The sequence below is a fragment of the Rutidosis leptorrhynchoides genome, chromosome 9, assembly GCF_046630445.1.
Source record: "Rutidosis leptorrhynchoides isolate AG116_Rl617_1_P2 chromosome 9, CSIRO_AGI_Rlap_v1, whole genome shotgun sequence".
Lineage (NCBI taxonomy): Eukaryota > Viridiplantae > Streptophyta > Magnoliopsida > Asterales > Asteraceae > Rutidosis > Rutidosis leptorrhynchoides.
Window position 1 is genome coordinate 173531790 of NC_092341.1, and position 72089 is coordinate 173603878.

A 72089-nucleotide genomic window follows, 5' to 3' on the forward strand; every position below is an offset into this window, starting at 1 on the left:
CGGCTAAAAAGTCACATTTTCACCCCGGTATTAAGGCCCAAAAACAAGAAAGATTCGAACTTTATCGACAAAATACACACTTAACCGGTTTTAGCTCCAATTCTCTTGATTCTTTTTGCACCGTCTTCGTAATTACTTATTCTTCAATTCTAATCGACGAAGTGGGTATTTTTCCGACAGAGTTCGAATATTTTATGTTTTTGGCCTTTAATACCGGGGTGAAAACGTGACTTTTTAGCTGATATCAGTCGCTGACATAACTCACAACCAACCTTTATTGCGTGCATCTCTTTAGTCATAGATTCCATCTGTCTTTTAAAAGTTGCAAGTTGAGCCTTAACTGAAGCAAGTTCGTCACTAGTTTCGTTACTAGCAACGTGAGAAGAACGAGAAACATCCATCTCCTGATGCCAATCATAAGAGTGTGTAGCAGTTTCGGAGACGATGTCATAAGCTTCGTCTGGAGTCTTTTTCATTAACGAACCACCTGCAGTAATATCAATTTCTTTCCTTCTAGGTACATTAACACCCTTATAAAAAATCTGGACCTTATTAAAGTTATTCAATCCGTGTTGAGGACAATTGCGTAGCATTTTACCGAATTGTGTCCATGCATCGTAGAGTATTTCGTTTGACTTCTGTACAAAGTGATTAATGTCACTCTGTAAATTAGCAGCCTTAGAAGCTGAAAAGAAGTGCTGCAAAAACTTATCTTCCATTGTAGGCCAATTATCAATTTCACCTTCGGGCAATGATTCTAACTAGTCCTTGGCATCGTCTTTTAAAGACCAAGGAAAAACTCTCAAATAGGTAACTGTATCTGCAACATTTACAATCTTGAACAAATTACATATGCTTTTGAAGTTCCGAAGATGCTCGAATGCATCCTCTTTCGGTGTACCCCTAAACTGGCATTGGTGTGTTATCATATTCAAAATCTGCCCCTTAACCTCAAATGTGATGCCCCGTATAAAATCATCAACAACATGATCATTACAAGGTCAAACACTATATGCTATTTCAAAATACGTTTGCATTCATAATAAAATGTGATGTCTTAACCAATATCAATATTTTACATCAAAAGTATACTTCTATGACTAGAAGTAAAGATAATAGTATGTGACCTTTAGGTCGTTACTGTAGTGACCCAAACTTTTCTATGTTTATATATATATTAAATGAAATTGTTATTTACATGATTAAGTGTTTCCAACATGTTAAGCAATCAAACTTGTTAAGACTTGATTAATTGAAATAGGTTTCATATAGACAATTGACCACCCAAGTTGACTGGTGATTCACGAACGTTAAAACTTGTAAAAATTATATGATGACATATATATGGTTATATATATAGTTAACATGATATTATGATAAGTAAACATATCATTAAGTATATTACCAATGAACTACATATGTAAAAATAAGACTACTAACTTAATGATTTTGAAACGAGACATATATGTAATGATTATCGTTGTAACAACATTTAATGTATATATATCATATTAAGAGATATTCGTACATCAAAATATCATGATAATATACTAATTTAAAATCTCATTTGATATTATAAACATTGGGTTAACAACATTTAACAAGATCGTTCAGTTTCATCAACAATTCTACTCGTATGCACCCGTATTTGTACTCGTACAATACATAGCTTTTAGATGTATGTACTATTGGTATATACACTCCAATGATCAGCTCTTAGCAGCCCATGTGAGTCACCTAACACATGTGGGAACCATCATTTGGCAACTAGCATGAAATATCTCATAAAATTACAAAAATATGAGTAATCATTCATGACTTATTTACATGAAAACAAAATTACATATCCTTTAAATCTAATCCATACACCAACGACCAAAAACACCTACAAATACTTTCATTCTTCAATTTTCTTCATCTAATTGATCTCTCTCAAGTTCTATCTTCAAGTTCTAAGTGTTCTTCATAAATTCTACAAGTTCTAGTTTCATAAAATCAAGAATACTTCTAAGTTTGCTAGCTTACTTCCAATCTTGTAGAGTGATCATCCAACCTCAAGAAATCTTTCTTATTTACAGTAAGATATCTTTCTAATATAAGATAATACTCATATTCAAACTTTGATTCAATTTCTATAACTATAACAATCTTATTTCGAGTGGAAATCTTACTTGAACTTGTTTTCGTGTCATGATTCTACTTCAAGAACTTTCAAGCCATCCAAGATCCTTTGAAGCTAGATCCATTTGTCACTTTTTCAGTAGGTTTATCCACAAAACTTGAGGTAGTAATGATGTTCATAACATCATTCAATTCATACATATAAAGCTATCTTATTCGAAGGTTTAAACTTGAAATCACTAGAACATAGTATAGTTAATTCTAAACTTGTTCGCAAACAAAAGTTAATCCTTCTAACTTGACTTTTAAAATCAACTAAACACATGTTCTATATCTATATGATATGCTAACTTAATGATTTAAAATCTGGAAACACGAAAAACACCGTAAAACTGGACATACGCCGTCGTAGTAACACCGCGGGCTGTTTTGGGTTTGATAATTAAAAACTATGATAAACTTTGATTTAAAAGTTGTTCTTCTGGGAAAATGATTTTTCTTATGAACATGAAACTATATCCAAATATCATGGTTAAACTCAAAGTGGAAGTATGTTTTTCAAAATGGTCATCAAGACGTCGTTCTTTCGACTGAAATGACTACCTCTTATAAAAATGACTTGTAACTTATATTTCCAACTATAAACCTATACTTTTTCTGTTTAGATTCATAAAATAGAGTTCAATATGAAACCATAGCAATTTGATTCACTCAAAACGGATTTAAAATGAAGAAGTTATGGGTAAAACAAGATTGGATATTTTTTTATTTTTGTAGCTACGGGAGATATTAAAAATTCTATACAAATCATATCCTAGCTAACTTATATTGTATTATACATGTATTCTAATATATTATGTAATTTTGGGATACCATAGACACGTATGCAAATATTTTGACATATCATATCGACCCATGTATATATATTATTTGGAATAACCATAGACACTCTATATGCAGTAATGTTGGAGTTAGCTATACAGGGTTGAGGTTGATTCCAAAATTATATATATTTTGAGTTGTGATCTAGCCTGAGACGTGTATACACTGGGTCATGGATTGATTCAAGATAATATATATCGATTTATTTCTGTACATCTAACTGTAGACAACTAGTTGTAGGTTACTAACGAGGACAGCTGACTTAATAAACTTAAAACATCAAAATGTATTAAAAGTGTTGTAAATATATTTTGAACATACTTTGATATATATGTACATATTTGTTATAGGTTCGTGAATCGACCAGTGGCCAAGTCTTACTTCCCGACGAAGTAAAAATCTGTGAAAGTGAGTTATAGTCCCACTTTTAAAATCTAATATTTTTGGGATGAGAATACATGCAGGTTTTATAAATGATTTACAAAATAGACACAAGTACGTGAAACTACATTCTATGGTTGAATTATTGAAATCGAATATGCCCCTTTTTATTAAGTCTGGTAATCTAAGAATTAGGGAACAGACACCCTAATTGATGCGAATCCTAAAGATAGATCTATTGGGCCTAACAAACCCCATCCAAAGTACCGGATGCTTTAGTACTTCGAAATTTATATCATATTCGAAGGGTGTCCCAGAATGATGGGGATATTCTTATATATGCATCTTGTTAATGTCGGTTACCAGTTGTTCACCATATGAATGATTTTTATCTCTATGTATGGGATGTATATTGAAATATGAAATCTTGTGGTCTATTGTTACGATTTGATATATATAGGTTAAACCTATAACTCACCAACATTTTTGTTGACATTTTAAGCATGTTTATTCTCAGGTGATTATTAAGAGCTTCCGCTATCGCATACTTAAATAAGGACAAGATTTGGAGTCCATGCTTGTATGATATTGTGTAAAAACTGCATTCAAGAAACTTATTTCGTTGTAACATAATTGTATTGTAAACCATTATGTAATAGTCGTGTGTAAACAGGATATTTTAGATTATCATTATTTGATAATCTACGTAAAGCTTTTTAAACCTTTATTGATGAAATAAAGGTTATGGTTTGTTTTAAAATGAATGCAGTCTTTGAAAAACGTCTCATATAGAGGTCAAAACCTCACAACGAAATCAATTAATATGGAACGTTTTTAATCAATAAGAACGGGACATTTCAGTTGGTATCCAAGCGTTGGTCTTAGAGAACCAGAATTTTGCATTAGTGTGTCTTATCGAGTTTGTTAGGATGCATTAGTGAGTCTGGACTTCGACCGTGTTTACTTTAAAAATGATTGCTTAACAAATTTTGTTGGAAACTATATATTTTTAACATGTGAATATTATGTGATATATTAATCTCTTAACGTGTTTGATATTATCTGATAGATGTCTACCTCTAGAACAAGTCCCATTGACTCACATAATAATACTGAAGAGTCAAATGTAAATTGGAATGATTCGTGGACTGATTCACAAGTTCCCGAAGAGGAACCGGAAGAAGAGTCAGAACCAGAAGAAGAATCGGAACCGGAAGAAGAAATATAACCAGTGGGGGAAATAATAAAACGGTTAAGTAGAAGAAAGTCCTTAACCAACCAACCAAAGTTAATTATGGTCAATGGTGTTTCCACCAAGGAAGCAAAGTATTGGGAGGATTACCAATTCTCCGATGAATCGGATCCCGACAAGGATTCCGATGATGTTATAGAAATTACCCCAACACAATTTAATAAGGAAAAAGAGAACAATAAAGGAAAGGGCATAAAAATAGAGAAATTTGATTCCAAACCCGATGAACTTTATATGTATCGTCAACACCCATATTTCTTAAGTTGTGATAATAACCCGGGAACCTCTAAACCACCAGGTTTTTCTAAACCAATGTAGAAAACGACGGCTCGTATTAGGGGAACATCATATATCCCTAGAAACTTGGCAATACGAACCAAAACCGAAGAGGAAGAAACGAGCGAGTCAGAATAAGATAGTTGTATTCGTGTGGTGTAATATATGTAATATAGTGTAACAACCCTCACTTTTTGACTTCTAAATTACTGAATTAACCCTAGGGTTATATGTCTGACTATATGTATTAAGGGTTGTTATATACAATTAAATATTGACGGAATAGTAATTTTTAGTCAACAATGTACGCTTAAATAAATAATATATTATTAATTTATATAATTTGAAATAATTTAACTAAGTATATAAACTTTGTATCACTTTTATTATTTAGTTAATGTATTATATATTTAACTATATAATAAATTCAATTATATATAAATGTAATAATATTTATAAACTTACTAAAGCTATAGTTTAATAATTAAAATCATAATTATTATTAAAAATACAAAATACCGAATTATTTATTATTTTTATGCAAAATTTGTATTTATAAATTAAATAAAAAAAATAAAATAAAAATAAAATAAAATATTATTGACAAATATTCTTGGAAAAACATTAAATAAATTTGTTTATTTACATAAAAAAAATCCTTAAAATAAATAAATAAATAAAAAAATAAATAAATAAATAAATAAATAAATAAATTACTTTTTAATTAAAAATTTTAATGGAAAAACTACTTTTATTATTTTATTTTGTGCATTATCCCATGACCTAACATTTAATACTTTTTAATTTTAAAATCCCATTAAGAATTAAATATTTCTTTTTCTTTTAATTATTTTATTCTTTTTACCCAATTTTTTCAAGTATAAATACCCCTCATTTCTCATTCAAACTCACACCAAAATTTCTCTCATTCTCTCTTTGAAGAATTACTACTAGTAAGTATTCTTTTCTTACTTTTTATTTTTTTTACTTTTTACTTTTTACTTTTTTTACTTTTTACTTTTTACTTCGGTTATTATTTTTACCGAAATATGTAAATAATGTTATAAATTATATGCAATTAAAAATAAAATAAATAACATGTATACACTATTACTATTACTAGCACCTATAACCTACTACTTATATTGTAACATAAAAACATTTTGGGATATGTATTAGATATGTATAGATCTTCGAACTTTCTTGACGAATGGTTTCTATGAGATTCTAGGCAGAGGGTTTGGATTTCCGATTTAAAGGGTCCTATGACTCAAGCCCCTAGATCTAAATTAGCCATTCGAAGGTAAAGGGGTGATTGGAAGCTTATCTAATACGAAAAGTATCCTCGAATTAGCAAATGGTAAATTAATTTCAGCAGATAATATATGTCGGAATCAAGAAATTAAACTGGTTAGCGAGAGATCGTATGTTACAAAAATGCAATTCGCATTGTACGAGAAGAAGGAGAACCCTTAATGGTGTACGGAGAAAAGGGCAACACGAAGCTACATCTTATTAGTAATTTGAAGGCACAAAAACTAATAAGAAAAGGTTGCTATGCTGTTCTAGCACACGTCGAGAAAGTACAAACTGAAGAAAAGAGCATCAATGATGTTCCCGTCGCAAAAGAATTTCCCGATGTATTTCTAAAAGAATTACCGGGATTACCCCCACATCGATTCGTTGAATATCAAATAGATCTTATACCAGGAGCTGCACCAATAGCTCGTGCTCCTTACAGACTCGCACCCAGCGAGATGAAAGAACTGCAAAGCCAATTACAAGAACTTTTAGAGCGTGGTTTCATTCGACCAAGCACATCACCGTGGGGAGCTCCTGTTTTGTTTGTCAAGAAGAAAGATGGTACTTTCAGGTTGTGTATCGACTACCGAGAGTTGAACAAACTTACCATCAAGAACCGCTACCCACTGCCGAGAATCGATGACTTATTTGATCAACTACAAGGCTCGTCTATTTATTCAAAGATTGACTTACGTTCCGGGTATCATCAAATGCGGGTGAAAGAAGATGATATTCCAAAGACTGCTTTCAGAACACGTTACGGTCATTACGAGTTTATGGTCATGCCGTTTTGTTTAACTAATGCACCAGCTGTGTTCACGGACCTTATGAACCGAGTGTGTGGACCATACCTTGACAAGTTTGTCATTGTTTTCATCGATGACATACTTATTTACTCAAAGAATGACCAAGAACACGGTGAACATTTGAGAAAGGTGTTAGAAGTATTGAGGAAGGAAGAATTGTACGCTAAGTTTTCAAAGTGTGCATTTTGGTTGGAAGAAGTTCAATTCCTCTGTCACATAGTGAACAAGAAGGTATTAAGGTGGATCCGGCAAAGATAGAAACTGTTGAAAAGTGGGAAACCCTGAAAACTCTGAAACACATACACCAGTTTTTAGGACTAGCTGGTTACTACAGAAGGTTCATCTAAGACTTTTCTAGAATAGCAAAACCCTTGACTGCATTAACGCATAAAGGGAAGAAATTTGAATGGAAGGATGAACAAGAGAAAGCGTTCCAGTTATTGAAGAAAAAGTTAACTACGGCACCTATATTGTCATTGCCTGAAGGGAATGATGATTTTGTGATTTATTATGACGCATCAAAGCAAGGTCTCGGTTGTGTATTAATGCAACGAACGAAGGTGATTGCTTATGCGTCTAGACAATTGAAGATTCACGAACAAAATTATACGACGCATGATTTGGAATTAGGCGCGATTGTTTTTGCATTAAAGACTTGGAGGCACTACTTATATGGGGTCAAAAGTATTATATATACCGACCACAAAAGTCTTCAACACATATTTAATCAGAAACAACTGAATATGAGGCAGCGTAGGTGGATTGAATTGCTGAATGATTACGACTTTGAGATTCGTTACCACCCGGGGAAGGCAAATGTGGTAGCCGATGCCTTGAGCAGGAAGGACAGAGAACCCATTCGAGTAAAATCTATGAATATAATGATTCACAATAACCTTACTACTCAAATAAAGGAGGCGCAACAAGGAGTTTTAAAAGAGGGAAATTTAAAGGATGAAATACCCAAAGGATCGGAGAAGCATCTTAATATTCGGGAAGACGGAACCCGGTATAGGGCTGAAAAGATTTGGGTACCAAAATTTGGAGATATGAGAGAAATGGTACTTAGAGAAGCTCATAAAACCAGATACTCAATACATCCTGGAACGGGGAAGATGTACAAGGATCTCAAGAAACATTTTTAGTGGCTGGGTATGAAGGCCGATGTTGCTAAATACGTAGGAGAATGTTTGATGTGTTCTAAGGTCAAAGCTGAGCATTAGAAACCATCAGGTCTACTTCAACAACCCGAAATCCCGAAATGGAAATGCAAAAATATTACCATGGATTTCATCACTAAATTTCCAAGGACTGCAAGTGGTTTTGATACTATTTGGGTAATAGTTGATAGTCTCACCAAATCAGCACACTTCCTGCCAATAAGAGAAGATGACAAGATGGAGAAGTTAGTACGACTGTATTTGAAGGAAGTCGTCTCCAGACATGGAATACCAATCTCTATTATCTCTGATAGGGATGGTAGATTTATTTCAAGATTCTGGCAGACATTACAGCAAGTATTAGGAACTCGTCTAGACATGAGTACTGCCTATCATCCACAAACTGATGGGCAGAGAAAAAGGATGATACAAACGCTTGAAGACATGCTACGAGCATGTGTTATTGATTTCGGAAACAGTTGGGATCGACATCTACCGTTAGCAGAATTTTCCTACAACGACAGCTACCATTCAAGCATTGAGATGGCGCCATTTGAAGCACTTTATGGTAGAAAGTGCAGGTCTCCAATTTGTTGGAGTGAAGTGGGGGATAGATAGATTACGGGTCCGGAGATAATACAAGAAACTACCGAGAAGATCATCCAAATTTAACAACGGTTGAAAACCGCCCAGAGTCGACAAAAGAGCTACGCTGACATTAAAAGAAAAGATATAGAATTTGAAATTGGAGAGATGGTCATGCTTAAAGTTGCACCTTGGAAAGGCGTTGTTCGATTTGGTAAACGAGGGAAATTAAATCCAAGGTATATCTGACCATTCAAGATTATTGATCGTGTCGGACCAGTAGCTTACTGACTTGAGCTACCTCAACAACTCGCAGCTGTACATAACACTTTCCACGTCTCGAATTTGAAGAAATGTTTTGCTAAAAAAGATCTCACTATTCCGTTAGATGAAATCCAAATCAACGAAAAACTTCAATTCATCGAAGAACCCGTCGAAATAATGGATCGTGAGGTTAAAAGACTTAAGCAAAACAAGATACCAATTGTTAAGGTTTGATGGAATGCTCGTAGAGGACCCGAGTTCACCTGGGAACAAGAAGATCAGATGAAGAAGAAATACCCGCATTTTTTCCAGAAGATACGTCAACACCCCCAACTGCTTAAAATTTCGGGACGAAATTTATTTAACGGGTAGGTACTGTAGTGACCCGAACTTTTCCATGTTTATATATATATTAAATGAAATTGTTATTTACATGATTAAGTGTTTCCAACATGTTAAGCAATCAAACTTGTTAAGACTTGATTAATTGAAATAGGTTTCATATAGACAATTGACCACCCAAGTTGACCGGTGATTCACGAACGTTAAAACTTGTAAAAACTATATGATGACATATATATGGTTATATATATAGTTAACATGATATTATGATAAGTAAACATATTATTAAGTATATTAACAATGAACTACATATGTAAAAACAAGACTACTAACTTAATGATTTTGAAACGAGACATATATGTAACGATTATCGTTGTAACGACATTTAATGTATATATATCATATTAAGAGATATTCGTACAACCGGGGGCTGTTTTGGTTTGATATGCTAACTTAATGATTTAAAACCCGAAAACACGATAAACACCATAAAACTGGATTTACGCCGTCGTAGTTACAACCGGGGGCTGTTTTGGTTTGGATAATTAAAAACTATGAAAAACTTTGATTTAAAAAATATACTTCTGGGAAAATTATTTTTCTTATGAACATGAAACCATATCCAAAAATCATGGTTAAACTCAAAGTGAAAGTATGTTTTTCAAAACAGTCATCAAGATGTCGTTCTTTCGACGGAAATGACTACCTCTTTCAAAAATGACTTGTAACTTGTATTTCCGACTACAAACCTATACCTTTTCTGTTTAGTTTCATAAAGTCAAGTTCAATACGAAATCGTGGCCGCTTAAATCACTCAAAACAGATTAGAAACGAAGAAATGGCGAGCAAAACAAAATTGGTAAAAACTACTCATTTTAGCTACGTGAAAATTGGTAACAAATCTATTCCAACCATAACTTAATCAAGTTGTATTGTATATTATGTAATCTTGAGATACCATAGACACGTATACAATGTTTCGACCTATCATGTCGACACATCTATATATATTTCGGAACAACCATAGACACTCTATATGTGAATGTTGGAGTTGGCTATACAGGGTTGAGGTTGATTCCAAAATATATATAGTTTGAGTTGTGATCAATACTGAGATATGTATACATCGGGTCGTGGATTGATTCAAGATAATATATATCGATTTATTTCTGTACATCTAACTGTGGACAACTAGTTGTAGGTTACTAACGAGGACATCTGACTTAATAAACTTAAAACATCAAAATGTATTAAAAGTGTTGTAAATATATTTTGAACATACTTTAATATATATGTACATATTTGTTATAGGTTCGTGAATCAACCAGTGGCCAAGTCTTACTTCCCGACGAAGTAAAAAATCTGTGAAAGTGAGTTATAGTCCCACTTTTAAAATCTAATATTTTTGGGATGAGAATACATGCAGGTTTTATAAATGATTTACAAAATAGACACAAGTACGTGAAACTACATTCTATGGTTGAATTATCGAAATCGAATATGCCCCTTTTTATTAAGTCTGGTAATCTAAGAATTAGGGAACAGACACCCTAATTGACGGGAATCCTAAAGATAGATCTATTGGGCCTAACAAACCCCATCCAAAGTACCGGATGCTTTAGTACTTCGAAATTTATATCATATCCGAAGGGTGTCCCGAAATGATGGGGATATTCTTATATATGCATCTTGTTAATGTCGGTTACCAGGTGTTCACCATATGAATGATTTTTATCTCTATGTATGGGATGTGTATTGAAATATGAAATCTTGTGGTCTATTGTTACGATTTGATATATATAGGTTAAACCTATAACTCACCAACATTTTTGTTGACGTTTAAAGCATGTTTATTCTCAGGTGAATACTAAGAGCTTCCGCTGTTGCATACTAAAATAAGGACAAGATTTGGAGTCCATGTTTGTATGATATTGTGTAAAAACTGCATTCAAGAAACTGATTTCGATGTAACATATTTGTATTGTAAACCATTATGTAATGGCCGTGTGTAAACAGGATATTTTAGATTATCATTATTTGATAATCTACGTAAAGCTTTTTAAACCTTTATTTATGAAATAAAGGTTATGGTTTGTTTTAAAAATGAATGCAGTCTTTGAAAAATGTCTCATATAGAGGTCAAAACCTCGCAACGAAATCAATTAATATGGAACGTTTTTAATCAATAAGAACGGGACATTTCAGAAAAGACAAATCGGATTCCATTCTCGGAACTATACGAGAACAGAACAACTAACTCTAGATAGCATTTTCTTTTTAGAACATTTGAATCTCCCCACAATTAGGTAGCTGTAGTGTCAAAATTGTGATTAACTTCATTGTCAATTTCTCTTGGACCATAATCAACTTGCATATCTGTGACTTTTGCTTTAAGCCATTGGTCAGATTCCTGTGTAATATCCACAAATTCAACTAGTTTCGCCTTTTCTTTAGGCGATAGATTGGATACTAACCGGTTACATAACTTAAAGTTCCCCTTGGTTCTAGCATCGCGAATCCGTTTGAAAAGTTTCTTCATTGAACTGTTAATAACGGAGTCATTTAATTTCGTATCAACAATGGAGTTCTTTGTTATCAGGTCATCATTAGGTGTTACTTCATCTTCCCCACACTTAGGCGTTTTATTATTGCTAAGCACTACCGTTGGAGTTGGTAAAATAATATGGTTCTTACCAATCGTATTAATTGGTTCAACGGTTTTGGTTGGTGGAGATTTAGACTTTCGAATCACAATGGTGATCGATTTTTCACCATTACTAAGTGTCATTCTACCCTCTCTTACATTAATGAATGCCTCGGTGGATGCTAAGAATGGTCGACCTAAAATTAGAGGAATGTTTGAGTCCTCTTCTATGTCAATGACAATAAATTCGACTAGAAAGGTTAAATTACCTACTTGAACTTGTAGGTTGTCAGCAATTCCAACTGGGTGCTTAATAGTTTTATCAAGGAGTCGAACACTCATTTCCATTGGACTTAACTTACCAACTCCTAATCTCTTATATAATGAAAGAGGCATAACACTCACACTCGCGCCTAAATCTGCTAGTGCATCATACATGTAGTGACCCGTCCTAATCCATCTGGACGAATACATTACATTTGGTTGCATTGCGAGGTACTTGACCTCTATATGATACATTTTACAAACATTGCATTTGTTTTTAAAAGACAAACTTTCATTTACAATGAAAGTTGACGGCATGCATACCATTTCATAATACACCCATCTATAATTGACTTAATAATAATCTTGATGAACTCAACGACTCGAATGCAACGTCTTTTGAAATATGTCATGAATGACTCTAAGTAATATCTCTAAAATGAGCAAATGCACAGCGGAAGATTTCTTTCATACTTGAGAATAAACATGCTTTAAAGTGTCAACCAAAAGGTTGGTGAGTTCATAGGTTTATCGTAATTTATCATTTCCATAATTTTAATAGACCACAAGATTTTAATTTCCATTTCTCATAAATATACGTCCCATACATAGAGACAAAAATCATTCATATGGATTGAACACCTGGTAATCGACCTTAACAAGATGCATATAGAATATTCCCATCATTCTGGGACAACTTCGGACATGATAAATTCGTCATCATTCCGGGACAACTTCGGACATGATAAATTCGCCATCATTCCGGGACAACTTCGGACACGATAAATTCGCCATCATTCCGGGACAACTTCGGACATGATAAATTCGCCATCATTCCGGGACAACTTCGGACATGATAAATTCGCCATCATTCCGGGACAACTTCGGACATGATAAAAAGGGCATATTCGATTTCGATAATTCAACCATAGAATGTAGTTTCGATTACTTGTGTCTATTTCGTAAAACAGTTATAAAAGTAGCGCATGTATTCTCAGTCCCAAAAATATATATTGCAAAAGCATTTAAAAAGGGAGCAAATGAAACTCACAATACGATATTTTGTAGTAAAAATATTCATACGACGGAACTGAACAATGCATAGTTGGCCTCAGATTCACGAACCCTTGGAAAAGCGAATAAGGAAGACGTGTGTTCGAAGGGTTTGGAACTCGGCAACAGAAACAACAGAATGATCGAACAACGAGAGTTTTAACCGATCCGAAGTGATTTAATTCGCTTGTTCGTTAAAGCCAGCCCAATTGATTTAGACCAATACTATTAAATATCTAGTCCAGGATGTGTAACATCAATGAGTTTTCTATTGTTCAATCAGGGTCAAACAAGCAGTCGCTATTGTTACCTCCTCATAATCATACGTGTAACATCCTTCTTCCTCATTATCGTTACCGTATCAATTTAGCACGTCACCATAATCATCACGGTAACATCATAATATCTCATCTAATAATCTTAAGCTATCAGCATCACAATTAATCATCGTTATATATCACGGTTTCAACATAACTCATTCATCATCTAATTATCGTTATCATTATGGATCACCACATCATCTATCAAGCATCTAACCTCACCATTTCCCTCATTGTCACTTATGTCATATAATATCGTTGTTGTAGTAGAACTGAGATAGGAAGCGACTAGTAACAGTAACAATAAAGGATAGTAAAATTTAATGGGTTTCGTTCTTGGGCTTGAGAATAGCGGTTTATCCAAATAGAAATTGAGCAAGTGTGATACAAGACCACTTCGATTACCTAGTCCAGTATCAGGCTCGAAATAGAAAGTAGAAGTGTGAGGTTTCGGATTTGGTGATAGAAAATTCGAACGGTAGAAAAATAATACAACGCAGCAAGCACTCACCATTATAATAACCATTATTACCACTTTATTCTCTTAATCATTATCCTTGCATTATCACCAATATTATTTATATTAAGTGGTAGGCTTTAGCAGTAATAGCGTGAACAGAAAATAGAAGAGCTGCAGCTGTAGCAACTGCAGGTTTTAGAGTGTTGTTCGAACAAGAAGAAACAGCAACAGTGGTTGATATAGCAGAAGTGGTTTAATGGAGTTGAGAGTGGTGATGATCATGATGATTGAGGTGATGGTTGTTTTGGGTTCTGTTGCTAGAATGAAAACAGAAATAATTTAGCTGCAGAAACAGCGTGGTAGTAGCAGGGAAGTGTTGGTTGTTCATGGCGATTTTGCGACTGGTTATGGTGATTTCATTTGAAGTAAAAAAAAGAAGTAACAGCGGCTGCAGAAGTGGTGGAAGTTTAATGATGTAAATGTTTCATGATTTGTGTTGGTATTTGAATAAAAACAGAAGTAGATATAAGTAGTGTGGTGGTTTTTAAGCTCGATGGTGGGTGAGTTGGGAGTTTGGAACTGTAAATACAAGTATAAGGTGGTGATGGCGGGTGTTCCTTTGTTGGACGAAAAACGAAAGAGAGAAGAGATAGAACGATGGTTATGGTTTGTGGGTATGCATGATCTCCAAAATAAGGGTTTTCAAGAGTGGGTATTTGTATGAGAGACGTGTCTCATGAATGTGAAGATTGATGATTTGATTCTTAGAATAAGATAAAAGGTGCAATGTAGTTGATTGATTTATGTAGTATTTACTTTAATCAAAGTTGTTTTATAGTGTATGGTGGTCGGCAGAGTTATCAATCAGAAGCAGAAGAAGATTAAAAATGGAAAAGGGATAGTGACATGGTTGTACGAGCATAGATTCGAATCAGGAAAAAAAAATGAATAAAGATAAAGATGACTGCGATGTGTAACGGAAAGGAAAAATACAAACTGGTGGGGTTCTAGTAGTAAAAAGATGAGTTGTAAATGCAGCTCATATATAATAGGTAATAGATACAAACACAGTACACAATTGTATAAAATCAAAAAGTGAAAACATGTGAAGTGAAATAATTAGCTGGCAAATTTTTATGGTAGTGTTTGTTCACATGAAAGCTAGGAATATAAATAACAATTGGGTTGCCATTGTTTTCAAAAGGTGAAAAAAATAAATAAATAATTAAGATAGTGATGACTCGATCATAAGCAATAACAAGGAACAGTGTTTTGGTTGTTTGTTATTCCAAATGCATGTAAGATGATATAAATAAAAATAAAAATTAATCCATGATTAGTCATTGGTTCATAGGGGGTCAAAAGATGGTCACAATACATTAGTTTAATTTAAATTTTTAACTTGTAATTAGTTTAATGTAATATTTAATAAATATGTAATATATATTATATAATAATTTATTATTGAATATTGGATATTATATATATATATTACTAAATATATGCTATTACTTATGTATAGATTATATATATATATATATATATATATATTCAATTTAATAGCAACTTAATTATTCTGTTCATTATTTCACATTTTTAATTCCAATTAATTAAATTGTATTTTATTATTTCAAATTATTATATATAATTTTATTTATATTTATATATGTATCTATTTACAAATAGTTGTTCGTGAATCGTCGGGAAATGTCGAAGGTCAATTGAATCCATATAACCGTTCAAAAATTTTGAGACTTAATATTACCGTCTTTGCTTATCGCGTCGAAACCATATAAAGATTTAAGTTTAAATTTGGGCGGAAATTTCCGGGTCGTCACAGTACCTACCCGTTAAAGAAATTTCGTCCCGAAATTTGATCGAGGTGGTCATGGATAACAATAAGAATGTTTTTTCATGACGAAAATGAGTTGATAAATAGAGTTTTATCAATATTGAATAATATGGAAAAAATAATTCGATTACGTGAAGAGTATAAGTGAAGCTATCGCAAAAGATTGAAATTAAGAAATAGAGATTCGTCTTAACTTTTGGAGTAGTCATGGTTGATTTTCGGAATTCAAGGAATTTAAAGAAAATCTTTTAAGTAGAAAGGAAATGTAATAGTACGATTAATTAGCAAACTGCTGGAATTACGGAAGAACAGAAATATCAAGGAAATATTTCCGTGATATGCTAAGAGATTAAGTAGAATGAAAGAATCGTGTAACATGGTTCATGATGAGGGTGTGACCTGTACTCATCATGTTCCATTAGAAATTCAGCATGATTTACCGTAATATAATCACGTTGGCCAGGCGTCATTATATTATACTAACTCATGCTTCAATTCCCAACACTACTCCAAGAATTCATTCATAATTCAAACTCGAATTTTTACAGAACTATAGAAACTAAAACAGCTTCCTTTATGATGTAACATAGATAACGCGAAAAGATAAATAATTTCGAACGAGGATATTTATGAAGATATCTTCAGAAATATCGAGGATATTTATAATGAAAGATACGATGATATCTTAGAATTTAAAATATTTAAGATCAGAAGATGATGAAGAAATTTGTCCGCAAGGATTTAAAATAAGTAGGAGTAAGATATTCGCTAAAGATTTCAGCAGATACTGAATCATCTGGATTCATTAAGTACATGTTTTTTCTTTGTGATTTATCCGCAGTCTCCTTCAAGGTTTACTCAATCTGTTTTCCGGTACCAATTTTCTATTGAGTGTTTCCAACACTTCATTCTTTATCATCAAACTTTTGGTCATTAAGACCATCTACAACTTTTGCTGCTTCATCAGCATCCAATGTCACCATATTTGAATCATTGGTTATCAATCCGGGGTGTTTTCAAGAGTTTCGAAGGATTTGAGTGAAGTTTGTAGTCGTCAAGATACGAATGATTGTTTAGGATGAAATCAAGTGGCAAACTTGAAGAAATATTTAACTGTAGAAGATGTAACTTATTAACGATATTTTGAATCAAAATGTGTTATAAATAATATTTCTTACTCTTTTAATACTTTTTAATTGTCCAAGGTTAGTAGTCCAATATCCAATAGTTCAATAGTTCAATGTACAATCTAGTTAATCAAGGTTATATTATATTGTCTCGGGATTAACAAAGACTAGTATATTATGACAGTATTTAAATGACGATATTAAAGTGCGTAAAATAAATAAAAATATTAAAATGACGATAAATAAAATTGCGAGTATTAAAATTGTGATAATTAATTGCGATAATAAATAAAATGTAATAAGGAAATAGTCATAATGGATATAGGAACAGTTAGCTAGGATTTGGTTAGTATAAATTAAAATTTTTACGTAGTTAATTAATTGGTTACTAATCAATTTTATTTTGTCCATTATTTTCTTCATTATGCCACTTGTTAAATCTTGACTTGGATTCTGATCGGTCAAAATCCGAATATGAAATTGAATTGGAATGAAAATGGTTATTCATGGATGAATGGATAAGTAAATCTGTGGTTGTAAGTAGGATAGTAAATGACTGTTGAATCGGATTTGAAGAATGTACAGTGTAACATGTTAATATGAGATCTAAATATTTCTAGGGTATTACCTACCCGTTAAAATATTTTTACCATTAACAGCTTGTACAAAAGAATTTTTAATTAGCATCTATATGAAAATATACTTACATATATATTTTTTTGAGATGTAATCATGGATTTAATGAGTTATTATGATATTAATCTCATATGATTTATGGTTAGAACTAGAGTACATAATCTCTAAAACATTACAGATTACATAATCGCCATGTCGAATGAAGATAAATGAGGTAGAACGATACGTAGAATGAAGATAATCGATGTAGAATGATATGTAGAACGAAGATTAAAGATTATAGATATCGATTGTTAATTCGTTGATGAAAGATGTGAATGATAGCATATGTGAATTAAATATGATAAAAGCCCTTTAAAGCTTCTTTTATCTTTCTCGGGTATTACCTACCCGTTAAAAAAATTCACACATCACAGTTCATATGAAAAGAATTTTTATTACGATCTCGAGGTATACATATGTAACGACCTGGAAAATTTTGACTAATTTTAAACCAAACTCTCGATACGATTTAATATTGTTGACACGATAAGCAAAGTATGATAGGTTGAGTCTCAAAATTTTTGAACTATTTTCATACAAGCATTTAACCCTGACTATTCCCGACGATTCACGAACAATTATTTGTAAATAAATATGTATATATATTTATATAAATGTAAGTACATATAATAATTGGAGCTAATGAAATATAAATAATTAAGTTGTTATATTAATGTTATTACTTTCATTATTATTATTAGTATCAATATCAGTATTATCAATATCATTATATACATATAATATATATATGAACTTGGATACATTTAATTACTAATATTATTGTTATTATTATTAACATCATTATTATGATAATTAGTAGTAAAATTATGATTTTTATTATTATTGAGATTAATAATATCTCTTTTTTTATTACCATATTCATTAAAATCATTATCATTATTATGAAAATAATACAATTTGTTAATATTATCATTAATAATATCATTATAAACATTATTATAACTATTAGTATCATCATTTTAAATACTATTATTATTATGATAATTATTATTAACAGTACTATTATATTATTATTATTTATTATTAATAAAATTATTATTATTAATATTAATTATATATATATATAATATAAATAAATAAATAAATAAATAAAATATCAGGAAGAAGAATCCAATTCTGTTTTCCATCTCAATCTACTTTACTCAAATTTTGTTTGAATTGGTTAGCAATCTACATCAATTAAATTGTAAGGATCTGTTTAATGTTATTCTACAGATTTCTTCTAATGAGTGATTCCCACATTCTACAGATTTCTTCTAATGAGTGATTCCTCCTGTCTGCAAATGTACACCAGTCAATCTCAATCCACACAAACTAACAAGAGTCTATTTCCTGTCACTACCATTTTCCATCTGTCTTTAACTTCATCCTCTGCTACTGATTGATAAACCTGTTAACAACATCACAAAACAACAATCGATCACAGTTTACAATGAAAACAAAAAGGAGTACGATTTAGTTTCATATCCCCATCGACACTGTAATCAAATTTGTTTCTTTCTCTAGTTTGTTACACATTCCAATCAAATTACAATACAAACAAAATCAACCAATTCATGTTCCTACATCCAGTGTATACTCACATTCTATATAAACTTTAACTGCTAAATTTGAATGGAATAACAGAAAAATACATAAACAAGTTACCACCCTCTTGAAGTTTTATTCGATCATCGCCATTATGAATCCTTGCTCGACTACACATCTTCTATTTCTTCTTCAAGTCACCACAACATAAACCCACTCCGGTTTTGTTGCTACCATCGTCAAAGAATAAAATCATCATAACTCAACAATATCACCACCCTTATCAAACAACAATTCAAATTTTCTTTTACTTGATAGTTACTTGTTGGACACCAACACAAAACAAATAACTATCACAAACCCATTTAAATTATATCGGTTGCATACTAATTGAACAAACACCACTTTTATTTCCATTTCACGTTACACGAAGATCTTCTTCTGCTTCCCGTTTCTATTCCACTGAACCATAAAACCACCACCTCTTTACTTTCATCTCCTCCTTCATGAACAACTGAACGAACCACCTTCAAACATTGTTGCTGCTACTATTTTTCTTTTCTGTTTCAATTCAGGTACATGTCGTCAATCATCACCACTTTCCTCCACCATGTAACCACCATAAATTATCATGACTGTGCTACTATAACCCGTTTTATGATTTGATTGAATGAGGCTGTTGTGATAAATCTGTTTCTGTTTTAAACGCCTCCTTATTGTTCCCATTCCATAACTGAAATTAAAACGCACAATCATTATATAAAATAAAAAGGAACGCAGTCCACACAAAGTATTATATTACAAAGAGATAAAGGTTTATCATTAGTGGGGTTGGCGACATATTGGAGTGGGTAGGGGAAAAGGATTAATCTATTTGTTCTTTTGCGGTGATCCGGTATTTTCCTTTATAGCGAACGAATGTGGTTTAATAATGGATTTTATTTAGTGGAACTAGATACCAATTGATAGCCAACTAGTAATAAAATAAACACCCCACTTGTTTTTCGCATGCTACATCTCTCTTTCTGTCGAGTTCTTTTTTTTGGAAGCTACATGTTACAACTCCTATTGTTGGGTTCCTGCTTTCCTTTTGGGCTGTAAATGAGTATAGTAATGATACATGATGATATACGTAGAATGTAACGACCCTGGATTTTCCAACATTATTTTATTAATAATTATTATTATTAATACGTGTGATTAAACGAATGTATGTTATTACATTTACTTGTTGCCATGATTGCCCGTACTTGATTCTTTAATTGCCCGAAATGTCTTTGTGACACCCGGAACTTGCACGAATAAAATTTTCAAGTATTATTTACATTCATAATTAATTTTATTAATTATTTTAATGAACTATGGTGATTAGTTAGTTACTTGGGCTTTAATTGGATTTATTTGTTAAATACTTGAACTTGGGCCTTTATTAATGTTAATGGACATAAGAGCCCACCCTACCTCACCTTAATGGACTTACTAGCCCATTTTAATTATGCTAGTAACTTGATTAATATAAGTCTTGGATTAACTAGCCTAAATTAGCAATAATACTTACAAGCATGCTAACCCTTTTCCCATGAATTCAACTTTTACCATTCAAACACCAACACCACACCCCATGTAAAGATTCTTGCATGTTGACCACCCCATTTGAGGCTTGTGGCCGTGACCATGGGGGTATGGGGGGGAGGATTCCAAGTTTTTTTTTTACTACATATTACTTGCATGCCTCATTCAAACTCACACTTCAATCTTGCATTCCATTTTTCTCTTCTTTCTCTCTAAACATTGTAAGTTACAAGGCTCTTCTTCTCTTCCTCTTTCTCTCTAAAAACCGAACCAAACCCCCCTAAATCATCATCATCTTTTGTTCTTCATTGTTACTTAATTCATTGTTGTTGTTAGTTGTTGTTTACTCACTTGTTACCTTAGTTATTTCTTACTAGTATCAAAGAATCAAACTCTTTAGTTTGATTCTTCATTTATCTTGTTATTCAAGAACATGTAAGGATCTAAACTCTCTAGTTTATGGTTCTACAACTAGTGTTTCAAAGATTTCAAGTTCATAAGTTCTAAAAATCATGCATGCATTCATGTTAGTAAACTTAAAGTTTACTTTCTAAAGATCAAGACCTAGGCTTGAATCTTTAAAAGTATGAAACTCATGAACTTGTTATTTGTTTATCTAGTTTATCCCTCCCATTCTTGCACCTTAATTAAATTTTACTAGTTGAAAATCAAAGTTTTGTAACTTATGGTTTCACTAAAGTAAAGATTCAAGGGATGGTAATTATGATTTAACTTAATGACTTTACTTAGACTTTCACTTGGGTTATGATGGTCAAGACTTGGTTAAAATGATGTAAACACATCCATGAGTTGTACACTTGAAGCCATATGCATCAAGGATGAGAACCATGATGAACATCAAGCACCAAAACCGCCGGAACTCCCTTAAACTTACTGTTTCTGTCCAACTTTCTGATCAGCTGAATTCGTAATAGACCAGTAGGTCTGGGCTGATCTAACCTTGATTTTTGGATAGAAATTTTCGAGTAGATAACTTTTCATGTAAGACTCGTCTTCATACGAGTTACGGTTTAGAGTCTATGGCCCTCCGATCGTCACTAGGTCCACTTACTTTTCTGTTTCCTGTTTCTGTTTTCTGTTTACTGTTTTCTGAGTCAGACCCGAACACCTGGGCTACTGTAACTGTGATATCCAGTTAGCTCTGTTCGAGTAGATAATTTTTCGTTTAGGACTTGTCTTAATACGAGTTACGGTTTAGGATTTATGGCCCTCCGATCGTCACTAGGTCATTTAACGTTGTGCAGGAATTTCAGACCTACTCGCACTTATACCGTTGTCACGGTCAAACGAAGATGAGTTAGCTTCTGTAATTTTAACCACACTTAAGCGACTCATAGACGGAGCCATGGCCACTGATCTCACCTTATTTCAGTAGGTATAGAGACCGTGGTGACTGACCGAAGTCAGCGTTTGTTTAAAACTTCTTTTATGAACAAAACATACTTATACCTTTCGTTTGATGATGTTTGATGATGACCCTTATGACCTTATTTACATACCTATAAACCTTTTAAGACAAACTACTGACTTAGTACTATTTGACTTAGGTTGAGGACTTTTGGACCGATTACTTGCACACCTTCCCGACTCTACACTACTACTATTTTACCGCTACTTATCATTGTGAGTTATAGCTTTCCCTTTTTACTTTAACTCATTTTGGGAACTGAGAATACATGCGCATTTTATGTTTTACATAATAGGCACGAGTACTTAAACTTTATATATGTGTGGGTTATATAACGGCAGAAACATTCCCTTTAGCTCGGTAACGTTTAATCATTGGTTTTTGAGCCAGTGAACGCGAATCTTAGATATGGATCCATAGGGTTTGACATCCCCACTCGGGCTAGTCGCGCTAGCATTTAACGAGTGTTTAATACTTCGAGGTTATACGCACTTGCCATGTGCACTTTCAGGGGGTACATAAACGTTAAGTTAGTTACCGGGTGCCCGCGGTTAAGCATATACTTTTGCATACTTTTGAACGCTCGTTGTAGCACTGAAATCTCGTGGCCTACTTACATTACTGTTATACTTAAACTATAGCTCACCAACCTTTGTGTTGACCTTTTTAAGCGTGTATTTCTCAGGTGCTTGAAGTCGCTTCCGCTATCATACTAGTCGTGCTGTAGAACCCGCTGCTTAGAGTTGTTATCGCATGACTACTTATCTTGCATTCAAACTTATTTACTTTTGAAACTATGTTATGTAACGGCCCTTGTGGTCACGTACACTTATTTAATGCTTCTACTTAGTGAAGCATACTTTTGGATTGTAAAACATTCGACGTTTGTTATGACGTCACTTTTATTAATGAATACAACTCTGTTTTGAAAACGCATATAGTACTTAACCTTGTAATGATCCTGTTGATGATGGTCCGTACATGATGAATTAGTACGGGGCGTCACATTTGGTATCAGAGCGTTGGTTGTAGGGAATTAGGATGCATTAGTGAGTCTAAGACCGACCCGAGTAGGATTCACTAATAGGACTAATCTACAACTTGCTAGTTTACTTGTTTCCACTGTGTTTACTACATGTTGTTGCTTACCTTTACTGCTAAATGCCGTATGTTACTACATGTTTTCACTACTGCATGCTATTATTTGCTTTCGATTGCATGCTACTTTCATACGATTTGCTGTTATTGCCATGCTAGTTACTATTATACATGATTTAAACTATTGGCCAATTACTTGCGTGCTTTATGACTTACTGACATGGAAAAATTTATTTTTCCTTGTTCAGATGTCGGACGTTCCACCTGCTGGCATTCCGGGCAGTACAGGCTCAGACCCCGTTGTCCCACCTACTGCTATACCTGCTGCTGCTGCTGCTGCCGATATTCCGGCCCCGACACCCACTGGCGATCCCGGCGCTTCCACTTCCGGAGCTAGCTCTAGTGCACCTGCCCCAGCGTCTTCTTCCAGACCCCTGAGGCAACTGGCTCGCATTGGTGGTATGGAGATCCTCGCGGAGTTCGGGGAGGGTCCTTTTCGTAATCACTGGCGCACTCCCTGCCGACGCACTCCCGACGGATACCTAGCAGTGATTACGCCAGGCCGACACCGACAGATGTTGGCCGCCTTCGGATATCCAGTTGAGCCACCCGTGTCACCACCACATGATTCAGACGACGGGTCTTCCACCGATGCTCCTTCAGACGACACCACATCTGATGACTCCAGTGATGAGGAGGATCCTGCTGACAGACCGATTCAGGCACCCTCTACCCCACCGAAGAAGCGGTATCGCTTCGCTGGCATTATTCCGGGTCGTACTATCACTGACGCTTTTGGTCGGCGTCAGAGGATTACTGCTCGTAAACAGCTGGTGCCGTACCCTGCTGACCCACTGATATTACCATCTCCACCCAGAGCCGGACCATCTACTTCAGCACCACTAGCACCACCTGCACCACCTGCACCGCCAGCACCACCTGCCCCACCATCTTCCTCTAATGAGAGACTGAGGCGGGAGATTGAGATTCTTCAGGCCCGAGTTACTGAGCTTGAGGACCAGTTGGCTCAGGTTTTGGACATCTTGCACCCACCATCACCGTAGGACTTTGTATTAGATTATGTATTGTAATCTCTTTTGAAATTTCATATTTCACTTATGTATCGTACGAACTTATTGTAATGTATGGAACTTATTGTCTTTAATGAATGGAAATTTGTGTTGTTTACTTTTTGCACAAGTGTTCTATTTACATTATCATAGTTTTGTGGTACTTATATCTGCTTGCGCTACTTAATCAACATGTGTTGTGTTGTTTTCATGTTGATTGTTATATACTATATTATTATTATTTGCATACTGGATTTTGACTTGAGTCAAAATGTTTGTCTAGAACATCATGGCCAACGGGAGATCAACCCCTACCGCAGCACAAATTGAAGAAATGATTAATGAGCGTGTTGCTGCTGCTCTAGCTGAAAGGCAACCCCAAGCTCCACCACCACCACCACCGATTGTTCCACCCGTCCAAATTGGGTGTACATATAAGGAATTCCAAAGCTGTAAGCCGCACTACTTCAGTGGCACTGAGGGACCAGTAGGTCTCACAAGATGGTTCGAAAAGTTAGAATCGGTATTCAGGGTTAGCAATTGCTCTGAGGCTAACAAAACGAAATTTGCATCTTGCACGCTTTCCGATGGCGCGCTTACATGGTGGAATACCATGGCCCAAGCGCAAGGAATTGATGAGGCGTATGCTACACCTTGGGAAGAATTTAAATCTGCTATGATCGAGGAATACTGTCCGAGGACCGAAATCCAAAAGATGGAAATTGAATTTATGCAATTGAAGACCGTAGGGAACGACCTTAACAGTTACAATCGTAGGTTTTTGGAGTTGGCTCTTATGTGCCCGACCATGGTCACCCCCGAATTTAAGCGCTTGGAAAAATACTTCTCGGGACTTCCTAAGTCCATCAAGGGCAATGTTACCTCATCTAAGCCACCAAGTGTTCCCGAAGCAATGCGCATGGCGCATACTCTCTTGAATCAAATCATCCTTGACGAGCCGGAGAAGGCTAAGTTTGAAACTGGTAGTGGCGAGAAGAGGAAATGGGACAACAACCACAACAACAACAACCGAGGTAGAAACTATGATCAAAACCCGGCAAAGCGACATGAAGGTTTCAGGCAAAACAACAACAACACCAACCCCAACAACAACAGCAGCTCCAACCCGAACTACAAAGGAACTTTACCACAATGCAAGAGGTGTTATAAGCACCACACCGGGTATTGCAATGTTGTCTGTGAGAAATGCCAACGGACTGGGCATGTTGGTAAGGATTGTAAGGTTACTACATTGAACGTGAAGCCAAACCACAACAACAATGGGCCTAGGAAATGTTATGAGTGTGGAAAGACGGGCCATTTCAGGAACGAGTGCCCAAACCAGCGTAAGGATGGCGAACCACCACGTGCTAGAGCCTTCAATGTTAATGCAAGGGACGCCCGCGACAACCCCGACTTGGTGACAGGTATATTCAAAATCAACAATCTTTTAGCTTCTGTCCTATTTGATACTGGTGCCGATAGGAGCTATGTGTGTAGACATTTTTGTGATAAGTTAGATTGGTCGTTAGTTCCTTTAAAGGAAAGTATGCTTGTCGAGGTAGCCAACGGAAAACTTGAAAAAGTGGACCAAATTGGCCGAGGGGCTATTATCAACATAGCCGGTGTAGACTTTGAGATAGACTTAATACCCATTAAGTTGGGAAGTTTTGATGTTATTGTTGGCATGGATTGGTTGACTAAGATAAGAGCCGAGATTATTTGTGGAGACAAAGCTCTTCGTATACCGCAAGGAGATGGTGAGCCATTGATCATTTATGGAGAGAGATGTAGCTCTCAATTGAACCTCATCAGTTGCATTAAAGCACAGAAAATAATGAAGAAAGGACGTCTTGCTGTCCTAGCTCATGTGAAAACCGTAGGAACCGAGGAGAAGAAAGTGGAAGATGTGCGTATTGTGAACGAGTTCTCCGATGTCTTTCCCGAAGAATTGCCTGGATTACCGCCACTGAGGGTAGTAGAATTTCAAATCGACTTAGTGCCAGGAGCTGCACCTGTAGCTCGCGCACCCTATAGACTTGCACCTTCCGAGATGCAAGAATTGCAAAGCCAGCTACAAGAGTTACTTGATCGAGGGTTTATTCAACCGAGTTCTTCGCCGTGGGGCGCGCCTGTGTTGTTTGTAAAGAAGAAGGATGGATCTTTCCGAATGTGTATCGACTACCGTGAGCTCAACAAATTAACAATCAAGAATCGATATCCTCTCCCACGAATTGACGATCTTTTTGACCAACTGCAAGGATCGTGTGTTTACTCAAAGATCGATTTACGATCCGGCTATCACCAGTTGAGGGTGAAAGAAAGCGACGTGATGAAAACTGCATTTAGAACCCGCTATGGTCATTATGAGTTTCTTGTAATGCCATTCGGTCTAACCAATGCACCTGCTGTATTTATGGACCTTATGAACCGTGTTTGCAAGCCGTACTTGGACAAGTTTGTTATAGTCTTCATTGATGATATCCTCATCTACTCTAAGAGTGAAGAAGAACACGAGCATCATCTCCGATTAGTACTTGAGCTCTTGAGACGAGAGCAACTCTACGCGAAGTTTTCTAAGTGTGAATTCTGGTTGAAGGAAGTTCAGTTTTTGGGTCATGTTGTGAGTGACCAGGGCATCAAAGTTGATCCCGCCAAGATAGAAGCGATCAGCAAGTGGGAGACCCCCACTACTCCGACTCACATCCGCCAATTTTTGGGTCTTGCCGGTTATTACCGAAGGTTTATCGAAGGTTTCTCTCTGATTTCACGTCCGCTAACCGCACTCACTCACAAAGGAAAGAAATTTGTTTGGGGAGACGAGCAAGAGAAAGCGTTTCAATTCTTGAAACGGAAGTTAACCACCGCGCCTATCCTATCACTTCCTGAGGGTAATGACGATTTTGTTGTTTACTGCGACGCCTCGAAAACTGGTTATGGTTGTGTGCTTATGCAACGCACGAAGGTCATCGCCTATGCTTCTCGTCAACTTAAGATCCACGAACGAAACTATACTACACACGATCTTGAACTTGGAGCCGTTGTCTTCGCGCTCAAATTGTGGAGGCACTACCTTTATGAAACTAAATGCACTATCTTCACCGATCACAAGAGTCTCCAGCATATATTCGATCAGAAACATTTGAATATGAGACAACGAAGGTGGATTGAGACGCTAAATGATTACAAGTGTGAACTTCGCTATCATCCGGGTAAAGCCAACGTTGTTGCTGACGCCTTAAGCCGAAAGGAGAGGTCAGCACCTCTTCGCGTTCGAGCATTGAACATCACGATTCATTCCAATCTCCAGAACCAAATCCGAGCAGCCCAAGAACAGGCTCTCATAGAGAAGCACTTACGATATGAATATTTGAACATTCTCGTCTCTAAATTCGAGGTTAGAGAATCCGGACTCCGATGTTATGCCGGAAGAATTTGGGTACCACGCTATGGAGACTTACGGAGCCTCATATTGGATGAAGCTCACAAGTCAAGATATTCGATTCATCCCGGAGCGGGCAAGATGTACCATGATATTAAAGAACAATATTGGTGGCCGAATCTCAAGAAAGACGTTGCAGCTTATGTTAGTAAGTGTTTGACTTGCTCAAAGGTTAAAGCCGAGCATCAAAAACCTTCTGGGTTACTTCAACAGCCGGAAATCCCACAATGGAAGTGGGAGATGATAACTATGGACTTTATCACCAAACTGCCAAAGACAGTGGGCGGATACGATACCATTTGGGTTATTGTTGATTGATATTGCTATAAATATACATATACTTCGTCGCAATATCAATCCAAAATGTTATGATTTTTATGTGTATTCGAGTAGTTTTCGGTTTGTAATTGGTAAAAATGTCCAAAGCGTCGAATGAAATGTTATTATGGATTTTCAATGATATAAAGATCAAAATGAAGATAAAATGAAGACTTATAATGAGCAACAAAAGACTACAACATCACGCCTCAAGACTACAAGTCAAAATGATCGAAATCACGAAATCAGCGCGCCTGCACGAGAAAAATCATAACTAAATCATACGGACTCGAAAAAAGGCGAATCAGGAGTCCAGACGTCCGTAACTCAAAAATCTACAACTGCCCAGAATTGTACTTACACGAATCGTGTACAACTACACGAATCGTGTAATGTTTGGCCGAAATTCAGATTCCACTTGCAAATGGGGCGGCTAGCTTTTTATTTTTAAAACAATTCTTTAAGAAAATGGAGATACAGCATGAAACCAACTATATCACCTACTACTTCTATTACAGTTTAAATACGGAGTACGCACAGAGAAAAGAAAAGAACATATTTTTCATACAATTACTATACACACATATTATCATTCTGTAATTTTTTAGTTCAAGGTTAAAAATAATTGTAACATTAAGGGGGTATTGTTCGTGATTAAGGGTATTATTGTACGCGTGAAAGGGGTGTTATTATTGTAATTTTTCTACCATTTGAAGTTAATGCAAGTGAAGATATTTTAGTAAGTTTACTCTGTTAAAATTAGCGTTGTTATTATGTTTGCATATCTATATTTTTATGTCTATCTTAGTGTAATGGATAGCTAAATTTCCCTAGTGTTTGCTTAAATGTAGAGCCCCTAGTGAAATGGATTGTTACCATTAGTAAAGTTAAAATGTAACTTTAGTATTTTTAATATTGAGCCTAGTTAAAAGAACCATTTTTATGTAATTAGGTATTTAACCCTTGCCACTTAATTTAGTAAATTTAAATAACGAAAGTTGTTTTTATTTACCTAAATTAAGCTTCAACATTAAAAATGATCTAGACGAATTTATGGATAAGTTATTGACACCAATTTAGAAATAAACTTCGGTGGTTTGGGTGATATCATTAAGTTATATGAAGGTGAAATTATAAAAAGGGAAACCGTTATAATTTGGGTATTGGCGAAGGTCAAAACTAGGCTAGGTCTCAATTTAAATACTTAGGGAATAGTAGCTTTCTAAAAAGAATCCAATGAAAATTAGATTTTATTTAGTTAAGTTGTAACTTTATATTTATTCGAGAGAAAAATGTAAAGTTTGATACTAGAACATTTTAATAAGGCGTAAAACTTAAAACAATCCATGGATCTAGGGGTGACACAATTAAGTAAACACTCCCATTTATCTTATTTTTACTTCTTATAAAAAGTATTATTGTTATTATTCACGAATTACCATTTTAAAATATAAAAATTACATAAAAACATCTATTTTTCGTAAACAGTTAATTGTCACATAATTTAAGCCATACACGAATCGTGTAGCCTCACACGAATCGTGTAGGCCTTGACGCGGCTACAGTACCAGCTAGGGTAAAAATTTAGGGTTTTAATTAATTAATTATATATAATTAGGTTATTAGTTATTTTTATTATATAATTAGTTTTAATTAGTATAAAATACTAAAATACATGTTTTAATCTTAAAAATTAGTATTAATTATAGGTTTATAAATTGTAATTAGTTTATAATTAGTTAATTAATTAGTTTCCTTTTAATTTGTATTAGTTTTATTAAAAATGTCATTTAGTTAATTTAATTAAGTTTATATAATGATTGCTCAAAACAAAATTCTAAACATATAGTTTTCTTAAAAATTACTATTTTACTAATTACCATTTAGTAATATAATTAACGCAACATAATTAGCATAATTTCATTTAGTTTCTTTTTAAGTTAATTATTGTAATCTTGTAATTTTATTTAGTAATTTAGTTAAGTTATTTGCTTTTACTGTTATACTATAAATTGCCTAATCCAAAACCCTCTTTAATTAAGTTTGACATCAAAGACTATTAAAAAACCATTAAACACTCCATCTCCCTGTGGAACGAATCGGATTTACCAACAAACTAAACTACACGGATAGGACTAGTTGCCTATATATATGTGTGAAATCAACCTAAAATCTATAAAATACCACATATACAATAAATCAATTCGTGTAACAAAACAACTCAAATCCGTTCATAAATAAAGGTTACGTTCGCACACATCAACTTTTTGGCGCCGCTGCCGGGGAGTTGGCAGTTAAATAAATAGATAATTTTTCTGGTTCGTAGTAGTAGTTGGATTTGTACGTGGACCGGGTTGTTGGATCACCAATTTTATTGGTCTTTGAAGGATCCTGCCCCTCTGCTGCATCTTTTGGCTATTCAAAACGTGGGCAAAAATCAGAAGAAAAATCTGTTTGTTTAAGGGTTTTTATCATTGTTTTTATGTTATTCGATCCTCTCGAGGAAATTCATTTCCAAGAAAGTTCAAAGTTTTTGAATAAATCCTTTAGTTCTTTGTACAATTTCCCAAATTGTATGATCCGTTCAATCTTAAACTCATTAAACTTAATCCGGAACCGCAAAGAATTAATAAAGGACAAAAACAACAAAAAGAAATAGGAAGTACTAGTAATTTTAAAACACCGAAAAATACTAAAAAAAGGGAGAAACAAATAGGTAACCCTAGATAAACCTTCAGTGTTGTGATTTCATAAAAGAAATTAATGTATGAACTTACGTTCATCCAACGCTGAATTAACACCTTCACATCCTGAACCCGAAAGAAAACTTCACGAACGCTTAAGAGCTCAAGACGTAGAAACTCTTGCTAAAAATTTAGAGTCACTTTCCTTAGAATCCGACTCTGAACCAATAATTCAACCAATCATAGAGCCAATTATTAAAGAAAAAGATAAAATGACTGAGACAAATTTAACGATGGAAGCATTAATGAAGGCCACAAGAAAAGGTCAAGGCCACGCAATCATCCAACCACCGATGACTGATGGCTTTGAAATAAAAGGTCAATTTTTACACATGGTAACTAATACATGCCAATTCGGTGGAGCTCCAAATGAGGATGCTAACGAGCATCTTCGTAAGTTTGTAAGCATTTGCAAACTATTCAAAATTAAGGATGTCACCGATGATGTCGCATGTTTAAAAATCTTTCCATGGTCATTAAAAGATGAAGCTAGAGATTGGCTAGACTCATTACCTGAAGGCTATATTGAAGACTGGAATGATATGATGGACAAATTTTTGTCAGAATTCTTTCCTGCTTCAAAAGCAGCAAAATTACAAAGTGATATAAATCACTTTAAACAAAAACCTAATGAAACTCTTTATGAAGCTTGGACTCGATTCAATAAAATGCTTCGAATATGTCCTCAACACGGGTTGAATACATTCCAAAAGGTCCAAATATTCTATAAAGGAGTCAATGTTGCAACTCGAAAAGATATAGATGTTGCAGCCGGAGGTTCAGTTATGAAGAAAACACCTGAAGACGCTCATACAATCATTGCTGATTTAGCGTCCCATTCTCATAACTGGCATCAAGAAATAGAATTTTCTAGATCATCAAATGTTGCTAGTATTGAAAGTAATGATGAAATTGCTTCTTTAAAAGTTCAAATAGCAAATCAAGCAAGACAAATCGAGAAAGTAACCAAGGAAATGCATGCTATTAGAGTAGGATGTGAACTATGCCAAGGTCCCCATCTTACTAGAGATTGTGATCAAAGTACAATGGAAGAGCAAGCAAATTTCTTAGGTTACTTACGAAAAGGTGAAATGAACTTTAGCGATTTTCCAGCTATAGAAGCAAACAATCGAAAGTATCCTCCTATAAACAGCTATCAAGCAGGAGGACCTTCAGGATCAAATAATAACTATCAAAATAACAATAACTATCAAGGAGGAAATTCAGGTTTCCAAAACAACCGAAATTTCCCAAATCAAAATCAAAGAAATCCGCCACCAGGTTATAATAACCGAAATCAACCTCAAAGAAATTATCAAAATAATTTCCAACCAAATCAACCACAACCTCTAGCACTTATGCAACCACAACCATTAGCAATTATGCAACCTCAACCCGAGAGGAAATCTGGTTTAGAAGATCTCTTAAGAGATTTTATGGTTAAGCATGAGCAAAATGCAGAGCTCCAAACTCAGCAAATTCGAAATCAACAAGCCACGATTCAGATTTTAGAAAGAGATGTTGGAAGGATCTCACAGTTACTAGCAGAGAGACCACCAATTGCAAGTAACCCTCCGTTTATACTAAAGAAGAATGATCCTCAAGCCCCAGCAAATTCACAAGTGAATGCTATTTATAGTTTCTGTGAGGATGAAGCAAGTTTCAAAACACCGGAGCATAGTCCTATTTTTACTCTTGGGTGTGAAGATGATGATGAAGAGTGTGATGAGTTTATATTTTCTGATTTATCCAATATGGCGGATTACACTCCTTATCAAGAGATGGATGATACCCGAGTTGAAAGTGTGAAAAGTATAACATGTGAAGATGAAGAGATCCGAGTTGGTGACATAACTCCCGAGTATGGTGATTATTTGATGAGGTTGATGTCGGGAAATCATGCGGAAGTGCAGAAAATTGAAACCACCGAGCCTTCCGGATTTAGGGTTGATGATGATTTGAAGATGATCAAAGAAGAAGCGGAAGATACGGTGAAGCAAGAACCTAAAGTGGAAGACTATAAAGAACCCATTCCATACCCACAAGCACTTGCATCCGAAAAACCAAAGAAGAATCATTGTAAGCCTTTAAATACGGATAATATCTGTGTAAATGTACCTTTGGTTGATGTTGTTGCAGGTATGCCAAACTATGGGAAATTCTTGAATGATTTGATGGCAAAAGAAGGAGTGTGTGAGCAGGAATCATCTGCGTTTCTTAAAGCAGAATGTGCTGCTATTGTGAAAAAGAATGAATTGCCACCTAAGTTAGGTGATCCTGGACCGTTCATAGTACCTTGTAAGCTTAATGAATCTGAAATTCTTAGATCATTAGCTGACTCAGGTGCAAGTATAAATCTCATGCCTTATTCCATTTACTCGCATTTGAACTTAGGTGAACTTAAACCAACCAATTCAGGCATTAGATTCATTAATCAGTCGGTTAATAAACCTGTAGGGATTGTTGAAAACTTAGTAGTAAAAACAGGTGAACTTGAGTTTCTAGCTGACTTTGTAGTTGTAGACATGAAGGAAGATAAGTTTGTACCTATTATTTTAGGTAGACCATTCTTAGCAACTGCATGTGCTTTAACAGATTGGAAAACAGGAAAACTAGTTTTGAAGGAAAGAGGCAAGAGTGCAACCTATCAAACTGAGTTTAGTATGAACCCTCCACCCACACCGATAGTTTCAGTGAATATTGTTGACAATGTCAAACCCATTAGTCAACAAGCTAAGTGTGGGGAGGGTGATGAGGAGAAACTAGATAGTAAACCGCCCAATGATAGTGTTGTTGAGAAAACCATGAAAAAGTTATATGGTAGGGTTAGAAATGCTATGTCGAAAAAAGATGAACCTTTGAGAGAGAGATTGGTGTCAAACTTATCAAAATTTGAGAAAGATAAGTTAAAAAATTTAGTTAAAGAGTCAAGATTTTCGGACTCTTGGTTATTGTCAAAAATTAATGGCGAGAATGGTTGCGGTAATGGTTCTATTGGAGTAAAGAAGGGTGATGTTTATCACCCCGACGTTAGTTAAAATTGGGATGGAGTCGCGTGAACGACTCGCTAATAAACTTCACACATTGTAAATAGTCCCATTCGTGTGTCTCGTTTTTATTTTAAATTCCTTTTTATTTGTATTCTTCATATACTTGTTTTAAAATTTAAAAATGTTAATCTTTTTAACACAAAAATAGAGTGTTTTTATTTTATTTTAAATTTGTTTTCGAAAAACATTAAAAACTTTAACTTTTAATGGATTAAATTTTATAAATTGAAATTAAAAATGTATAAACGGATTAAGATCAGGTATAACAACCGAATTTCCGTTACAAATATAAATCTATAAAAGATATTTTAAATTTAATTGATTATAAGTTATAAAAAAATATATATATAAAAAGAAAAAAAAAAAATTTTAGTTTGTAATAACATAATTTTTTTGTGTGTATTGAAACTTATTATGTTTTTATTTTTTATATTAGCAAGAAAATATAGTGTGGGGTAAAAAAATGTGTTGTACGATTGAATTAAAACCCCATATTTTGTGTGTTTTTAACATGGTTTTGACAGGTACAGACGAAAATGCAATTAGACGAAACGAAACATCAAATTACATTGTGATACAAACATTGGATATGATCATAGGTAAAACAATTTGAAAATCCAAATCGGTTAACAAAGGAAGTTCCAATTACTCTACATTTTTTGTCCTCTCAAATTTATACATTATTATCTGATTTTATGTAATGAGGGCATTACATAATCTTAAGTGTGGGGTGGAGATATATAAATTCTCGAGAACTTATAAGTTATTGGTTTTTATGAAAAATTTGAAAATTTTTAAACAAATGTATCTAATCAATTTTTAAGGTAACTACGAGCAATTAAAGATCAGGTGTAAAAACCGAAATTGTTGTCTCCATACATTAAAAATATATAAGTTTATTTGTTTAAAACTTATAAAAGAAAAACCATTTATAACAAGAATTTATAAATCCTTATATTGAGAACCATTTATCACATGTTTCTTTGAAGTTTATTGCAGATATCATTGCTAAGGAACGTATAAACCTGAATATTCCATTAAACACGAGTAATAGAGGATGAATCAAGTCCATCCCGTAAGGAAGTAAAGTCTTCCGAATTGACACACTTGCTAACTTATGTTAGAAGATGTAGTCCAGAACAGCTGTAGGTTGACGAAAAATCTTGAAAAGTCATCCCTAAAATCGGCTGGAAATCCACCTAACCTCAGCATCAAACAGGGTTTTTGGTGGTCAGACTTATCCTAACCATGAGATGGATCTGTCTCGTACAATGGGGGGGCACAATGCAAATTAGCTTTTAAGACTAATGAATCTAATCCCCAGATGGATGATCTCCGTAAAGATCAACTGCATCTATGTTTGACCGCGGTCAACATACATATGCCATAACAAATTGAGGTGTGCAAACTCATGGTTCACCGATGATATTTGGACACGATATAATTTTGTTCTAAAACTTATGCTATTTTATGAATTATATTTGTGTAAAACTATTTTTGGACATTTGGCTTCAAGTTCCATGATACTACAATCATGGGGGCGAATAGCTTGCTAATCGCCGACTGAGACTTCGGTTTTCAGTTACCCTCAACCGGAATTTGAGGTTAAAACCGGAAAACGTGTCTAGTGTAAAAACTAGCATGACATTTTATAAAAATCATAAAACGTTTTCACAAGGTCCAATTTTCCCTAAGGATCCAAATTTTTAAACCCTAATCACGAGTTTCATGTTTGTTTCTGTTTTCAGAATTTCATTTCGTGTGGTGTGCGTGTGATCCAATAAATACTGTGTTGTGTAATATATTTCATATAGCGTGTGTTTCATTTCGTGTAGTGTGTGTTGTGTGATCTAAATGTTCGATAAGAAAGATATATAATGTTCTAACTCTGTTAAAAGATGTAATTGCTTGAGGACAAGCAACGTTCAAGTGTGGGGTAATTTGATATTGCTATAAATATACATATACTTCGTCGCAATATCAATCCAAAATGTTATGATTTTTATGTGTATTCGAGTAGTTTTCGGTTTGTAATTGGTAAAAATGTCCAAAGCGTCGAATGAAATGTTATTATGGATTTTCAATGATATAAAGATCAAAATGAAGATAAAATGAAGACTTATAATGAGCAACAAAAGACTACAACATCACGCCTCAAGACTACAAGTCAAAATGATCGAAATCACGAAATCAGCGCGCCTGCACGAGAAAAATCATAACTAAATCATACGGACTCGAAAAAAGGCGAATCAGGAGTCCAGACGTCCGTAACTCAAAAATCTACAACTGCCCAGAATTGTACTTACACGAATCGTGTACAACTACACGAATCGTGTAATGTTTGGCCGAAATTCAGATTCCACTTGCAAATGGGGCGGCTAGCTTTTTATTTTTAAAACAATTCTTTAAGAAAATGGAGATACAGCATGAAACCAACTATATCACCTACTACTTCTATTACAGTTTAAATACGGAGTACGCACAGAGAAAAGAAAAGAACATATTTTTCATACAATTACTATACACACATATTATCATTCTGTAATTTTTTAGTTCAAGGTTAAAAATAATTGTAACATTAAGGGGGTATTGTTCGTGATTAAGGGTATTATTGTACGCGTGAAAGGGGTGTTATTATTGTAATTTTTCTACCATTTGAAGTTAATGCAAGTGAAGATATTTTAGTAAGTTTACTCTGTTAAAATTAGCGTTGTTATTATGTTTGCATATCTATATTTTTATGTCTATCTTAGTGTAATGGATAGCTAAATTTCCCTAGTGTTTGCTTAAATGTAGAGCCCCTAGTGAAATGGATTGTTACCATTAGTAAAGTTAAAATGTAACTTTAGTATTTTTAATATTGAGCCTAGTTAAAAGAACCATTTTTATGTAATTAGGTATTTAACCCTTGCCACTTAATTTAGTAAATTTAAATAACGAAAGTTGTTTTTATTTACCTAAATTAAGCTTCAACATTAAAAATGATCTAGACGAATTTATGGATAAGTTATTGACACCAATTTAGAAATAAACTTCGGTGGTTTGGGTGATATCATTAAGTTATATGAAGGTGAAATTATAAAAAGGGAAACCGTTATAATTTGGGTATTGGCGAAGGTCAAAACTAGGCTAGGTCTCAATTTAAATACTTAGGGAATAGTAGCTTTCTAAAAAGAATCCAATGAAAATTAGATTTTATTTAGTTAAGTTGTAACTTTATATTTATTCGAGAGAAAAATGTAAAGTTTGATACTAGAACATTTTAATAAGGCGTAAAACTTAAAACAATCCATGGATCTAGGGGTGACACAATTAAGTAAACACTCCCATTTATCTTATTTTTACTTCTTATAAAAAGTATTATTGTTATTATTCACGAATTACCATTTTAAAATATAAAAATTACATAAAAACATCTATTTTTCGTAAACAGTTAATTGTCACATAATTTAAGCCATACACGAATCGTGTAGCCTCACACGAATCGTGTAGGCCTTGACGCGGCTACAGTACCAGCTAGGGTAAAAATTTAGGGTTTTAATTAATTAATTATATATAATTAGGTTATTAGTTATTTTTATTATATAATTAGTTTTAATTAGTATAAAATACTAAAATACATGTTTTAATCTTAAAAATTAGTATTAATTATAGGTTTATAAATTGTAATTAGTTTATAATTAGTTAATTAATTAGTTTCCTTTTAATTTGTATTAGTTTTATTAAAAATGTCATTTAGTTAATTTAATTAAGTTTATATAATGATTGCTCAAAACAAAATTCTAAACATATAGTTTTCTTAAAAATTACTATTTTACTAATTACCATTTAGTAATATAATTAACGCAACATAATTAGCATAATTTCATTTAGTTTCTTTTTAAGTTAATTATTGTAATCTTGTAATTTTATTTAGTAATTTAGTTAAGTTATTTGCTTTTACTGTTATACTATAAATTGCCTAATCCAAAACCCTCTTTAATTAAGTTTGACATCAAAGACTATTAAAAAACCATTAAACACTCCATCTCCCTGTGGAACGAATCGGATTTACCAACAAACTAAACTACACGGATAGGACTAGTTGCCTATATATATGTGTGAAATCAACCTAAAATCTATAAAATACCACATATACAATAAATCAATTCGTGTAACAAAACAACTCAAATCCGTTCATAAATAAAGGTTACGTTCGCACACATCATTGATCGTCTTACCAAGACTTCACATTTCTTAGCAATGAAAGAAACCGATACAATGGAGAGACTTGCTCAACTTTATATTAAAGAGGTTGTATCACGACACGGTATACCCTTATCGATCATCTCCGATCGCGATCCTCGATTTGCTTCTAGATTTTGGCGTTCTTTGCAAGAAGCCATGGGAACTCGTCTCGACATGAGCACTGCATATCACCCTCAGACTGACGGGCAAAGTGAACGAACAATTCAAACCTTGGAGGACATGCTACTTGCATGTGTTATTGATTTTGGAAAGGCCTGGGAAAGGCATTTGCCACTCGCCGAATTCTCCTACAACAACAGTTATCACTCGAGCATTAAAGCTGCACCTTTTGAAGCATTGTATGGCCGCAAGTGCCGTTCTCCTCTTTGTTGGGCCGAACTAGGTGAAGTGCAACTCACCGGGCCCGAGATAGTCCACGAAACATCAGAAAAGATTGCTCAGATTCAAAACAGACTCAAGGTAGCCCGTGACCGCCAAAAGAGTTATGCTGATCTTAAACGTAAAGACTTTGAATTCAACGTTGGTGATCGTGTTATGTTGAAGGTTGCACCTTGGAAGGGTGTGATTCGTTTTGGGAAGCGCGGAAAGTTAAACCCGCGGTACATTGGTCCTTTTGAAATTTTGGAACGTGTTGGACCCGTTGCTTATCGTCTTGATCTTCCAGCACAATTGAGTTTAGTTCATCCTACCTTCCACGTGTCAAACTTGAAGAAGTGTCTTGCTCCACCTGAACTTATCATACCATTGGAAGAACTTACTATCGATGACAAACTCCACTTTGTGGAAGAGCCCGTTGAAATCATGGAAAAAGAAGTCAAGGAGTTGAAACACAATAGGATTCCGATCGTCCGAGTTCGATGGAATTCCAAACGAGGACCTGAGTTTACTTGGGAACGAGAGGACCGCATGAGACAGAAGTATCCTCACCTTTTCCCACCTCCGCCATCACCTTCAGATTCAGCTTAAAATTTCGGGACGAAATTTTCTTTAACAGGTGGGTAATGTAACGACCCTGGATTTTCCAACATTATTTTATTAATAATTATTATTATTAATACGTGTGATTAAACGAATGTATGTTATTACATTTACTTGTTGCCATGATTGCCCGTACTTGATTCTTTAATTGCCCGAAACGTCTTTGTGACACCCGGAACTTGCACGAATAAAATTTTCAAGTATTATTTACATTCATAATTAATTTTATTAATTATTTTAATGAACTATGGTGATTAGTTAGTTACTTGGGCTTTAATTGGATTTATTTGTTAAATACTTGAACTTGGGCCTTTATTAATGTTAATGGACATAAGAGCCCACCCTACCTCACCTTAATGGACTTACTAGCCCATTTTAATTATGCTAGTAACTTGATTAATATAAGTCTTGGATTAACTAGCCTAAATTAGCAATAATACTTACAAGCATGCTAACCCTTTTCCCATGAATTCAACTTTTACCATTCAAACACCAACACCACACCCCATGTAAAGATTCTTGCATGTTGACCACCCCATTTGAGGCTTGTGGCCGTGACCATGGGGGTATGGGGGGGAGGATTCCAAGTTTTTTTTTACTACATATTACTTGCATGCCTCATTCAAACTCACACTTCAATCTTGCATTCCATTTTTCTCTTCTTTCTCTCTAAACATTGTAAGTTACAAGGCTCTTCTTCTCTTCCTCTTTCTCTCTAAAAACCGAACCAAACCCCCCTAAATCATCATCATCTTTTGTTCTTCATTGTTACTTAATTCATTGTTGTTGTTAGTTGTTGTTTACTCACTTGTTACCTTAGTTATTTCTTACTAGTATCAAAGAATCAAACTCTTTAGTTTGATTCTTCATTTATCTTGTTATTCAAGAACATGTAAGGATCTAAACTCTCTAGTTTATGGTTCTACAACTAGTGTTTCAAAGATTTCAAGTTCATAAGTTCTAAAAATCATGCATGCATTCATGTTAGTAAACTTAAAGTTTACTTTCTAAAGATCAAGACCTAGGCTTGAATCTTTAAAAGTATGAAACTCATGAACTTGTTATTTGTTTATCTAGTTTATCCCTCCCATTCTTGCACCTTAATTAAATTTTACTAGTTGAAAATCAAAGTTTTGTAACTTATGGTTTCACTAAAGTAAAGATTCAAGGGATGGTAATTATGATTTAACTTAATGACTTTACTTAGACTTTCACTTGGGTTATGATGGTCAAGACTTGGTTAAAATGATGTAAACACATCCATGAGTTGTACACTTGAAGCCATATGCATCAAGGATGAGAACCATGATGAACATCAAGCACCAAAACCGCCGGAACTCCCTTAAACTTACTGTTTCTGTCCAACTTTCTGATCAGCTGAATTCGTAATAGACCAGTAGGTCTGGGCTGATCTAACCTTGATTTTTGGATAGAACTTTTCGAGTAGATAACTTTTCATGTAAGACTCGTCTTCATACGAGTTACGGTTTAGAGTCTATGGCCCTCCGATCGTCACTAGGTCCACTTACTTTTCTGTTTCCTGTTTCTGTTTTCTGTTTACTGTTTTCTGAGTCAGACCCGAACACCTGGGCTACTGTAACTGTGATATCCAGTTAGCTCTGTTTGAGTAGATAATTTTTCGTTTAGGACTCGTCTTAATACAAGTTACGGTTTAGGATTTATGGCCCTCCGATCGTCACTAGGTCATTTAACGTTGTGCAGGAATTTCAGACCTACTCGCACTTATACTGTTGTCACGGTCAAACGAAGACGAGTTAGCTTCTTTAATTTTAACCACACTTAAGCGACTCATAGACGGAGCCATGGCCACTGATCTCACCTTATTTCAGTAGGTATAGAGACCGTGGTGACTGACCGAAGTCAGCCTTTGTTTAAAACTTCTTTTATGAACAAAACATACTTATACCTTTCGTTTGATGATGTTTGATGATGACCCTTATGACCTTATTTACATACCTATAAACCTTTTAAGACAAACTACTGACTTAGTACTATTTGACTTAGGTTGAGGACTTTTGGACCGATTACTTGCACACCTTCCCGACTCTACACTACTACTATTTTACCGCTACTTATCATTGTGAGTTATAGCTTTCCCTTTTTACTTTAACTCATTTTGGGAACTGAGAATACATGCGCATTTTATATTTTACATAATAGGCATGAGTACTTAAACTTTATATATGTGTGGGTTATATAACGGCAGAAACATTCCCTTTAGCTCGGTAACGTTTAATCATTGGTTTTTGAGCCGGTGAACGCGAATCTTAGATATGGATCCATAGGGTTTGACATCCCCACTCGGGCTAGTCGCGCTAGCATTTAACGAGTGTTTAATACTTCGAGGTTATACGCACTTGCCATGTGCACTTTCAGGGGGTACATAAACGTTAAGTTAGTTACCGGGTGCCCGCGGTTAAGCATATACTTTTGCATACTTTTGAACGCTCGTTGTAGCACTGAAATCTCGTGGCCTACTTACATTACTGTTATACTTAAACTATAGCTCACCAACCTTTGTGTTTACCTTTTTAAGCATGTATTTCTCAGGTGCTTGAAGTCGCTTCCGCTATCATACTAGTCGTGCTGTAGAACCCGCTGCTTAGAGTTGTTATCGCATGACTACTTATCTTGCATTCAAACTTATTTACTTTTGAAACTATGTTATGTAACGGCCCTTGTGGTCACGTACACTTATTTAATGCTTCTACTTAGTGAAGCATACTTTTGGATTGTAAAACATTCGACGTTTGTTATGACGTCACTTTTATTAATGAATACAACTCTGTTTTGAAAACGCATATAGTACTTAACCTTGTAATGATCCTGTTGATGATGGTCCGTACATGATGAATTAGTACGGGGCGTCACATAGAAGGTGGTGATCGAGGATAACAAAAATAATTATGATCATATTGATTAAGTTGATGATGTTTGTTTATGGGTTTAAATAATGAAAAAGGTAGGGAAGAGTTAGAGTGACAAACTGGTTCATTTTGGATATAGATATAATATATAAAGCATCAATCTAAACTAGTGGGACTTTATAGCCGACACTATGAATGGTATGGATATAAAACGCATATTTGTTTGAGAGGGGTATGTGACTAGAATGATGATTCTTTTTTTTTTACGAAATTATTAACAAGACAATAAAGTTCCTAATGAGCTGTAAAAGAGAAAACAATGCTTTTGAGGTTCTTGTGTTACCAGACGAAACCTCATCTCAACTACATCGAGCAAATTCAATTTAAAATGTGTTATTGGATGGCGAGCTTTTGGATTGGTTTTATTCTTGGACTGGTGATATGAATTGGGATGAGGAATAGGAATTCTGTGGGCTGAGCTTCGGTCCATGTTATATGAGTTAGTAGAATGATGATGTCGTGGGGTTTTGGGTTGAGGAAGCAACCAATATTATGGGTTAAAAAGGATGTGGGTCTGAAATTAGATTAGGAAAACAGAAATGGCTCAATGGTTGGTGTGGGTGTTGGGTTATCGAGAGGTCTCGGGTTCGAGACCGGGCATAAGCATTATTTTTGGAACTTTTTCTTTGAGGTAGTTAACATATTACTTATTATTATTATTATTATTATTATTATTATTATTATTATTATTATTATTATTATTATTATTATTATTATTATTATTATTATTATTGTTATTATTATTATTATTATTATTATTATTATCATTCTTAGTATTATTATTAGTAAAAGTATTATTATTATCATTAACATTATTATTATTATCATCATCATTATTACTTTTAACATTAAAATTATTATTTTTAACATTATTATTATTATTATTATTATTATTATTATTTTTATGAAAATTTATATTATTATTAGATTTATCATTTAGATTATTATTAGTATCAGTATTATTATTATTATTATCATTATTACTTTCATATTAACAATATTATTATCACAAATATATTTTTTCTATATAAGAGTATATTATTTACAACTACCTCAATACATCTAAATATATATATATATTAAGGTTATTTCTATAAATATTTACATATAACAAATTGTTAATTTTTGATATAATTTTAATCATATGTATAAATAAAACTATATAAACATGAACTATATATATATATATATATATATATATATATATATATATATATATATATATATATATATACAAGTTAAATATATAAGATATATAATTTAAGATATAATATATGAATTTATTCGATTACGATTATATGTATTAATATACATATAAATAATATAGGTTCGTGAATCCGAGGCCAACCCTGCATTGTTCAATATTGTCATATGTATTTTTACTACAAAATACAGTATAGTGAGTTCATTTATTTCCCTTTTACTCTTTACATTTTTGGGACTGAGAATACATGCGCTGTTTTTACAACTGCTTTATTAAATGCTTTTGAAATATATTTTTGAACTGCGAATACATGAAATGTTTTTATAAATGTTTGACGAGATAGACACAAGCAAAACACTCCTCGAATGAATTATGTGGACATGATAATTGCCACCATTGAATTATGTGGACATGATAATTGCCACCATTGAATTATGTGGACATGATAATTGCCACCAATTGATATGAATATTTTTCCCTGATTATTATTGCTTGGTAACCTAAGAATTAGAATCGGGTATGGCCCTAATTCACGCGAATCCTAAAGGTAGCTACCGGGTTTAACCCCCCACCCAGAATGTTCACTAGACGGAAGAGCTAGTAGGCGTGGTGTTTAGTACTTCGAAGTTTATATATTATACAGACGAGAGGTTCTGTTTTGGGGATATTATTTATGCGCATTATATGTTAAGGTCAGTTACCATGTTGAGCAATAAAATTGTAATGAATGTTATGTATCGAGAGAATGATTTTATACACAGGTTATGTGTATGTTATTTTTGTGCACGAGATATGTGTACGGTTACTATGATTTATGAAAGATGATTTCGTACACGAGAAAGTTGTACTATATTTAAAAGATATCGCATGTACATTACAGGTGGGTATAGGATTCGGGCCCATTTGTACCATGCAGTATTTAAATCTTGTGGTCTATCAAAATGATAAATTTTATTGTTTACAATAAACCTATGAACTCACCAACCTTTTGGTTGACACTTTAAAGCATATTTATTCTCACGTATGAAAGAAACCTTCCGTTGTGCATTTGCTCATATTACATGGAGTCGTTCATAGCTTGTAAAGGTCCGTTCATCGCAATGGTACCAGATGTTATTGTATTCGTCCAGAAGGATTTGGACGGGGTGTGACAACATAAACATATATACGTATATCCTTTTAATCGTGAACAGAAAGTAATGAATTAATATTTCATAATTCATCATTCTCGGTACTCTTCAGTGTATGTGGTGCCTACGGAGCTTGTGGTGATCGCAGTGCTTGTGGTGCTGGAGAGGATGCTGGTACTGGTGGTGTTGCTGTTGGTGTTGGTACTGCTTGTGGTACCTACGTAGTAGATGCGATCCTAGCTTCCAAATTGAACACCGTCACCTCCAGGGTTTCTACTTTACGCTCGAGTCTATGAATTAGTTCTACCCATTCTTCCGTAAGGTTTGTCAATTCTTGATATTTAGTTCGAAGTCTTCTAACTTCTTCTAATAATCCTATCTGATTAGAATTCGGGAGTAGAGGATGAATACTATCTTTAACTACATCTAGTCGACCTTCGAGGTGGAAAATCCTTGCGAAAAGAGTGAAAATGGTATTGCGAACACGTTCGCCAGTAAGCGGATCGAGTACTCTGACATTAGGTGGTAAGTTCAGCTCGTGATATGGATTACCTTCTTCATTTCTCCATAGGGTAAGTATTTCGCGAACCCATCCCCATTTTCTAAAGAAATCAAGGTAGTTGATCGGTTGGTGCGCTCCCGTCACGCTGTCTTCGGAGCTGGAGGAACTTGGTCTATTCGAAGAGGCCATCTTACGCTATCACAGAAAGTTATGAAATGATTCTTGATATGAATTGTGGGCTAAATACTGGATGATATTTTCGTCTTCTCGGATACATATATATAGCAAAAAGATTCCGTAATTTACGGAGGAAATTTCGGAAAGTGCCAAATAAGATCCACGGTAATAGATATAATAGGATATGATTCGTCTATATACCGTGTATGCAATAAATGCAAAAACACGTGTAAAGACTTAGAAATGATAAACATGTAATTTTTCCACTAGGAATGATAAACTAAACTTATAATATGCAGCTAAGGTCGAAGTCCAGACTCACTAATGCATCCTAACGACTATCAGTTAGACACACTAATACAAGACCTGGTTCGCTAAGACCACCGCTCTGATACCACCTGTAGTGACCCGTCCTAATCTATCTGGATGAATACATTACATTTGGTTGCATTGCGAGGTACTTGACCTCTATATGATACATTTTACAAACATTGCATTCGTTTTTAAAAGACAAACTTTCATTTACAATGAAAGTTGATGGCATGCATACCATTTCATAATACATCCAACTATAATTGACTTAATAATAATCTTGATGAACTCAACGACTCGAATGCAACATCTTTTGAAATATGTCATGAATGACTCCAAGTAATATCTCTAAAATGAGCAAATGCACAGTGGAAGATTTCTTTCATACCTGAGAATAAACATGCTTTAAAGTGTCAACCAAAAGATTGGTGAGTTCATAGGTTTATCGTAATTTATCATTTCCATAATTTTAATAGACCACAAGATTTTTTTTCCATTTCTCATAAATATACGTCCCATACATAGAGACAAAAATCATTCATATGGATTGAACACCTGGTAATCGACCTTAACAAGATGCATATAGAATATCCCCATCATTCTGGGACAACTTCGGACATGATAAATTCGCCATCATTCCGGGACAACTTCGGACATGATAAATTTGCCATTATTCCGGGACAACTTCGAACATGATAAATTCGCCATCATTTCGGGACAACTTCGGACATGATAAATTCACCATCATTCAGGGACAACTTCGGACATGATAAATTCGCCATCATTCCGGGACAACTTCGGACATGATATATTCGCCATCATTCCGGAACAACATCGGACATGATAAAAAGGGCATAATCGATTTCGATAATTCAACCATAGAATGTAGTTTCGATTACTTGTGTCTATTTCGTAAAACAGTTATAAAAGTAGCGCATGTATTCTCAGTCCCAAAAATATATATTGCAAAAGCATTTAAAAAGGGAGCAAATGAAACTCACAATACGATATTTTGTAGTAAAAATATTCATACGACGGAACTGAACAATGCAGAGTTGGCCTCGGATTCATGAACCCTTGGAAAAGCGAATAAGGAAGACGTGTGTTCGATAAGTTTGGAACTCGGCAACAGAAACAACAGAATGATCGAACAACGAGAGTTTTAACCGATCCGAAGTGATTTAATTCACTTGTTCGTTAACGATATTGCACATTTCTCATATATTTATCATGGCAATATTCGTCATTTTTAGTCCATTTGGATACGGTTTTGGTTATTATTCGCGAGTATTTGGAGGATTATGATTTGAGAGCCGAGAAGTGATTAATGGAGTATTTTATGGAGTTTATGGCGTGTTTACAGCAGTTTCCGTGTTATTGGTTGATTTAGGACGAGACCAAGACTTGTGATATGTAAAAACGGTTGAGAATTGCTGAATACAGGGGTGCGCGCCGCGCATAAGGTTGTGCACCGCGCAGTTGTACTTCAAAACAGATCAGGATCTGTTGATTTTCGAACATCATATTTTATACAGAAGTGCGCGCCGCGCACATATCTGCGCGCCGCGCGGAATAGGTCGGCCAAATTTTCCAGTTATAAAAAGGGTGCAGTTTTTGATATTGAGGGGAATCTTTTTGGCAGCCGATTTTGGGAGCTCTTAGGGTGATTTTTGGGCACTTTTGGGGAATTCCAAGGTTACTCTAATGCTCTAATCATTTCGTTATCAAGGATCAATTCAAGCACTAATCAAGATTCATCGTGTTAGGTTGATTCTACTTATCAAACAATATTTTCTTTATTAATTATTACTTTGATTTCTATTGTTGCCATGGTTATTGGCTAAGTTATTTAATATCTGTCTAGACTTATAAACCTTTGTATTGGATGCTACTTATCAGTTATTCTTTTAATTAATGATGATTTGATGTTTGAATTAAAGAACGATTCTTATTAAAGATATATTTTTCGATTCAATTGGTTGTGTATTTGTTTGATAGGACGAGAGTTCATTAATTTAATACATAAATTTAAAATTGGTTTATCTTAATTGATTGTTTACTTACTCGGAGACGAGAATAAATTAGATTCAAAAGGCTAGACGAAATATGGGTGAATTATACGCAATGAGAGTTGGTATGATTGTGATTCGAGTCTTCATCTCAGTTGAGATATTTAGTCACATTAAGGAGGTCTTAGGCTACGAGGAATTCCGTGTCATGTAATCTTAATTGAAGTGTTTGCGCTGGGGAATTCTAGGTGAACCGACTAGATAGTTCACATTAGTTAGATAATAACTGGGGCTTAATCTAAATGCATCCAATACTAGGTGTAAAAGGTCTAGACAAACATTCGTTCTCCTATTTGTTGTATATTACAACTATCTTATTTTTATTTGTCTGTTTGCTTTAAAGCTTAAACTTAAAAATACCAAAAATATTGTCTTTTACTTTTAATCTATCCTTGATTTGGCTAATTGTTAAATAGCCACAAAACAAATTATTTTGTACTTTCAATTTTCATAGATTAACTTAGTTTATTTTTATTAGTTGCAATCTTAGTTCTCACGTTAAACTGTCTGTGGAATGATTTCGGAATTACCAACTTTATACTATTGCACGATTGGGTACACTGCCCGTTAGTGTGTAGTAATCTTTAAACCGGTATTTTCCAAGATAAATTATATACTAGATTTTACACATCAAGTTTTTGGAGCCGCTGCCGGGGACAGTTGTGTCGAAAATTAAGATTGTTATCTAATTGTTCTTAGTTTAGTTTTAGTTATAGTTTATTATTTCTTTTCGTTTATTCTCAGTTGAATCGGTGCGTTTAATCAGTTGTTAGTTGTGATTTCGCAGATAACAGGTAGTGCATGCCACATACGCGTTCTTCTAATTCTTCGATTCTTCAACCGTTTGACGAACCTGAAAGAGAGTTATTTAGAGCGTTAAGTCAAGAGCAACAGTTTACAGTGGATTCATCTTCTTCTTTGAGTGCTAATATAATTAATTTGGGTAGTAGTTCTGAGACTGTGGTGCTCGATACACCACCTGAAATCAGAGAAGAAGAAGAATCTTACATTTCCTTAGATATTTTCGAGACTGAAGAGATGGCTGAACAACCAAATAGTCCTCAGACTATAGCAGAAAAGTTGAAGGCTACCCGAGCTGGCCAAGGAAATTCGATTACTCAACCAAACATCACTCAGCCTTTCCAAATCACAGGTCTGATTCTGAGTTTGATTTCTTCGGATAGCCAATTCCATGGCAAGGATAGTAAGGATGCTAATGAGCATCTTCGTATTTTCAATGGTGTTTGCAACCTTTTCAAGCTGCATGAGGTTGTTGATACATCGATCAAGACGAGGCTTTTTCCCTGGACTCTTAAGGGAGAAGCTAAGCGATGGTTAGATAAGCAACCAGAGGGAACGATTACCTCTTGGGAAGTTTTGGTGGATAAGTTTTTAGCAAAGTTTTTCCCTGCGTCTCGAGCTGCTAGACTTCAAGTAGATATTTCGCAATTCAGACAAAAGGGCAGTGAGACGTTGTTTGATGCTTGGAACCGTTATTCTAATATGTTACGCTCGTGTCCGCTGTAGTGACCCGAAATTTTCCATGTTTATATATATTAAATGAAATTGATATTTACATGATTAAGTGTCTCCAACATGTTAAGTAATCAAACTTATTAAGACTTGATTAATTGGAATAGGTTTCATATAGACAAATGACCACCCAAGTTGACCGGTGATTCACGAACGTTAAAACTTGTAAAAACTATACGATGACATATATATGGTTATATATATATTGAACATGATTTTATTATAAGTATGTATCTCATTAGGTATTTTAACAATGAGTTATATACATAAAAATGAGACTATTAAATTAAGAAACTCGAAAATGATATATATAACGATTATCGTTATAACGTCTTACTAGGTATATATGAATCATATTAAGATATTGATACACTTGGTTAATTTTGTTAAATGATAAGTAAATATATCATTAAGTGTATTAACAATGAACTACATATGTAAAAATAAGACTACTAACTTAATGATTTTGAAACGAGACATATATGTAACGATTATCGTTGTAACGACATTTAATGTATATAGATCATATTAAGAGATATTCGTACATCATAATATCATGATAATATAATAATTTAAAATCTCATTTGATATTATAAACATTGGGTTAACAACATTTAACAAGATCGTTAACCTAAAGGTTTCAAAACAACATTTACATGTAACGACTAACGATGACTTAACGACTCAGTTAAAATGTATATACATGTAGTGTTTTAATATGTATTCATACACTTTTGAAAGACTTCAAGACACTTATCAAAATACTTCTACTTAACAAAAATGCTTACAATTACATCCTCATTCAGTTTCATCAACAAATCTACTCGTATGCACCCGTATTCGTACTCGTACAATACACAGCTTTTAGATGTATGTACTATTGGTATATACAATCCAATGATTAGCTCTTAGCAGCCCATGTGAGTCACCTAACACATGTGGGAACCATCATTTGGCAACTAGAATGAAATATCTCATAAAATTACAAAAATATGAGTAATCATTCATGACTTATTTACATGAAAACAAAATTACATATCCTTTATATCTAATCCATACACCAACAACCAAAAATACCTACAAACACTTTCAATCTTCAATTTTCTTCATCTAATTGATCTCTCTCAAGTTCTATCTTCAAGTTCTAAGTGTTCTTCATAAATTCCAAAAGTTCTAGTTTCATAAAATCAAGAATACTTCCAAGATTGCAAGTTTACTTCCAAGTTTTCTAAATCCATTCCAAGTAATCATCCAAGATCAAGAAACCTTTTTTACTTACAGTAGGTTATCTTTCTAATACAAGGTAATAATCATATTCAAACTTTAATTCAATTTCTATAACTATAACAATCTTATTTCGAGTGGAAATCTTACTTGAAATTGTTTTCGTGTCATGATTCTGCTTCAAGAACTTTCAAGCCATCCAAGGATCCTTTGAAGCTAGATCCATTTTTCTAATTTCCAGTAGGTTTATACAAGGAACTTGAGGTAGTAATGATTTTCATAACATCATTCGATTCATACATAAAAAGCTGTCTTATTCAACGTTATAAACTTGTAATCACTAGAACATAGTTTAGTTAATTCTAAACTTGTTCGCAAATAAAGTTAATCCTTCTAACTAGACTTTTAAAATCAACTAAACACATGTTCTATATCTACATGATATGCTAACTTAATGATTTAAAACCCGGAAACACGATAAACAACATAAAACTGGATATACGCCGTCGTAGTAAAACCGGGGGCTGTTTTGGTTGGGATAATTAAAAGCTAAGAAGAACTTTGATTTAAAAGCTATACTTCTGGAAAAATGATTTTTCTTATGAACATGAAACTATATCCAAAAATCATGGTTAAACTCAAAGTGAAAGTATGTTTTTCAAAATGGTCATCAAGATGTCGTTCTTTCGACGGAAATGACTACCTCTTTCAAAAACGACTTGTAACTTGTATTTCTGACTATAAACTTATACTTTTTCTATTTAGATTTATAAATTTAAGCTCAATACGAAACCGTGGCCACTGGAATCACTCAAAACGGATTAGAAACGAAGAAATGGCGAGTAAAACAAGATTGATAAAAACTACTCATTTTACCTACGTGAAAGTTAGTAATAAATCTATTCCAACCATAACCTAATCAACTTATATTGTATATTATGTGATCTTGAGATACCATAGACACGTATACAATGTTTCGACCTATCATGTCGACCCATCTATATATATATTGCGGAACAACCATAGACACTCTATATGTGAATGTTGGAGTTAGCTATACAGGGTTGAGGTTGATTCCAAAATATATATATAGTTTGAGTTATGATCAATACTGAGATACGTATACACTGGGTCGTGGATTGATTCAAGATAATATTTATCAATTTATTTCTGTACATCTAACTGTGGACAACTAGTTGTAGGTTACTAACGAGGACAGCTGACTTAATAAACTTAAAACATCAAAATGTATTAAAAATATTGTAAATATATTTTGAACATACTTTTATATATATGTATATATTGTTATAGGTTCGTGAATCAACCAGTGGCCAAGTCTTACTTCCCGACGAAGTAAAAATCTGTGAAAGTGAGTTATAGTCCCACTTTTAAAATCTAATATTTTTGGGATGAGAATACATGCAGGTTTTATAAATGATTTACAAAATAGATACAAGTACGTGAAACTACATTCTATGGTTGAATTATCGAAATCAAATATGCCCCTTTTTATTAAGTTTGGTAATCTAAGAATTAGGGAACAGACACCCTAATTGACGCGAATCCTAAAGATAGATCTATTGGGCCTAACAAACCCCATCCAAAGTACCGGATGCTTTAGTACTTCAAAATTTATATCATATCCGAAGGGTGTCCCGGAATGATGGGGATATTCTTATATATGCATCTTGTTAATGTCGGTTATCAGGTGTTCACCATATGAATGATTTTTATCTCTATGTATGGGATGTGTATTGAAATATGAAATCTTGTGGTCTATTGTTACGATTTGATATATATAGGTTAAAGCTATAACTCACCAACATTTTTGTTGACGTTTAAAGCATGTTTATTCTCAGGTGAATACTAAGAGCTTCCGATGTTGCATACTAAAATAAGGACAAGATTTGGAGTCCATGTTTGTATGATATTGTGTAAAAACTGCATTCAAGAAATTGATTTCGATGTAACATATTTGTATTGTAAACCATTATGTAATGGTCGTGTGTAAACAGGATATTTTAGATTATCATTATTTGATAATCTACGTAAAGCTTTTAAACCTTTATTTACGAAATAAAGGTTATGGTTTGTTTTAAAAATGAATGCGGTCTTTGAAAAAAAGTCTCATATAGAGGTCAATGAAATGTCCCGTTCTTATTGATTAAAAACGTTCCATATTAATTGATTTTTGACCTCTATATGAGACGTTTTTGAAAGACTGCATTCATTTTTAAAACAAACCATAATCTTTATTTCATAAATAAAGGTTTAAAAAGCTTTACGTAGATTATCAAATAATGATAATCTAAAATATCCTGTTTACACACGACCATTACATAATGGTTTACAATACAAATATGTTACATCGAAATCAGTTTCTTGAATGCAGTTTTTACAAAAAATCATACAAACATGGACTCCAAATCTTGTCCTTATTTTAGTATGCAACAGCGGAAGCTCTTAGTATTCACCTGAGAATAAACATGCTTTAAACATCAACAAAAATGTTGGTGAGTTATAGGTTTAACCTATATATATCAAATCGTAACAATAGACCCAAGATTTCATATTTCAATACACATCTCATACATAGAGATAAAAATCATTCATATGGTGAACACCTGGTAACCGACATTAACAAGATGCATATATAAGAATATCCCCATCATTCCGGGACACCCTTCGGATATGATATAAATTTCGAAGTACTAAAGCATCCGGTACATTGGATGGGGTTTGTTAGGCCCAATAGATATATCTTTAGGATTCACGTCAATTAGGGTGTCTGTTCCCTAATTCTTAGATTACTAGACTTAATAAAAAGGGGCATATTCGATTTCGATAATTCAACCATAGAATGTAGTTTCACGTACTTGTGTCTATTTTGTAAATCATTTATAAAACCTGCATGTATTCTCATCCCAAAAATATTAGATTTTAAAAGTGGGACTATAACTCACTTTCACAGATTTTTACTTCGTCGGGAAGTAAGACTTGGCCACTGGTTGATTCACGAACCTATAACAATATATACATATATATCAAAGTATGTTCAAAATATATTTACAACACTTTTAATATATTTTGATGTTTTAAGTTTATTAAGTCAGCTGTCCTCGTTAGTAACCTACAACTAGTTGTCCACAGTTAGATGTACAGAAATAAATCTATAAATATTATCTTGAATCAATCCACGACCCAGTGTATACGTATCTCGGTATTGATCACAACTCAAACTATATATATTTTGGAATCAACCTCAACCCTGTATAGCTAACTCCAACATTCACATATAGAGTGTCTATGGTTGTTCCGAAATATATATAGATGTGTCGACATGATAGGTCGAAACATTGTATACATGTCTATGGTATCTCAAGATTACATAATATACAATACAAGTTGATTAAGTTATGGTTGGAATATATTTGTTACCAATTTCCACGTAGCTAAAATGAGAAAAATTATCCAATCTTGTTTTACCCATAACTTCTTCATTTTAAATTCGTTTTGAGTGAATCAAATTGCTATGGTTTCATATTGAACTATATTTTATGAATCTAAATAGAAAAAGTATAGGTTTATAGTCGGAAAAATAAGTTACAAGTCATTTTTGTAAAGGTAGTCATTTCAGTCGAAAGAACGACGTCTAGATGACCATTTTAGAAAACATACTTCCACTTTGAGTTTAACCATAATTTTTGGATATAGTTTCATGTTCATAATAAAAATCATTTTCCCAGAATAACAACTTTTAAATCAAAGTTTATCATAGTTTTTAATTAACTAACCCAAAACAGCCCGCGGTGTTACTACGACGGCGTAAATCCGATTTTACGGTGTTTTTCGTGTTTTCAGGTTTTAAATCCTTAAGTTAGCATATCATATAGATATAGAACATGTGTTTAGTTGATTTTAAAAGTCAAGTTATAAGGATTAACTTTTATTTGCGAACAAGTTTAGAATTAACTAAACTATGTTCTAGTGATTACAAGTTTAAACCTTCGAATAAGATAGCTTTATATGTATGAATTGAATGATGTTATGAACATCATTACTACCTCAAGTTCCTTGGATAAACCTACTGGAAATGAGAAAAATAGATCTAGCTTCAAAGGATCCTTGGATGGCTTGAAAGTTCTTGAAGCATAATCATGACACGAAAACAATTTCAAGTAAGATTTTCACTCGAAATAAGATTGTTATAGTTATAGAAATTGAATTAAAGTTTGAATATGATTATTACCTTGTATTATAAAGATAACCTACTGTAAGTAACAAAGGCTTCTTGTTCTTGGATGATTACTTGGAATGGATTTAGAAAACTTGGAAGTAAACTTGCAATCTTGGAAGTATTCTTGATTTTATGAAACTAGAACTTTTGGAATTTATGAAGAACACTTAGAACTTGAAGATAGAACTTGAGAGAGATCAATTAGATGAAGAAAATTGAAGAATCAAAGTATTTGTAGGTGTTTTTGGTCGTTGGTGTATGGATTAGATATAAAGGATGTGTAATTTTGTTTTCATGTAAATAAGTCATGAATGATTACTCATATTTTTGTAATTTTATGAGATATTTCATGCTAGTTGCCAAATGATGGTTCCCACATGTGTTAGGTGACTCACATGGGCTGCTAAGAGCTGATCATTGGAGTGTATATACCAATAGTACATACATCTAAAAGCTGTGTATTGTACGAGTACGAATACGGGTGCATACGAGTAGAATTGTTGATGAAACTGAACGAGGATGTAATTGTAAGCATTTTTGTTAAGTAGAAGTATTTTGATAAGTGTCTTGAAGTCTTTCAAAAGTGTATGAATACATATTAAAACACTACATGTATATACATTTTAACTGAGTCGTTAAGTCATCGTTAGTCGTTACATGTAAATGTTGTTTTAAAACCTTTAGGTTAACGATCTTGTTGAATGTTGTTAACCTATTGTTTATTATAACAAATGAGATGTTAAATTGTTATATTATCATGATATTATGATATATAATATATCTTAGTATGATATATATATACAGTTAAATGTATATATGTCTCGTTTCGAAATCATTAAGTTAGTACTCTCATTTTTACATATGTATTTCATTGTTAATACACTTAATAATATATTTACTTATCATTTAACATAATTAACCAAGTGTATCAATATCTTAATATGATTCATATGTACCTAGTAAGACGTTGTTATAACGATAATCGTTATATATATCGTTTTCGAGTTTCTTAAATTAATAGTCTCATTTTTATGTATATAACTCATTGTTAAAATACCTAATGAGATACACACTTATAATAAAATCATGTTAACTATATATAACCATATATATGTCATCGTATAGTTTTTACAAGTTTTAACGTTCGTGAATCACCGGTCAACTTGGGTGGTCAATTGTCTATATGAAACCTATTTCAATTAATCAAGTCTTAACAAGTTTGATTGCTTAACATGTTGGAAACACTTAATCATGTAAATAACAATTTCATTTAATATATATATAAACATGGAAAAGTTCGGGTCACTACAGTACCTACCCGTTAAATAAATTTCGTCCCAAAATTTTAAGCAGTTGGAGGTGTTGATGTATCTTCTGGAAATAAATGCGGGTATTTCTTCTTCATCTGATCTTCACGCTCCCAGGTGAACTCGGGTCCTCTACGAGCATTCCATCGAACCTTAACAATCGGTATCTTGTTTTGTTTAAGTCTCTTAACCTCACGATCCATTATTTCGACGGGTTCTTCAATGAATTGAAGTTTTTCATTGATTTGGATTTCGTCCAACGGAATAGTGAGATCTTCTTTAGCAAAACATTTCTTCAAATTTGAGACGTGGAAAGTGTTATGTACAGCCGCGAGTTGTTGAGGTAGCTCCAGTTGGTAAGCTACAGGTCCGACACGATCTATAATCTTGAATGGTCCAATGTACCTTGGATTTAGTTTCCCCCGTTTACCAAATCGAACAACGCCTTTCCAAGGTGAAACCTTAAGCATGACCATTTCTCCAATTTCAAACTCTATATCTTTTCTTTTACTGTCCGCGTAGCTCTTTTGTCGACTCTGGGCGGTTTTCAATCTTTATTGAATTTGGATGATTTTTTTGGTAGTTTCTTGTATTATCTCCGGACCCGTAATCTGTCTATCCCCCACTTCACTCCAACAAATCGGAGACCTACACTTTCTACCATAAAGTGCTTCAAATGGCGCCATCTCAATGCTTGAATGGTAGCTGTTGTTGTAGGAAAATTCTGCTAACGGTAGATGTCAATCCCAACTGTTTCCGAAATCAATAACACAAGCTCGTAGCATGTCTTCAAGCGTTTGTATTGTCCTTTCGCTCTGCCCATCAGTTTGTGGATGATAGGCAGTACTCATGTCTAGACGAGTTCCCAATGCTTGCTGTAATGTCTGCCAGAATCTTGAAATAAATCTGCCATCCCTATCAGAGATAATAGAGATTGGTATTCCATGTCTGGAGACGACTTCCTTCAAATACAGTCGTGCTAACTTCTCCATCTTGTCATATTCTCTTATTGGCAGGAAGTGTGCTGACTTGGTGAGACGATCAACTATTACCCAAATAGTATCATAACCACTTGCAGTCCTTGACAATTTAGTAATGAAATCCATGGTAATGTTTTCCCATTTCCATTCCGGGATTTTAGGTTGTTGTAGTAGACCTGATGGTTTCTGATGTTCAGCTTTGACCTTAGAACACGTCAAACATTCTCCTACATATTTAGCAATACCGGCTTTCATACCTGGCCACCAAAAATGTTTCTTAAGATCCTTGTACATCTTCCCCGTTCCAGGATGTATTGAGTATCTGGTTTTATGAGCTTCTCTAAGTACCATTTCTCTCATATCTCCAAATTTTGGTACCCAAATTCTTTCAGCCCTATACCGGGTTCCGTCTTCCCGAATATTAAGATGCTTCTCCGATCCTTTGGGTATTTCATCCTTTAAATTTCCCTCTTTTAAAACTCCTTGTTGCGCCTCCTTTATTTGAGTAGTAAGGTTTGTGTGAATCATTATATTTATAGATTTTACTCGAATGGGTTCTCTGTCCTTTCTGCTCAAGGCGTCGGCTACCACATTTGCCTTCCCCGGGTGGTAACGAATCTCAAAGTCGTAATCATTCAACAATTCAATCCACCTACGCTGCCTCATATTCAGTTGTTTCTGATTAAATATGTGTTGAAGACTTTTGTGGTCGGTATATATAATACTTTTGACCCCATATAAGTAGTGCCTCCAAGTCTTTAATGCAAAAACAACCGCGACTAATTCCAAATCATGCGTCGTATAATTTTGCTCGTGAATCTTCAATTGTCTAGATGCATAAGCAATCACCTTCGTCCGTTGCATTAATACACAACCGAGACCTTGCTTTGATGCGTCACAATAAATCACAAAATCATCATTCCCTTCAGGCAATGACAATATATGTGCCGTAGTTAGCTTTTTCTTCAATAATTGAAACGCCTTCTCTTGTTCATCCTTCCATTCAAATTTCTTCCCTTTATGCGTTAATGCAGTCAAGGGTTTTGCTATGTTGGAGAAATCTTGGATGATTCTTCTGTAGTAACCAGCCAATCCTAAAAATTGACGTATATGCTTCGGGGTTTTTGGGGTTTCCCACTTTTCAACGGTTTCGATCTTTGTCGGGTCCACCTGAATACCATCTTTGTTCACTATGTGACCGAGGAATTGAACTTCTTCCAACCAAAATGCACACTTTGAAAACTTAGCGTACAGTTTTTCTTTCCTCAATACTTCTAGCATTTTTCTCAAATGTTCTTCGTGCTCTTGATCATTCTTTGAGTAAATAAGTATATCATCGATGAAAACAATGATAAACTTGTCAAGATATGGCCCACACACTTGGTTCATAAGGTCCATGAACACAGCTGGTGCGTTAGTCAATCCAAACGGCATAACCATAAACTCGTAATGACCATAACGCGTCCTAAAAGCAGTTTTTGGAATATCATCCTCCTTTACTCGCATTTGATGATATCCAGAACGTAAATCGATCTTCGAATAAACCGACGAGCCTTGTAGTTGATCAAATAAGTCGTCAATTCTCGGCAGTGGATAACGGTTTTTGATGGTAAGTTTGTTCAACTCTCTGTAGTCAATACACAACCTAAATGTACCATCCTTCTTCGTGACAAACAAAATAGGAGCTCCCCATGGTGATGTGCTTGGTCGAATGAAACCACGTTCTAATAGTTCTTGCAGTTAGCTTTGCAGTTCTTTCATCTCGCTGGGTGCGAGTCTATAAGGAGCACGAGCTATTGGTGCAGCTCCTGGTACAAGATCTATTTGAAATTCAACAGATCGATGTGGAGGTAGTCCCGGTAATTCTTTCGGAAATACATCGAGAAATTCTTTTGCGACGGGAACATCATTGATGCTCTTTTCTTCAGTTTGTACTTTCTTGACGTGTGCTAGAACAGCATAGCAACCTTTTCTTATTAGTTTTTGTGCCATCAAATTACTAATAAGATGTAGCTTCATGTTGCCCTTTTCTCCGTACACCATTAAGGGTTCTCCTTCTTCTCGTACAATGCGAATTGCATTTTTATAACATACGATCTCTGCTTTCACCTTCTTCAGCCAGTCCATGCCAACTATTACATCAAAACTCCCTAACTCTACTGGTATCAAATCAATCTTAAATATTTCGCTACCCAGTTTAATTTCTCGATTCCGGCATATATTATCTGATGAAATTAATTTACCGTTTGCTAATTCGAGTAAAAATTTACTATCCAACGGTGTCAATGGACAACTTAATTTAGCACAAAAATCTCTACTCATATAGCTTCTATCCGCACTCGAATCAAATAAAACGTAAGCAGATTTATTGTCAATAAGAAACGTACCCGTAACAAGCTCCGGGTCTTCCTGTGCCTCGGCCGCATTAATATTGAAAATTCTTCCGCGACCTTGTCCATTCGTGTTCTCCTGGTTCGGGTAATTTCTAATAATGTGGCCCGGTTTTCCACATTTATAACAAACTACATTGGCATAACTTGCTCCGACACTACTTGCTCCGCCATTACTCGTTCCGACACCATTTGTTCCTTTCGTTCTGTTAACCCCTGGTCCGTAGACCTCACACTTCGCTGCGCTATGACCATTTCTTTTACACTTGTTGCAAAATTTGTTGCAGAACCCCGAGTGATACTTTTCACACCTTTGGCATAGCTGCTTCTGATTGTTGTTGTTGTTGCGGTTGTTATTGTTGTTGGGATGATTGTTGTAGTTGTTGTTGTTGTTGTTGTTGTTGTTGTTGTTGTTGTTGTTGTTGTTGTTGTTGTTGTTGTTGTTGTTGTTGTTGTTGTTGTTGTTGTTGTTGTTGTTGTTGTAGTTGCGATTGATGTTGCGATTGTTGGGATAATTGTTGCGATTATTATTGTAATTGCTGTTGTTGTTATATTGGTGATTCTTATCACCATTTTCCTCCCACTTTCTTTTGACTTGCTTCATATTGGCCTCTTCAGCCGTCTATTCTTTAATTCTTTCCTCAATCTGGTTCACTAGTTTGTGAGCCATTCTACATGCCTGTTGTATGGAGGCGAGCTCGTGTGAACTTATATCTTCTTGGATTCTTTCCGGTAATCCTTTCAGAAATGCGTCGATCTTCTCTTCCTCATCTTCGAACGCTCCCGGACACAATAGGCACAATTCTGTGAATCGTCTTTCGTACGTGGTAATATCAAATCCTTGGGTTCGTAACCCTCTAAGTTCTGTCTTGAGCTTATTGACCTCGATTCTGGGACGGTACTTCTCGTTCATCAAGTGCTTGAATGCTGACCACGGTAGTGCGTACGCATCATCTTGTCCCACTTGATCTAGATAGATATTCCACCATGTTAACGCAGAACCTGTGATGGTATGCGTAGCGTACTTCACTTTGTCCTCTTCAGTACACTTACTTATGGCAAACACCTATTCGACCTTCTCGGTCCACCATTTCAATCCGATCGGTCCTTCGGTTCCATCAAATTCCAAAGGTTTGCAGGCAGTGAATTCTTTGTAGGTGCATCCTACACGATTTCCTGTACTGCTAGATCCAAGGTTATTGTTGGTATGTAACGCAGCCTGTACTGCGGCTATGTTTGAAGCAAGAAAGGCACGAAATTCCTCTTCACTCATATTCAAGGTGTGTTGAGTAGTCGGTGCCATTTCCTTCAAAATAGTCAAATGAAACGAGTTAATCATATAGAATATCAAGAGTAGTCAATAGTATTTCGTAGTGTAATATGAACTTATTTATAAAAGCTCTTTCTTCATATTAGCGTTTTATACTCTTTAATTCGGGTAGTACCTACCCGTTAAGTTCATACTTAGTAGCTAACATACCATTTCAACTACTACAATTCTATATGAAAAACTAATCACAACAAAAAAAAAATATATCATATTCAAACCTTTATACAATAACTTGCAAACTTACAATACCGCTATTTTACATATAGCATGAAATATAGCACATAAAACTTTGATACAAAGTAGTTGCGAAGATAATTCTAGTTAATAAATAAGGCGTTCAGCAAAGGCAACAAAGACACGTAATTCATACGTCCAGAAACAAGTCATGCATTCTGGTTTTACTAATACCACTTCCCATCCTTGGTCTTGCGGAACGTAACCGTTGTGACCGATAGTATGACAACGTGTTGTAACGTCGTCAAAAGGGTGAAGGTTACGTAATGACCAACAGTCTCGTAATAACCTAAAAACCTCATTTCTTACCCCAATTACCGACTCCGTCACTTGTGGGAATGTTTTGTTTAATAGTTGTAGCCCGATGTTCTTTTTCTCACTTTGGTGAGAAGCGAACATTACTAACCCATAAGCATAACATGCTTCTTTATGTTGCATGTTAGCCACTTTTTCTAAATCATGAAGTCCTATATTCGGATACATTGAGTCAAAATAATTTCTTAACCCGTTGCGAAAAATAGCATTTGGGTTCCCTGCAATATATGCGTCAAAGTAAACACATCGTAACTTATGGGTTTCCCAATGTGATATCCCCCATCTTTCAAACGAAAGCCTTTTATAAACCAAGGCATTCTTGGAACGTTCTTCGAATGTCTTACAAACTGATTTTGCCATAAATAGTTGTGCCGAGGAATTCTGACCGACTCTAGACAAGATTTCATCAATCATGTCTCCGGGTAAGTCTTCTAAAATATTGGGTTGTCTATCCATTTTGTGTTTTTATACTGTAAAATAGACAAGAGTTAGATTCATAAAAGATACTTATTAATACAAGCAACTTTTACATATATCGTAAAGCATAAGCACACTATATTACATATATTACACAGCACAAATACAACTATCTTATTCCGACTCACTCGTTTCTTCTTTTTCAAACTTGGTTCTTTTTGCTAAGTTTTTAGGGATATATGATGTTCCCCTAATACGAGCCGTCGTTTTCCACATCAGTCTAGAAAAACCTGGTGGTTTAGAGGTTCCCGGGTTATTGTTACAACTTAAGAAATACGGGTGTTGACGATACATATAAAGTTCATCGGGGTTAGAATCAGATTTCTCTATTTTTATGCCCTTTCCCTTATTGTTCTCTTTTGCCTTTTTAAATTCAGTTGGGGTAATTTCTATAACATCATCGGAATCCTTGTCGGGATCCGATTCATCGGAGAATTGGTAATCCTCCCAATATTTTGCTTCCTTGGCGGAAACACCGTTGACCATAATTAACCTTGGTCGGTTGGTTGAGGATTTTCTTTTACTTAACTGTTTTATTATTTCCCCCACCGGTTCTATTTCTTCTTCCGGTTCCTCCTCCTCCGGTTCTGATTCTTCTTCCGGTTCCGACTCTTCTTCCGGTTCCTCTTCGGGAACTTGTGAATCAGTCCACGAATCATTCCAATTTACATTTGACTCTTCATTATTATTAGGTGAGTCAATGGGACTAGTTCTAGAGGTAGACATCTATCACATAATATCAAACACGTTAAGAGATTAATATATCACATAATATTCACATGTTAAAAAATATATAGTTTCCAACAAAATTTGTTAAGCAATCTTTTTTTTTTTTAAGTAAACACGGTCGAAGTCCAGACTCACTAATGTATCCTAACAAACTCGATAAGACACACTAATGCAAAATTCTAGTTCTCTAAGACCAACGCTCGGATACCAACTGAAATGTCCCGTTCTTATTGATTAAAAACATTCCATATTAATTGATTTCGTTGCGAGGTTTTGACCTCTATATGAGACGTTTTTGAAAGACTGCATTCATTTTTAAAACAAACCATAACCTTTATTTCATAAATAAAGGTTTAAAAAGCTTTACGTAGATTATCAAATAATGATAATCTAAAATATCCTGTTTACACACGACCATTACATAATGGTTTACAATACAAATATGTTACATCGAAATCGGTTTCTTGAATGCAGTTTTTACACAATATCATACAAACATGGACTCCAAATCTCGTCCTTATTTTAGTATGCAACAGCGGAAGCTCTTAGTATTCACCTGAGAATAAACATGCTTTAAACATCAACAAAAATGTTGGTGAGTTATAGGTTTAACCTATATATATCAAATCGTAACAATAGACCCCAAGATTTCATATTTCAATACACATCCCATACATAGAGATAAAAATCATTCATATGGTGAACACCTGGTAACCGACATTAACAAGATGCATATATAAGAATATCCCCATCATTCCGGGACACCCTTCGAATATGATATAAATTTCAAAGTACTAAAGCATCCGGTACTTTGGATGGGGTTTGTTAGGCCCAATAGATATATCTTTAGGATTCACGTCAATTAGGGTGTCTGTTCCCTAATTCTTAGATTACCAGACTTAATAAAAAGGGGCATATTCGATTTCGATAATTCAACCATAGAATGTAGTTTCACGTACTTGTGTCTATTTTGTAAATCATTTATAAAACCTGCATGTATTCTCATCCCAAAAATATTAGATTTTAAAAGTGGGACTATAACTCACTTTCACAGATTTTTACTTCGTCGGGAAGTAAGACTTGGCCACTGGTTGATTCACGAACCTATAACAATATATACATATATATCAAAGTATGTTCAAAATATATTTACAACACTTTTAATATATTTTGATGTTTTAAGTTTATTAAGTCAGCTGTCCTCGTTAGTAACCTACAACTAGTTGTCCACAGTTAGATGTACAGAAATAAATCGATAAATATTATCTTGAATCAATCCACGACCCAGTGTATACGTATCTCAGTATTGATCACAACTCAAACTATATATATTTTGGAATCAACCTCAACCCTGTATAGCTAACTCCAACATTCACATATAGAGTGTCTATGGTTGTTCCGAAATATATATAGATGTGTCGACATGATAGGTCGAAACATTGTATACGTGTCTATGGTATCTCATGATTACATAATATACAATACAAGTTGATTAAGTTATGGTTGGAATAGATTTGTTACCAATTTTCACGTAGCTAAAATGAGAAAAATTATCCAATCTTGTTTTACCTATAACTTCTTCATTTTAAATCCGTTTTAAGTGAATCAAATTGCTATGATTTCATATTGAACTCTATTTTATGAATCTAAACAGAAAAGGTATAGGTTTATAGTCAGAAAAATAAGTTACAAGTCGTTTTTCTAAAGGTAGTCATTTCAGTCGAAAGAACGACGTCTAGATGACCATTTTAGAAAACATACTTCCACTTTGAGTTTAACCATAATTTTTGGATATAGTTTCATGTTTATAATAAAAATTATTTTCCCAGAATAGCAACTTTTAAATCAAAGTTTATCATAGTTTTTAATTAACTAACCCAAAACAGCCCGCGGTGTTACTACGACGGCGTAAATCCGATTTTACGGTGTTTTTCGTGTTTTCAGGTTTTAAATCATTAAGTTATCATATCATATAGATATAGAACATGTGTTTAGTTGATTTTAAAAGTCAAGTTAGAAGGATTAACTTTTATTTGCGAACAAGTTTAGAATTAACTAAACTATGTTCTAGTGATTACAAGTTTAAACCTTCGAATAAGATAGCTTTATATGTATGAATCGAATGATGTTATGAACTTCATTAATACCTCAAGTTCCTTGGATAAACCTACTGGAAATGAGAAAAATAGATCTAGCTTCAAAGGATCCTTGGATGGCTTGAAAGTTCCTGAAGCAGAATCATGACACGAAAACAATTTCAAGTAAGATTTCCACTCAAAATAAGATTGTTATAGTTATAGAAATTGAATTAAAGTTTGAATATGATTATTACCTTGTATTAGAAAGATAACCTAATGTAAGTAACAAAGGTTTCTTGATCTTGGATGATTACTTGGAATGGATTTAGAAAACTTGGAAGTAAACTTGCAATCTTGGAAGTATTCTTGATTTTATGAAACTATAACTTTTGGAATTTATGAAGAACACTTAGAACTTGAAGATAGAACTTGAGAGAGATCAATTAGATGAAGAAAATTGAAGAATGAAAGTGTTTGTAAGTGTTTTTGGTCGTTGGTGTATGGATTAGATATAAAGGATGTGTAATTTTGTTTTCATGTAAATAAGTCATGAATGATTACTCATATTTTTGTAATTTTATGAGATATTTCATGCTAGTTGCCAAATGATGGTTCCCACATGTGTTAGGTGACTCACATGGGCTGCTAAGAGCTAATCATTGGAGTGTATATATGTCACGACCCGAAAAATTTCGACTAATTTTGAACCAAACTCTCGATACGATTTAATATTTTGACAAGATAAGGCAATCTGTTAGGATGAGTCTCAAAAATTTTGAACTGTTTTCATGTATTCATTTAGCCTCTGACTGTTCCCAACGATTCACGAATGACTATTTGCAAATAGATACATTAAACTATAAATATAAATATATATAGTTATAATAATTTAAATCATAAATTGAAATAATACATGATTTAAATTGTAAAGACTAAAAATTGTAAAATATTAAATAACATAATAAAGTTATGAATCAAGATATATATGATTTATATACATAATATGTATTAATTACAAATCAATTAAACTAGGGAATATGTGCACATCCTTATCATATTTTTCTTCTCGTAAAAGTAAATTGAATGGAATATTATTACAATAAGACAATTGATAAATTACGAATTCTGTTACAAATCGATATCTTACTTTTTATTATTTTATTTTTATTTTTGTTCTTGTCTGTATGGTTGATTGAACATGTCGACCCAACTGTATTATAAATCAATTAATTGATTCATATTATGTACACACACATACATGGAATACATGAGAAAAATATCAAGTATCACTCTTCTCCTTCTTCTCTATTTCCTTTTTCTATCTAATGAACACACACTCCCGAGCACCACTTGCCTTCTATACTTTGTTTATGATTCGGTAATCATCCATCACTATTAGACAACTAAGAACTCACACACCATTTCCATCACCAAACCCACTTGAATTGTAGATTGTTTCGGTTTGTTGCAGTCTGACAACCAAGGCACCATAACACCACCGCGAGCCACCACCCTATCACCACCTCACTTCTTCTCTGTCCCTCTCTTATTTGTGATCACCAAGAGCCATCACCATACACCACCATTGAAGCCACCATCTTCGCGTTTTCTGTTTTTCTGTCGCAAACAATCACTACAATACCATCACACACCCACCTAATAAATCTGCTACAGCTACGCTGATGTTTCTTTTTCCTGTCCTATCACAACCGTCACCCAACAAACAACCATTGATTGCTGTTATTCTGATCGAGCTCCAAACCAAAAAAAAAAAAACCCCTTGTTGATTTATAAAATTATAGATTACACGTATATTTTTTTTATTTCCTTTTTCCGACAAAACACCAAAAGGTGATAACCACTTGCTCAATTTGGAGACTCAATATTATTATCAATTATTCGGTGGAGCCATACAAATACACGTACACATCAATTACCTTGCAATCTCACTTTAAATTTTTGTTTGGGACCACATATTTCTTTTTACCTTGGCTGAAGCATTTGACGATATCCTTAGACGAATCTTGCAAAACCTCTCCTTTATCCTTTGTGGCCAACAATCAATAAACAAATAATTCACCTCAAACCCACTTGATAATTAAACAAATGATGTGCATGCTTGTGGGACTAAGAAACTGACCCAAAATGGGTCATCTACTTTGCGGTATATTTTTTTAAATGGTGATGTTTATGGATTAAATAAGGATGGAAGTAGAATAGAAGGCGACGTGCAGGACACTCTTTTGAACCGTGTCCCATTTTTTTTTTCTCGTTGGACTATACTGGTTGGGTGTTGGCCTTTTAAGTTCAAAAGTTGGGTTTGATTTAAAAGGTTGCTATTATCGTTATTGGGTTTATTGTTTAGCGGGTTGAATGTACGAATTGGGCTCACTACTACAAACACTTGATTCACTTGGTAGTTTAAGGTGGATTCGATATAGGTAGACGATAATGATAATGAATAACATAAGCTTGATAATAATAATATATATGAAACATGATAATGTTTCGATGGTAAGGGATCAACAAGGATGACGATATAGATGAGTAATGATAACAATGATTTTTATTTGTGAAAAAGGAAAAGGCAACAGAAAATATAGGGGTTAAATATATTAGCGTCCCTATTGTATCACAAAAACGGAAGTCAGAATGATCGTATAAGAGTATTGGGTGTACACGAGAGGTCCTGAGTTCGAATCCAGGCTACAGCAGTTTATTTGTTTTTATCATCAGATAACTACACAAGTTGGGCTTTTGATATCGCTGATGGGCTGAATTCCTTCTTGGGTCGAGCTCTCTCTGTTGGGCCGAATTAGCCATGGCTGTTTTGATAAGTGGGTTTTAAGGAAGCACTAAAACATGAGTTAAATAAATTAGGCTGTGAATTAATCTTTAAAACGGAAATGGAAGGATGTTTTGGGGTATAGTGGGTGAGAGATAGGTCGTAGGTTCGAGCCTAAGCGGAGACACTTTATTTTCTCTTTGGAAAAGCTTGTGAGGTAGTTATTATTATTATTATTATTATTATTATTATTATTATTATTATTATTATTATTATTATTATTATTATTATTATTATTATTATTATTATTATTATTATTAAAAACTACCATTATTACTAATATTATCACTACTAGTAACTATTGTTATCATTGATATTAAAATTATCATTTTTAATAAAAATTAATATTACTATTAATTAGTATTATTAAAATTATCATTTTATTTTCATTAAAATTATCATTACTATTATTAGAATTGTCATTTTTTTTACTATAACAAATAAAAATTATACTGATATTACATATAATTATATACTAAACATATCAACATTATTTTTAAATATTACAAGTAACAAATTATTGATAAAATATTAAAATACATATTAAGATTATCTATCTATATAAATTAGTCATTTTAAATATATACGAACTAAATGTATATAACATATAAACTAAGATATATTATATATAATTTTATTCGATTACCATTACATGTATTAATATACATGATTGAATAATAGGTTCGTGAATCCGAGGCCAACCCTACTTTTGTTAAATGATGTCATATGTATTTTTACTACAAAATACAGTATGGTGAGTTTCATTTGCTCCCTTTTTAATTGCTTTTGCAATATATATTTTTGGGCTGAGAATACATGCGCTGCTTTTATAAATGTTTACGAAATAGACACAAGTACTTAAAAATACATTCTACGTTGAGTTCTACCGCTGACATATTTCCCTGTAGCTTGGTAACTACTATTTACATGGGTACTGTAAACGCGAATCCTGTTGATAGATCTATCGGGCCTGACAACCCCAACCGGACTGGACGACCAGTATTTAACGGTTGCACAGTACTTCGTTTCATGACTACACTTGGTACAGTGTAGTGAGATTTCATAATAAAGGGAATATGCGACGTTGATTAAATGTTAAGTATGGTTACCAAGTGCTCAACTACTTAGAATATTTTTATTAAAACGTTTATGATTATGAAATCTTGTGGTCTATTAAAATATTGAAATGATTGTTATGATAAACTTATGAACTCACCAACCTTTTGGTTGACACTTTAAAGCATGTTTATTCTCAGGTACGAATTAAGTCTTCCGCTGTGCATTTGCTCAATTTAAGGACATTACTTGGAGTCGATCATCACAATGGGACCAAATGTTGATGACTTCATCCAGGTGGATAAGTACGGGTCGTTTCAGTTGGTATCATAGCGTTGGTCCTAGCGAACCAGGTCTTGCATTAGTGTGTCTAACTGATAGTTGTTAAGATGCATTAGCGAGTCTGGACTTCGACCTTAGCTGCATATTATAAGTATTATTTATCATTCCTAGTGGATAATTACCTGCTTATCATTCCTAAGTCTAGACACGACTTCCTGCACTTATTTGATAGATAGTGTACAGATAAATTCAAATCTTAGCGTATCTGCTAATTCATATCTTAGCGTATCTGTTACCGTAGACTTTATCTGACACGTTTCCTTAAATCTCTCCGTAATCTACGGGATCTTCTGTACTATACATAGATATTCTATGTAATTAGAATATCATACGATATCCAAAAACCATCTCATATCGAAAAATCCTTTATTCACTCGTACGCAATGGAACTCACCACTAGTTCAAGTCCCTCGGATTCCGATATGGAGTTTCACCTAGGCTTCGAAAGCAGTGTCACCGGAATGAATCAACCAATCAGCCATCCCCAATTCATTTGATGGTTCGTAGTCGACTTAACCAATAGAGACAAGAAGAAGGCGATCCTTTCCACCCACCAACCTGCACCCTCGGCAAAGAACCTGAAGCACTTACCGGTGAACCTATCCGGAACACCATTTTCAGCCACATTTCCAGAGTATCTCATCACGACTATATACTATCTCAAATCCTAAATCTTATTCATTCGATCGTTCTGACCGACAATCATTCCGGAGTAATACAAGAAGTCAACGAACTTCGCGCTCGAGTAATAAACTTGGAGAATAGGGTGCAAAACTTACCAGCTTCAGCAACATCATCGGCACCAACAGTACCGTCAGTAACAGCACCAGTACCATGGACAATCCATGCCTCAACATCTTATTCTGTACCTCGAGTATAATCATTGTTCTATGAATCGTTCTACATCGATTATCTTCATTCTTCATGCCGATTAAGTAATCTCTAATGTTTTAGAGATTATGTATTCTAGTTCTAACGATAAATCAAATGAGTTTAATATCATATTAACTCATTAAATCCATGACTACATCTGAAGAAAATATATATGTATATATATGTTTTCATAAAGATTGTAATTAAAAATTCTTTCGTACAAAGTGTTAATTGCGAAAATATTTTAACGGGTAGGTAATACCCGAGGAATATTCATACTTCACAAATACACTGTACATTCTTTCAAATCTAACTCAACAGTCATTTACTATCCTACTTACATCCACAAGATATACGAATCCGTTCACCACAATACAACCATTTTCATTCAATTTCATATTTGGATTTTGACTTATCAGGATCCAACAAGTGGCATAATGAAGAAAACATTTGACAACATAAAATTTGTTAGAAACAAACAAATTAACTATGAGAAATTTTGTTAAGAATCCACGCTAACTGTTCCTAGCTAATTGTTCCTAGCTAACTGATTACATTTTATTTATCGCAATTTACATTCTCGCAATTTACATTCTCGCAATTTTATTTATCGTCATTTAATTTCTGTATTTATTTTACGCACTTTAAATAACGGGACACGTATACAAGGTTTCGACATATCATATTGACCCATCTATATATTTATCTTGGAACAACCATAGACACTCTATATGCAAATGACGGAGTTTGCTATACAGGGTTGAGGTTGATTCCAAAATATATATATAGTTTGAGTTGTGATCAATACTGAGACCGGTACACGGGTCACGATACGTATTAATTAATTCGAATGTTATATATTAAACTATATATGAACTATTGGACTATTGGACTACTAACTTTGGACAATTAAAATGAATTAAAATATTGATTATAATATATGAAACTAAATAATTCTTCAAGTTTGCCACTTGATTTTCATCTTAAACCTCATTCGTATCTTGACGATTACAATTTGCGTTCAAACCTTTCATGATTCTTGAAAACATCTCAATCGAGAAGATGAACCAACCGCACTTCATCTACGGAAGAAAAGATTGATGCATATGGTTATGCACCTGAAAAACCCTCGAAAACTAAGTAAACGTTTAACACATATCTGTGCTAGCTTCTTTGGCGCTATTATTACCCAAAATAATTTTGCAATTCCTTTCCAAATTAGCCAATTTTGTCACAGCTCCAGCAAGTTGATTTCGACTTCTCGTTCAAAACAACCTTATTATAACCTCAGAATATATACGTGCTTATTTATTGTTACCAGAGAACCTTTTATATTCCACCATACTACCATCAGCGTTTAATCATCTCAAAACGCAATTCTCCTGAAAACACCTCGATTTGATAACCAATGATCCAGATCCGTTAACTTTGAAAATACTAACAAAGCAGCATGTTGTAGATGGTCTTAATGGCCAAAAGTTGATGATAAAGAAGGAAGTGTTAGGAATGCTCGATAGAAAATTTGGAACTGAAAATCGGATTGAGCAAACCATGAAGGAGACTATAGACAAATCACAAACACTAAACCTGTACTTAACGAATCCAGATGATTTAGTATCTGCTGAAACCTTTAAACGAATATCTTGCTCCTACTTATTCTAAATCCATGCGGAAGGATTTTCTTCATCAACCTTCGATCTTAGAAATTCTAAAATATCATCATAAATATCTTGGATATTTCTAAGGATATATTCATAAATATTCTTGTCTGAAATTATCTATCTTCTCGTGCTATCTATGTTACCTCATAAAAGAAACTGTTTCAGTTTCTATCCTTCTATGAAATTTGAGTTTAAACTATGAATGATTTCTTAGAGAAGTGTTGGGAATTGAAGCATGAGTTAGTATAATATAATGCGCTTGGCCAACGTGATTATATTACAGTAAAGTCATGCTGAGTTCTAATGAAATATGATGACGATTCACAGATCTACCCTCATCATGTGCCATGTTACACGACTCTTTCATTCTACTTCATCTCTAAGCACATCACGAAAATCTTTCCTTGATATTCATGTTCTTCCGTAATTCCAACAGTTTGCAAATAAATTGTGCGATTACATTTTCTTTCTGATTAGAAGATTTCTTTAAAATTCCTTGAATTCTGAAAATCAACCGTGACTACGTCAGAAGTTAAGACGAACCTCTAATCACTTTATTTCACTATTTTGTGATAGCTTCATTCGTACGCTTCGAGTAATCGAATCGTTTTATCTATAATGATAAAACACTATTTATCAACTCATATTCGTCATGAAACATTTTTATTGTTAGCCATGACGACCTCACTTAAATTTCGGGACGAAATTTCTTTAACGGGTGGGTACTGTCACGACCCGGAAAATTTCGACTAATTTTGAACCAAACTCTCGATACGATTTAATATTTTGACAAGATAAGGCAATCTGTTAGGATGAGTCTCAAAAATTTTGAACTGTTTTCATGTATTCATTTAGCCTCTGACTGTTCCC